The sequence below is a fragment of the Nicotiana sylvestris genome, chromosome 4 (genome assembly GCF_000393655.2).
Source record: "Nicotiana sylvestris chromosome 4, ASM39365v2, whole genome shotgun sequence".
In the NCBI taxonomy this organism is placed as follows: domain Eukaryota; kingdom Viridiplantae; phylum Streptophyta; class Magnoliopsida; order Solanales; family Solanaceae; genus Nicotiana; species Nicotiana sylvestris.
The window spans coordinates 88,230,559-88,302,647 of NC_091060.1; the positions used below are offsets into that span (position 1 = coordinate 88,230,559).

The 72,089-nt window shown below is 36.5% G+C and overlaps 1 long non-coding RNA gene and 2 pseudogenes across 15 annotated transcripts; 2 read left to right on the plus strand and 1 right to left on the minus strand.

The window, feature by feature from the left end:
* The first annotated feature begins 10,910 nt into the window (after positions 1–10,910).
* Positions 10,911–43,333, plus strand: LOC104222765 (actin-101-like; annotated as a pseudogene).
* A 421-nt stretch (positions 43,334–43,754) lies between these two features.
* LOC138889151 (uncharacterized) lies at positions 43,755–54,450 on the minus strand. 15 transcript variants are annotated; one of them, XR_011406860.1, is made up of 6 exons: positions 51,839–54,447; positions 48,193–48,279; positions 45,865–48,099; positions 45,486–45,605; positions 44,526–44,600; positions 43,760–44,149 (listed from the first exon to the last, which is right to left on the minus strand). It is a non-coding gene; the product is annotated as an uncharacterized lncRNA (long non-coding RNA). The 15 variants fall into 15 exon arrangements; XR_011406854.1 differs by adding an exon at positions 45,021–45,093 and having other exon boundaries at positions 43,756–44,149; positions 45,865–54,450; XR_011406851.1 differs by having other exon boundaries at positions 43,758–44,149; positions 45,865–53,273; positions 54,295–54,450.
* Positions 54,451–58,873: 4,423 nt separating this feature from the next.
* On the plus strand, positions 58,874–59,689 carry LOC104222764 (actin-3-like; annotated as a pseudogene).
* The last annotated feature ends 12,400 nt before the right edge of the window (positions 59,690–72,089 follow it).

The window sequence follows — 72,089 nt, forward strand, 5'->3', positions numbered from 1 at the left end:
AGAGTTGAAGGAGCAGTTGCAAGACTTGCTTGAGAAGGGTTTCATTAGACCTAGTGTTTTGCCTTGGGGTGCGCCAGTGTTGTTTGTTAAGAAAAAAGATGGGTCAATGAGAATGTGTATTGATTACCGGTAGTTGAACAAGGTTACAATCAAGAACAAGTATCAATTGCCAAGGATTGATGATTTGTTTGATCGGCTTCAGGGTGACAAGGTATTTTCAAAGATTTACTTGAGATCTGGCTACCATCAATTGAGGATTAGGGCATCCGATGTCCCTAAGACAGCTTTTCGCACTCGGTACGGGCATTATGAGTTCTTGGTTATGTCATTCGGGTTGACAAATGCCCCAACAGCTTTTATGAATTTGATGAACCGAGTATTCAGGCCTTATTTGGATTCATTCGTGATAGTCTTCATTGATGATATTTTGATATATTCCCGCACCCGGGAAGATCACGAACAGCATCTCAGAGTGGTTCTTCAGACTCTGAGAGGTAGTCAGTTATATGCTAAGTTATCGAAGTGTGAGTTCTGATTGAGTTCAGTTGCATTCCTGGGTCATGTTGTATCAGCGGAGGTTATTCAGGTTGATCCAAAGAAGATTGAGGCAGTCAAGAACTGGCCTAGACCAGCATCAGCTATAGAGATTCGGAGTTTCTTGGGATTGGCAGGCTACTATCGTCGGTTCGTGGAGGGGTTCTCACCTATCGCAGCCCCAATGACCAGGTTAACCCAGAAGGGTGCCTAGTTCAGATGGTCAGACGAGTGTGAGGTGAGCTTTCAGAAGCTCAAGACAGCTCTGACTACAGCACCGGTGTTGGTTTTGTCCACAAGTTCAGTTCCTTATACAGTTTATTGTGATGCACCTCATATTGGACTCGGTGAAGTGTTGATGCAGGATGGCAAGGTCATTGCCTATGCTTCGTAGCAGTTGAAGATTCATGAGAAGAACCATCCGGTTCATGATTTGGAGTCGGCATCCATTGTTCACGCATTGAAGATTTGGAGGCATTATCTGTATGGCATGGCATGTGAGGTGTTCACGGATCACAAGAGCCTTCAGTATTTGTTCAAGCAAAAGGAGCTGAATTTGAGGCAGAGGAGGTGGTTGGAGTTGTTAAAAGATTATGATATCACTATCCTATATCATCCGGGAAAGGCCAATGTGGTGGCCGATGCTTTGAGTAGGAAGTCAGCCAGTATGGGCAGTCTTGCTTATATTCCGGTTAGTGAGAGACCGCTTGCTTTGGATGTTCAGACTTTGGCCAATCAGTTCGTGAGGTTGGATGTTTCTGAGCCCAGCCGTGTGTTAGCTTGCACAGTCACGCGCTCTTCATTATTGGAGCGTATCCGAGATCGGTAGTATGATGATCCCCATTTGTGTGTCCTCAGAGACACGGTACACCACGGAGGTTCCAAGCAGGTTACCTTAGATGATGATGGAGTTTTGAGATTGCAGGGTCGAGTGTGTGTGCCTAATGTGGATGGGCTTCGGGAGTTGATTTTAGAGGAGGCCCACAGCTCCCGGTACTCTATTCATCTGGGCGCCGCGAAGATGTATCAGGATTTGTGGCAACATTATTGGTGGCGGAGAATGAAGAAGGATATCGTTGCATATGTGGCTCGGTGTTTGAATTGTCAGTAGGTTAAGTACGAGCATCAGAGGCCTGGTGGTTTATTTCAGAGGATTGAGCTTCCCGAGTGGATGTGGGAGCGGGTCTTTATGGATTTTGTTGTTGGACTCCCGCAGACTCAGAGGAAGTTCGACGCAGTATGGGTCATTATTGATAGGCTGACCAAGTCAGCGCAATTCATTCCTGTGGCAGTCTCCTATTCTTCCGAGAGGTTAGCAGAGATCTATATCCGGGAGATTGTTAGTCTTTATGGTGTGACGGTGTCTATCATTTCGGACCAAGGTACGCAGTTTACCTCACGTTTCTGGTGAGTAGTTCAGCGAGAGTTGGGCACACGGGTTGAGTTGAGCATCGCATTTCATCCTCAGACAGACGGGCAGTCCGAGTGGACTATTCAGATTTTGGAGGATATGCTTCGAGCTAGTGTCATTGACTTTGGAGGCTTGTGGGATCAGTTTTTGCCTTTAGTAGAGTTTGCCAAAAACAACAACTTGGGGTCGAGTATCCAGATATGTCACGACCCCAAACCGGCCCGGTCGTGATGGCGCCTCTCATGAAGACAAGGTCAGCCGACACAACACTCACCTTAACCCTTTAAGCATTAAGAGTCATTTTTAAGTCTTTAAATTAAACAATGTTTCATAATAAAATCCTGGAATAACAGTGCGGAATAAAATACCAGCCCGACATCGGGGTGTCACTAGTCATGAGCAACTATCAAGGTCTGAATACAACAAAAGTCTAAAAATGTACTAAATACAGTAACAACAATGAGGGGAAGTAAGCGGTGCTGCGAACGTCATGCAGCCACCTTGCTAACTCTGATGACTCCGCGGCTGAGCTATCAACACCCGCTACCTGGTTCCGATATACCTGAATCTGCACACGAGGTACAGGGAGTAATGTGAGTACTCCAACCCAGTAAGTAATAAGAGTAAATAAAGGCTGAGCAGTAGGAAACAATGAGTCCACATTCACGTTAGGCTTAATAAACACAACAGGCCTTCAAATCATAATACGAGTCAATCTTCCCTTTTAAAATCCAGTTTTTAGTAAAAATCATTTTGAAATACTTTCCAACAGTTTCGGTAGGGGTTCAATACCATTTAAGATAATAATAGAGATTAAAGCCATAATCGGCCCCTCGGGCAAAACATAGTTTGTAAAACAGCCCCTCGGGCAAAATAGTAATCATAAACACTTCATAACTTAAAAATCTTAGTGGAAATAATCAATGCCAAATCAGTGATTAATTTCTGAACATCTCATAAACCCCAGTTTAAATAAAAGCTGTTTTAAAACATTTGTTCAACTTTCCGATAGAGGCTCAATATAAAGATGAGTGAAAACAGTCGATAAATCAACATATTCGACAGAAATTCACTTTAAAGAGGAGTGAAATCAATAAGTCCATAAACAGGCCTCTCAGGCAAAAACATCACTCATATGCATGTATCTATCGCCCCTCGGGCAAGCCTCTCTGTCACTCGTGACTCAACTCTTACCAATCAGTACTCGCACTCAGCATTCACGCTCAATTGGTACCATATAGTAACCGTTGCGGCGTGCAGCCCGATCCGTATATCTCTCACAATAACTGAAATCAAAGTAACCGCTACGGCGTGCAGCCTGATCCATGCATTGCTATGGCGCACAGCCCGATCCATATAAATAGTCAACTGCACTCACTGGGGGTGTGCAGACTCCGGAGGGGCTCCTACAGCCCAAACGCTATATTGCTGCGGCGCGCAGCCCGATCCATATAAGTATCGCTGCGGCGTGCAGCCCGATCCATATACATATATATATACATTGCTACGACATGCAGCCCGATCCATAGATATATAATCCTCACAACTAAGCCCTCGGCCTCTCTCAGTCATTAACCTCACCATCAGACTCTCAGTCTATCTCAGTCATCAATCTCACAATCAGACCCTCGGTCTATCTCAGTAAAACAGGGAACTCAGCCCAAAACAATTTCCACATTTTAAGAATATAGTGATAAAGCCAGATTTGAGCAGTAAACAGGTAAAACATGACTGAGAATATGCTTTCAAACAAATAGAGTGAGGAAAGATAGTAAAAATGCCCCTAAGGGTCTCAACAAGTCGGCACAAGGCCCCAAACATGGCATACATCCCAAAAATATAATAATGTCAAACAATTAACTATCAAATACGCATTAAAATATTCGTTCGGGATGGACTAGGTCACAATCCCCAGTGGTGCTCTACCCCACGCTCGTCATCCAGCGTGCAAGTCACCTCAAAGTAACACAACGACGTATAATCCGGGGTTTCAAACCCTCAGGACAGTATTACAATCATTACTTACCTCGATCCGGTCCAAAATCTAGCCCGCGATGCCTCGCCCACACGAATCGACCTCCGTAAGCTCCAAATCTAGCCACAATCAGTACATAATCATTAAAATATGCTAAGGGAGCGAAGCCCACTCAAAAATATCCAATTTAACATCAAAATCCCGAAATTGCTCAAACTCGGCCCCCGGGCCCACGCTTCAGAATTCGACGAAACTCACAAAATTCGACAACCCATTCAAGCACGAGTCCAACCATACCAAAATTACTAAATTCCGATAACAATTCGGCCTCCAAATCTTCAAATCTTATTTTCAAATCCCTAGGTCCAAATCCCCAATTTACACCTTAAAAACATGTAATATAGTCGGATTATTCGATGATAATTCAATATTATGGAGTAGAAATGATCATAAGTGACTTACCTCAAGATTTCCCATGATTTCTTGCTCACAAATTGCCCCAAGCCGTGTTCTTTCACCAAAAAAAAAAGGTCAAAATGAGCAGAAAAATGCAATAGCTTTAATAAACCTACTCTGGTCGCTAAAAGAGCCATTCCCGTCGCTAAAAGTGACAAATCTGGTCGCTAAAGGTGCGCACCAGATCCTGCTGCACCAGTAATATTTATTTTCACTAAAAAGGCTCTAACTCCACCATACGACCTCAGAATTCGATGATTCTTATTCCTATAAGTCACAAATAATGATACAAACATAGTCCATCAATCGAAACTCAATTCGGAGCTCGTTTGCTCAATTCAATACCCATTTCGCTTGTTAAACAATTAACTCATGTTTCGTGTCAAAAACCCAATCGCGACTTGATGAAATTAGACCAAACTTTCCAGATTAGTCCTATAATTCATTATCAAAATTTCGGAAGTCTCAAAATCAAATTTCGATCTCTAGAACTAAAAATGGACCTTTGGATCATTACATGCTTATGCTCAAAACGGCAAAAATCTTCCAAAAACTCTTCCAAAACTTATCCTAGCCTCATGGGACCCCGACCAAACATGCCAACATAATTCATAACATCATTCAAACCTGTTCCAATAATCAAAACACCTCAAACAACATCAAATTACCCAAAACTCATTGAATTCAAGCCTAAGTTTTCAAAAACTTCCGAAATACACTTTCGATCAAAAACCCGACCAAACGATGTCTGAATAACCTGAAATTTTACACACACATCACAAATAACATAACGAAGCTACAACAACTATCGGAATTTCACTCCGACCCTCGAATCAAAATCTCACCTATCACCGGAATTCGCCAAAATACTAACTTTGCCAATTTGAGCCAAATCCTTCCACGGACTTCCAAAATGCATTCCGATCGCGCTTTGAAGTCATAAAACACCTAACAGAGCTAACCAAATTATAAAAATTCCGATCCGAGATCATATACAAACAAGTCAACTCATGGTCAAACCTTTCAAATTCAAAGCTTTCATCTGAGACTGTTCTTTCAAATTCCTTCCGATTTTCCTGAAAACCAAAACCATCGATCTACATCAGTTATAATACATCATACGAGGCAAGTCATGCCCGAGAACTGGTGATCAAAGTACTAAAGCTCAAAACGACCGGTCGGGTCATTACAAGATGGCTCTTTATGAGGCTTTATATGGTAGGCGGTGTCGGTCTCCGGTTGGATGGTTTGAGCCGGGAGAGGCTCGGTTGTTGGGTACAGATCTGGTTCAGGAGGCCTTGGACAAGGTCAGGATTATTTAGGATAGGCTTCGTACAGGTCAATCCAGGCAAAAGAGTTTTGTCGATCGCAAGGTTCGAGATTTGGCTTTCATGGTCGTTGAGCGGGTATTGCTCTGAGTGTCGCCTATGAAGGGCGTGATGAGATTTGGGAAGAAGGGCAAGCTTAGCCCTAGGTTTATTGGCCCGTTTAAGATTCTTGAGCGAGTGGGAGAGGTGGCTTATAGACTTGCATTGCTGCCGAGCTTATCAGCTGTGCATCCAGTGTTTCATATGTCCATGCTCCAGAAACATCACGGTGATCCATCCCACGTGTTAGATTTCAACACTGTTCAGGACTTGTCTTATGAGGAGGAGCTAGTAGCTATTCTAGACCGGCAGATTCGTCAGTTGAGATCGAAGAGTTTTCCTTCTGTTCGTGTTCAGTGGAGAGGTCAGCTCCTGAGGCATCGACCTGGGAGTCTGAATTCGATATGCGGAGCCGTTATCCCCATCTTTTCCCCGACTCAGGTACTTCCTTCTTATGTTCGTTCGAGGACGAACAGTTGTTTTAGAGGTGGAGAATGTTATGACCCAAAAGGTCATCACTTGCTTTTAAATTGAATTCTGTGTTTCCGAGGCCTTGAAAACCTCATTTAGCATCACCTCGATTTGCGTGCACAGTCCAGGCACGTAGCCGGAAAGCCTAAACATGAAAATCTATGAAAAATGATAAATTTTGACTGTAAAATGAGTTAATTTGACTTCGGTCAACGTTTTGGGTAAACGGACCCGGACCCATGATTTGATGGTCCCAAAGGGTCCGTAGAAAAATATGGGACTTGGGCTTATGCCCGGAATCGAATTCCGAGGTCCCAAGCCCGAGAAATGAATTTTTAAAGAATTGTTTTCTAAAATTGTTTAAAGGAATTTGAAATGGAATTTGATTAGAACATGATGGTATCGGGCCTATATTTTGGTTTCGGCGCTCGGCACAGGTCTTATATATTTATTAAGATGATTCTGTGGAATTTGGTGAAAAATGGATGTCATTTGACGTGATTCGGACCTAAATTGCAAAAATTTATGTTTTAAGAAGTTTGAAGAAATTCCTTGGTTTTGAGGTTTAATTCATTGTTATTGAGGTTATTTTGGCGATTTGATCACACGGATAAGTTCGTATGAGGTCATTGAGTTAGTACGTATGTTTGGTTTGGAGCCCCGAGGGCTCGGGTGTGTTTCGGAAGGTTTTGGACTTATGAAAAGTTGTAGGTTTTTGCTGCACAGTGCCCATGGATTTTGTTCTTCGAGTTCGCGTGGGTCCACTCGCGAACGCGTAAGGCAAATTACCCAGGAGCCAAACTTCTTCTTCGCGAACGCGAGGCTAAGGAGGGATACCCTTCGCGAACGCGACACAGCTCACGCGAACGCGATGGCTAGTGAGCCTGGGCAGGGGGAGGGGCATTTTACCTACGGGAACGTGACTCATTGGATGCGAACGCGAGGCTCGAGGAGTTTCTTCTCCGCGAACGCGAGCCAGCTTCCACGAATGCGAAGGCTTATCAGGCCTAACCCATCGCGAACGCGTTGAGTTTATCGCGAACGCGATGAGTAATTTCGCCCAGTTATTTTAAGAAACCAGAACAGTGGCCATTACGGGATTTACACCAATAACTCATAACTTCTTCATCTTAACTCCAAATTAGGCGATTTTTGAAAGGGGATTTCACCACCAATTCATAGGTATGTAATCTTAGGCTCATTTTCTTCAATTTCCATTAACACCCATTAAATTTCTAGGCTTAAATCATGTGATTATGGGTAGAAAATTAGGAATTTGGGTAGAGCTAGGACTTTTTGATTAATTAGGAATTTGACCTCGTTTTGGGGTCGGATTTCAAAACAAATCATATATTCGGGCTCGTGGGTGAATGGGTGATCGGGTTTTGGTCTGAACCTCGTGTTTTGACCAAGCGAGCCCGGGGTCAATTTTTGACTTTTTGGGAAGAATGATTAGAAAGCTATAATTAAACATTGGAATTGGATTGTTTAGCATTTATTGATGTTATGAAGTCGATTATGTATAGATACAATTGATTCGGAGCCGAATTCGAAAGGAAAGGTGGTGTTTGAGGCTTGAGTTGGCTGTGGAAGTTCGAGGTAAGCGTTCGGTCTAACCTTAGCTTGAGGGATTAGGAGTTGAGTCCTATTTGCTATTTGCTTCTTGTTGAGTACGACGTATAGGCATGGTGACGAGTATATATACATTGGTGTCGAGCATGACCGTGAGTCTTAAATTGCAACTTGTTGTGTTCTTAAATAATATTACAGATGCTTTAATTGATGATTCTCGATATTGAGTAAGGATTGAGTTTGTTTTCGTGGAAATTACTAAGTTGAGTATTGGTGATAGCTGAAATGGTTAGATGTTGGGTTAAGATTTGGTTATAGCTGTTTCTCCCTTGCCGGGATGTACTTATTTATGATGTCGATTCCCTTGCCAGGATAGTGTGGTTCGTTAGTGATCCCTTGTCGGGACTGTTTTTATGATTATTGTTGACTGTATATTTTGAATGGGTTGCGCGCCGCAACATTTTTATTATATATGGATCGGGTTGCACGCCACAACATTATTATATATGGATTGGGTTGCACGCCGCAACAACGTTATGTTGGATCGGGTTGCACACCGCAACAAATATTATATTGGATCGAGTTGCACGCCACAACAAATATTATATTGGATCGGGTTGCACGCCGCAACAGTTATATAGATGGATTGGGTTGCACGCCGCAACAGTGTTAAATGATAAGGGATCGGGTTGCGCGCTACAACAGTATTATTTTTGTTTTATTATAGATTTTGAACTGTCCTCTCACATTTCTCTTAAGTTTCTGCTGGGTTTGATATGTTCCCCGAAGCATGTACCCCCTCCCATTTAAACTGCTTATTCCTGTTTATTTTCCGCCGCATATTATATAATTGCACAGGTTTATCTGGAGTCTGGTCCTAGCCTCGTCACTACCTCGCAGGGGTTAGGCCAGACACTTACCAGCACATGGGGTCGGTTGTGCTGATGCTACACTTTGCACCCTGTGCAGATACCGGAGCAGCACTGTGACAGTAGCACGTGGGGAGCCAGCCTTCGGTCCACAGAAATCCCGAGGTAGTCCTGCAGACGTCCGCATGCCCGACGTTCTCTTCTATCTATTATTGTGTTCTGTTATCACTTGTATCTGAGACAGACTGTATTCCTTTTTCACACATTTGTATGTAGTATTCATAGATAGTCCGTGAATATTGTGACACCGATTTCTGGGTAGATACGCATGTTGGTATTTTCATACTGGTTTTTGGTATTATATTAGTCCAAGTCCTCTGCTTAATCTCATCTTTCTCTATTATTTAAATGTTGATCACCTGTTAATTCCATTCGTTAAAAAGAGTTAAAAATGAAAGAGATTGAATTTTCGTATTTCGTAGCTTGCTTAGCTTCTACGAGTAGACGCCATTACGACTCCCGAGGGTGGGGAAGTTCCAGGTCGTGACAAGATGATACCAACAATTACTACCAAGAAGAATACTTTAATACTTTAATACCAAATGGCCTTCTACTGTACATGTTTGTTGACAAGTTCATTATTTCTTACGTATGTTAGTGTTACCATATATATAATATATTAAATTAAGATTGATCTTCCACTGCACATAGGTTGATTTTGAAGAAAAATATGCCTGTCATGCTATTGAAAACTTAGATTCGTTGAATAGGTTATGTAATAGTACACATATGGAATATAAAAGATTTGACAATAATGTCATACATACAAAACTTATGATACTGGTCAATGTGATTTTAAGTATGTGTGTATCCCCAAATTCAAATTTCGTCTTTCGAAACTAAAGAATATTCTTTTAAATTTGTGTTAAAATAATTTTCAGTAGTTTATATATTTTGTAGTTATAATAAATAAAGCACAAGGAAAAATATCCTAAATATTGGGCTATATTTACAACAATATATTTTCTTACACGAATAACTATATGTTGCACTTTCAAAAGAGATATCAATATCGACAACAAGAGTAGTTATGGTAGAGCAACCAAAGCATTAGAAGGAAACATACACAAAATCGTCTATAAAGAAGTGTTCAATATGATACCATCACATTAGATACTTTTAAACTACAATACATAATTATCTACTTAACACGACTAAAATTGATAATTTTTTTAAGTTGTGATGATGTCATTTCATTTTAAATTCACGTATTATGCTAATGTAACAATATATTTCGGCCTTTAGATGATTGTTGTGTTATTATATATAAAATTTGCCTTATTAATCAAATTTTATTGTTTCTTCATATAAATAAATATTTAAACCATCATGTGTCATTATTAACGTGCAACACACGTTTATAGATACTAGTATGATACTCCATCCGTTCCAGTTTATGTGAATCTATTTCCTTGTTTGTCCGTTCAAAAAAGAATGATTCCTTTCTAAATTTGGAACCAATTTAGCTTAAATTTTCAATTCTACCCTTAATGAAAAGCTTTTATAACCACACAAATACTCTGGATCCCTTTTTGACTTGTTTAGGACCACAAACTCCGAAAGTTTTTTTTTTTCTTAAATTCTGTGTCCAATCAAACAGGTTCACATAAACTGGAACGGAGGGAGTATAAAACCAAAAAAAAGGTTTTCTTATGTGTCAATTAGGGCTAACATATTTAGCCAGAATCAGCTCAACTTTTAGATGGCTGACTTGAGATGTTCGCAAATTCTACTCTATAAAATTAGGCCTAATCCAACTCGCTCAAATTTTGACGAGTTGGACAAGATAGGTGGATTCTATTTTCATGAGATAATTTTGCTATAGAAGTTCTTGTTAAGCCAAAGCAGTGCACATAAATATAAGTAGTAAATGAGTGGACAAAAAGTAAATTTAAGAAGAAATGTATGCATCTTGCTTCAGTTTGGAGGAAAGAAATTTTTGTTGGTGTTGCCTAAAAGAAAAATTGTCAGAGAAAATAATCAGTTAGTAAAATAATTCAAACCAAACGGAAACTAGGGAGCATAAACCAAAATATCTGGTGTGGAATTTAAAAGGAAAAAAAAAAAAAAAAAAGGAAGCCAAAACGGAAAAAATGAATTGGTCCAATAGCACTAATTTGATTCGAAACTTACGTTTGATTTCCATTTACAATCATCTACACGTGTCCCATAATATTATGAACAGAAACTAACAATTCTCTTTCTGTTAACCAGAAAAGTCCTTTGTTTTTCTAACATTCTCGGTATATCCTGAACTAGCAGTGGCTTCCACCCTTAAACGTAAGTTTCAGTTATGTTTGAACATCGATTGTATTCAGTGTGGTTTGTCTCTGTTTCACTTGTATTTATGTGCTTGCTACTTGTTATTGGTTATTCAATGATTTGTTGGTGTAACTGGTTAACCAAATTTTGGGTTTCTGATTCTTGAATTTTTATTCAGTTTGATACTTATTAGTAGATGATTGCACGGTTCTGATCCAAATGTCTTCTATACCTGTTGAATTAGTCTTTTTTGCCCATCTCATAAAATTTGAATGGAACCATCAAATTGGGAAAGAAGGATATATATAATTTTCTTTTTTGGTTCTTGATTGAGCTTTGCTCTTGCAAATTTAAGGGGTCACCCGATTTTACATATGCGATATATTTGGACAAAGTAGACACTTTTTTTTTGGGTAATTAGTTGATTTTATTACCAGGGAAAATGTTTACAAAGAGAGTACAAAAAACACTTTCTTGCTAGTGTTGGACATTGTCCATGCCCATTTGCCCATTCTAATTCCCTGGCATAATAAGATTTTAGCTCAGATATCTGCTGCTATAGAAAATCAGTGTAATGATTTTCTTAGACAATGCAAAAACTTGAGCCCAGAATGATTGGATAGCCAGAACTTTTTGTGTTAATTGGGTAAGTTATTGATTCAGTTTGGTGATAACATGGTTAAATCCACTAAAAAAAGCAAGACCTTTTTCTTTCTTTTCTCAAAGGCAGGAGGAAAACTTCAACTTTTTGTGCTTTTATGTGTTTAAAACGATTAAAAACAATACCCTTCGGGGTGGCCGAGTTGATTGAGCAAGGGACTTACCAAATGGGAGATCTAGGGTTCCAAACCAACTTGCATGGCTTCCTGGGTCGAGCCTATTACACGGGGCTTGGCTAGTATGGTTTACCCTCCTGTGTGGTTTGCGGGCTATTACAGAAGAGCGGGATTTACCTTGTGCGCACTCAAAGGGTAGCGGCTGCGGGTTCCTTGTTAACAAAAAACGAATAAAAAAACATAACCATGCAACGAAAGATTGATTCCAATTAAAACAGAAATAGCATCAATTGACAAGTAGAGTTTTGTTATTCTTTAAGGTTACTATAGCACCAATTAAAGGAAAACTCTTAACTAAATATTCTTAACTTGTTTCTTGAATGCTATCTCCAAACATTGAAAATCGTATTTTAGTTATCACCATATATAGCAGTTTGCATGTCTGCCTTCCGTTCTCATATTTCTTAAGTTTAGTGATTCCTGTGCTACTATTCTTTGTGAATATGAATATTTTTTCAGTCTAGAGTAGTTGTGCAACTACCTTGTATATATCATGTGAAAGATGAACTAATAAATCTTGGTCTAGAGTGAGGACATGTTATTTAGGAAATACTACTAGCTAATTTTCAGCATTTTTCTCTTTCTTTTCATGGGCAGGAAGGTGAATTAGGATTTGGCAATGTTTTGGCCTTTGGGATATCAACATGAGTGAGATATCTTCAAATTTCTTGAATAAACTCTGACTGCACCAATCTATCTCACCTTGAGCTTGAGGGGAGATAAAAATAATCTGACAATATATATAAAGGAAGAAATTACTCACAGACCAAGCTGACTTTGTGACTATTTTTCAATTTCACTCTGTATTTGTACCAGTGATGTCTCACCTAAATTATACTTGAAAAATATATATTTTTGAAATCCTTAGGAGATGGCTGATGTGAAGGATATTCAACCACTTGTTATTGACAACGGAACTCGAATGAGCAAGGTTAGAAAAACTGCTTGCAAATTCAGCTTCATACATTGTGTTAACTGTATTACTTACCTATGTGACCTGCTAATGAATAATAACTATTTTGTTGTTTGTTTCTCTAGGTCGGCTTTGCTGGGGATGATTCTCCAAGGGCTGTTTTCGAAAGTTTAGTTGGTCATCCTCGTCGCACTGGCAGTAAAGTTGGAATGGAACTGAAAGATGCCTATGTTGGCGATGAAGCTCAGTCTAAAAGAGGTATTTTGACTCTGAGATATCCGATTGAACATGGCATAGTAATCCACTGGGATGAGATGGAGGAATTATGGCATCACACATTTTACAATGAGCTCCGTGTTGCTCCCGAGGAGTATCCTGTTCTGCTGACTGAGGCACCACTTAACTCCAAGGCAGAACGAGAGAAAATGACTCAAATCATGTTTGAGACATTCAAAGTGCCAGCCATGTATGTTGCAAACCAGGCTGTTCTCTCTCTGTTTGCTAATGGTCGCACAACTGGTAAGAAAAAGAAGGAATACCAGCATATTCTGGTTCTCTACTGTTATAGTTTGTATTGGGAAAAACTAAGTTTATATATGGGATTCATTATAAGATGACACGCCATGACACGTGGACCACACTACTATAAATCCGGAAAAAACCGACCAAAATTTAGCGACCAAAATTGGTCTGTGGGAAAAAGCAACCAAAGTTGGTCGCTAAACTAGCGAAAATAATAAAATAAATAAAAGAAACAAAATAGCTACCAAGGTTGGTCGCTACTTGGTTGCTATATTAGTCAAAATGTTGACTGGACTGGTCAGACTTTCTTGGTCAAACATTTACTGAGATTAGTGACCAATGTTGGTCGCTAAAGTGGGACCCACATACTAAATTTTAATAATTATATTATTATTTTAAAAAATTATAAAATATAAATATATATATAATATAAAAATGGCGACCAACGTTGGTCGCTATTTAAAGGGTAGGCAGATACCGACCAACTTTGGTCGCTTAAATGGGGCCCAGTTATACAATTTTAATAATTATATTATTAATTTAAATATTATATGAAATATAATTAAATCTGATTTAAATATAGCGACCAACTTTGGTCGCTAAACTAAATTCTTGAATAAATAGCGACCAAAGTTGGTCTCTATTCAGGTCAACAATGGTCAAAATTAAAAATCACTTTTGTATTTACTATCTAAATAATATAAATATAAGCCGTTAATACTTTTGTAATACAAGGGATGAATAGTACTACGAATCGTGCGTCTCTCTCTCTCTCTCTCTCTATATATATATATATATATATATATATATATATATATATATATATATATATATATGAGTATAAGTCTATTAGGTAATATTATATCGAATATAGCTTACATATATAATATATATATACTTACGCTATACTATGCACTAAGTATAAGTGTATTAGGTAATACTGTATCGAATATAGCTTATATATATAATATATATACTTGCGCTATACTATGCACTAAGTATAAGTGTATTACGTAATACTGTATCGAATATAGCTTATATATATATAATATATATACTTACGCTATACTATGCACTAAGTATAAGTGTATTAGGTAATACTGTATCGAATATAGCTTATATATATATATATATAATATATATACTTACGCTATACTATCCACTGAGTATAAGTGTATTAAGTAGTACTGTATCGAATATAGCTTATATATAAATTTATCGAATATATATATATATATATATATATATATAGCTTAAATTGAATTAAAATCCTAAATTTATACTACATATGTACATAATTTTAAATTGTATTATATATATATAGCTTAAATTGAATTAAAATCCTAAATTTATACTATATATATATATATATATATATATATAATTTTAAATTGAATTAAGAGTAATATAATTTTTTTAGAAATAGCGACCAACTTTGGTCGCTATTTCTAAAAATTCAAAACTGATTTACCTACCAAAATAGCGACCAACTGTGGTCGCTATTTTTAATTCCAGAGTGTCAAAACCGGGATCCCCTCCCATTCTTTCTAAAAATTTCCCAAAATCTCTCTTTTCTCTCTCACACTCAACCCCCCCCCCTTCCAACTCCCAGCACCAGAGGCCCCACCCACGCCACCAACGACCACTGCCCAGCTGCCGCCTTCCCGTCGCCGTCGCCTCTGCCGTTGTTGCGTCTCTCTCCTTCTCCATCTCCTAAAAATTCTAGGTTATAATTACAATTTATATCTTTTGTGTAAGCTTATAATGTTTTGTTTATTAGCTATGAATTAGTTTCAAATGACTAGTGTTTCAATTGATTATTTAACATTGTATTTTATAGAAACCTAGGGTTTAGGTTGTATTTATCATTATTTAACATTTTATAAAAATCTAGGGTTTATAGAAATCTAGGATATAAATTGAAACTTTTAGCTTGTGAATTGAATTTTTAGGATATGAATTGAAACTTTTAGGATATGAGTTGAATTTTTAGGATATAAATAGAAATTTTAGGATATGACTTGAACTTTTGTGGATATAAATTGAACCTTTAGGATATAAATTGAACTTTTAGTTTATGTTTAAACTCGTAGGATAAGAATTGATGAACTTTTAGTTTTTAGGTTTTGTTCTTGTGAATTGAACTTGTACGATATAAATTGAAATTTTACGATATGACTTGAACTTTTTACGATATGAGTTGAACCTTTAGGATATGACTTGAACTTTTGTGGATATGAATTGAAGGTTTAGGATATGAATTGAACTTTTAGTTTATGTTTTGAAGTTTTAGTTTATGTTTAAACTCGTAAGATATGAATATAACTTTTAGTTTTTAGGTTTTGTTCTTGTGAATTGAACTTGTAGGATATAAATTGAAGCTTTTATGTATGACTTGAACTTTTTAGGATATGAATTGAAACTTTTAGGATATGAGTTGAACTTTTAGGAAATAAATTGAACCTTTAGCATATGTATTGAACCTTTAGGATATGACTTGAACTTTTAGTTTATGTTTAAACTCGTAGGATATGAATATAACTTTTAGTTTTTAGGTTTTGTTCTTGTGAATTGAATTTTTAGGATATGAATTGAAACTTTTAGGATATGAGTTGAATTTTTAGGATATAAATAGAAATTTTAGGATATGACTTGAACTTTTGTGGATATGAATTGAACCTTTAGGATATAAATTGAACTTTTAGTTTATGTTTAAACTCGTAGGATAAGAATTGATGAACTTTTAGTTTTTAGGTTTTGTTCTTGTGAATTGAACTTGTACGATATAAATTGAAGCTTTTATGTATGACTTGAACTTTTTACGATATGAGTTGAAACTTTTAGGATATGAGTTGAACTTTTAGGAAATAAATTGAACCTTTAGGATATGTATTGAACCTTTAGGATATGACTTGAAGTTTTAGTTTATGTTTAAACTCGTAAGATATGAATATAACTTTTAGTTTTTAGGTTTTGTTCTTGTGAATTGAACTTGTAGGATATAAATTGAAGCTTTTATGTATGACTTGAACTTTTTAGGATATGAATTGAAACTTTTAGGATATGAGTTGAACTTTTAAGGAAATAAATTGAACCTTTAGCATATGTATTGAACCTTTAGGATATGACTTGAACTTTTAGTTTATGTTTAAACTCGTAGGATATGAATATAACTTTTAGTTTTTAGGTTTTGTTCTTGTGAATTGAACTTGTAGGATATAAATTGAAACTTTTAGGATATGAGTTGAATTTTTAGGATATAAATAGAAATTTTAGGATATGACTTGAACTTTTGTGGATATGAATTGAACCTTTAGGATATAAATTGAACTTTTAGTTTATGTTTAAACTCGTAGGATAAGAATTGATGAACTTTTAGTTTTTAGGTTTTGTTCTTGTGAATTGAACTTGTACGATATAAATTGAAATTTTACGATATGACTTGAACTTTTTACGATATGAGTTGAACCTTTAGGATATGACTTGAACTTTTGTGGATATGAATTGAAGGTTTAGGATATGAATTGAACTTTTAGTTTATGTTTTGGAATTTTAGATTGCCGGAGGATTATTAGAAGAGGTTGATGACGTTATTAGACATGCAATAGGACTTCCACCAAGAATAACTAAGACACAGTACCTGGCAAAGTGTGCCTTTAATTGTTCTTCTCATTAGCGACAATGATGATGAGAAGGCAATGACATGTGTTTCAAATAGTGATGGTGTAGGTAGGAATTTAGTATTTTCTAAGTAGATAAAAGAAGAGCTTATAGAGTAATTCTGTACTTCATTTTCCATGAGGAAAAGAAGTTTAATTGAGAGTGACAAGGTTGATGAAGACGGAATGTGTTCCGTTGGTCATGGCAGTTCCCATAGAATGGGGATCATAAGACTCTATGATGACAGAGATTATAGGAAGTTTTGTTCTAAATTTTCTTTCAAGTCTGATCCGTACAAGCTTAATGTGATATTGGTGATATTTCTTCGGATTCAGACAATGATTTGACCGACAAAAGTATGGAAATGCTCTTAAAAAGAATTAAAGGTAAAATGTTTTTCTTGGTAGAGAAGGATGCTGAAAAGATTTTACCTTTAATTCTTTTTAAGAGCATTTCCATACTTTTGTCGGTCAAATTATTGTCTGAATCCGAAGAAATATCACCAATATCATATTAAGCTTGTACGGATCAGACTTGGAAGAAGTTTAGAACAAAACTTCCTATAATCTTTGTCATCATAGAGTCTTATGATCCCCGCTTTATGGGAACTGCCATGACCAACGAAAAACATTCCGTCTTCATCAACGTTGCCACTATCAATCAAACTTTTTTTCCTCTTGGAAAGTGAAGTAGAGAATTCCTCTATAACCTCTTTTATCTACTTAGGAAATGTTAAATCCTACCTATACCATCACTATTTTGAAACACATGTCGTTGCCTTCTCATTATCATTGTAGCTATAGAGATCAACAATTGATCAAAGACACACCCTGTCAGGTACTGTATCCAAGTTATTCTCTGTATCCAAGTTCATCCCGAGTAATAGTACCACGAGGATAATCACCAAAGCCACCAGACAGCTTTATGATGCCAATGAAGCAAGATGAGCTATTCAATGAAACTCGTATTGTAAAGAAGAAGAAAGAGACTGATTCAGAAAGGAGGGTCGAGCCTCGACTATATACATGTAAGTTTTTTACTTTTCATTAAGTATTTTGATTTACTTTTATATAAATTTTGAAATACTAATTCAATATATATAATTTTTCATATAGGTTCGCTTCACATGCAGCTGACGTGGGGGAATTCATACGCAGTCAACCACCTAATGAATCGGGCGAGGCAATCCAACTTTCGGACGAGGATGCTGAAAGAACACTCCTTGAGTACTTTATATACTTTGAACTAGACAAAAAAATTTAGTTCTATTGTGTTAGTTCTTTTTAGTTCGAATGGGCTTGTAATAAGCGTTAACTTAGTTTTGTTAGCTTAATGTGTTAGTTCTATTGATTGTTGCTTTTAATTGTTGTTGTTGTTGTTGCTGGCATAAAATGCCTGTTTAGGATGTTTGGTAAGCTGGCAGGTGGTGTAGCTGCCAAAACAGGCAGTTTCTGCCAAAAATATACCTAGAAAAGCGACCAACTTTGGTCTCTATTTGGTCGCATTTCACTATAAAAAAATAATTTTCTGGGAAATAGCGACCAACCTTGGTCACTACCTGCCCAGATTTCTATTAAAAAAAATACAATTTCTGGAAATAATTAAATTCTTGAATTTAGCGACCAACTTTGGTCTCTATTGTCCAGATTTTAAAATATAATATTTGGATTAGAGACCAAAGTTGGTCGCTTTCTAATGATTAATGATAAATTAAAAACAACGTATTTCATATGTAGAGACCAACTTTGGTCGCCAAATTTATATTATTAAATTAATATAGCGACCAAAGTTAGTCACTAAAGTCAAAATCAGAATATTTGGTCCTTTTACCTTAGATACCAAAGTTGGTCGCTAATTAGCGACCAACTTTGGTCCCTAAAATAAAGGGACCAGTAATATTGCGACCAGGCATGTTTGGTCACTTTTTGGTCGCTTTTATGCCTATAAGCGACCGACTTTGGTCGCTTTTTGTGGTCGCTTTTTACCGGATTTCTAGTAGTGCCAGTTAAAGAGAACAAGTGATGAAGGCAGGTGCTCGAACCACTTTATGACGGAAGAGAATGAATCTGATAGAAAATAAGGAATAGATACGAACTATTGGGCATAAATACAGAAACGTTAAGGAATCTGTATTGAATCAAATATGATTGCTGATTGTAACGTTACATTAAATGTCATTAAATGCCATTAATTGACAATAATGGCTCAATTATGGAAAAAACAAAACGTACCACTTAGAAATAGCTATAAAAGGAGAAGATTGATCATTTGTAAGGACACGAAAGATCACCAAAATATACTGATTTACTTTGTTTTCTTCTGTTCTTCTGATTATTATCAAAGCCAATTTCTTTTATTCATTTTATATATTGATTATCAGTAACCCTAGTTCTTCTAAAATAAAGCTTTGACCGAAATTACTATTTTTGGTTAAACGAATTGGTTCCGTTACCGGGAATCTGATAATGGTTTACTTTCTTAATTAATTCTTTCATCAAAACTTACCATGTCGAATAACAACGACAACAACCAAGATACTCAACAACATGAGAATAATGTGGGTGATAGGACACCACTTCCCTCACCGTGTGATTCACAACGTCAGTCACGAGAACGAACTCCAGAGGGCTCTGAAACCAATTATGGGGTTGCAAACGAACAAGCACTTGATGATGCCTTAAAAAATCTCATTGCTCAACAAGTCAGCAATGCCCTCCGAGCTTTTACTAGTCAATTGCCAATTGCACCACCAACACCAACTCCGAATCAGAATACTTTGTAAAACTCACATTCTGGGCTCATTAACTCAGGCACTGTTGGAACTCCAAGCGAGTCTTGCGATGGCGAGCCAGGTAACATAGTAATTCTGATTTACAAAATTTAGTTCTAACCTTGCAGAAGCAGCTCAAGGAGAAAAGCGACCGTATAGAGCAAATACCTGGAGTACCACCCGTGATCAAAGGAATAGACATGGATAAGTACTCACAACAACCATGGAAGCCTAATGCAGCTCCGGTGCCAATCCTGAAGAAGTTCAAAATGCCTGATATTCCAAAGTATGATGGCACAACTGATCCACGAGACCACGTGACTGCATTTACAACTGGTGTGAAGGGAAATGATTTAACCAAACAAGAAATTGAATCGGTGTTGGTCAAAAAATTTGGTGAAACACTCACCAAGAGTGCACTAACATGGTATTCCCTTTTACCCGAAAATTCTATAAATTCTTTTGCTGAGCTTGCAAATTCTTTTATCAAAGCATATTCGGGAGCTCAAAAAGTTGAAAAGAGAATGGAAGATATTTTCAAAATCAAGCAAGAAGATTCAGAGTTGCTTAGGGAGTTCGTGGATAGGTTCCAGCGTGAAAGAATGATGTTACCACGCGTACCAGATAATTGGGCAGCTATGGCTTTTGCTAGTAACTTGAATGAGAAAAGTTCAGAAGCCACGAGACGACTCAAGGAAAGCCTGCGTGAATTTCCAGCAACAACCTAGAATGATGTTTACAACAGATACAATACGAAGCTAAGGATAGAAGAAGACATTATCTCCCGATCTCAGAAAGAGGAGAAGGTGAGTTCGAGATGTTCAGAAAACGAAAAAAGGTCCGGTAAAAACAAGTACGAACCATATATGGGCCCAGCAGTAAAAGACTCAAGATCAAAGCAAGATAATTCAAGGTACGATCGTAGAACGAGAGAGTCAGGTTCATCATCGAGATTTAGGAACGATCGAAACTCACGTGAAATTTGAGATGATGATAGGAACTTGAAGTCAAGATTTGGCGGTTACAAGTTCAATGTTAGCACTTCAAAATTGGTAGCGGTGTTAAAAGGCAAGGGCGATAAGGTACGTTGGCCAAAAGAAATGAGATCAAATCCAAACAGGCGCAATCCTGATCACTGGTGCGAATTTCATAACGATCATGGTCATAAAATGGCAGATTGCTACAAGGCGAAGTTGATCATCTATTAAGCAAGGGTATCTCTCTAAATTATTCAGTCAGAAAGGTAAGCAAGCATACATGAAGAACAGGTAGGAGCCCCCTAAACCTCCTTCTCCCCAAAGGACCGTTAATGTTATAAGTGAGGGCGAAGAAATCAATGGTGTAACGTACACAGCAGCCAATAAAGTTTCCAAAGTCACAATTACCCACGGAAAGCGGGTGCGACATGTCTTAGAGGAAGAAAGCATTACGTTTGATGATGCAGATGTGGATGACGTGTTAACTCCACATAATGATGCATTGGTAATATCTCTACTTGTACATGATACTAATGTGAAATGAGTTTTGATTGATCCAGGTAGTTCCGTGAACACTATTCTGCTAAGAGTACTGCACGAGATGCAAGTTGAAGATAAACTAGTACCAAAGGCGCATACTTTGTCTGGATTCGACAATTCCAGCATTGTGACGAAAGGGGAGATAACCCTTACTACATTCGCAGAAGGGGTTGTCAAAGATACAAAGTTTCAAGTGGTAGAGATGGAGATGGCTTACAATATGATTCTCGGAGACCATGGATACACGAGATGGATGTCGTTCCGTCTACCTTACATCAAGTTATTAAATTTCCATCACCATGGGGGATACGTCAAATCTATGGGGATCAAAATACATCCAGGAGCATCAACTCTGTAGCAGATTTAAATACAAGAAACGAAGAAAAATAACAGTTACAGAATCCAGTTGAGGATACCACAACACAAGCCTCAACTGAACAAGGGCGAACAGATGTGGGCTCAAGGCCCGATTCCATTCAAGAACCAGAGGAAAATGAAAATATCAGAACAACGATTGAAGAACTGGAGGCTGTAGAGTTATTTACACAATGGCCTGAAAGAAAAGTCTACGTTGGGGCTCACGACATGAAAGGTAAGTTGATTAAGTTTTTGAAAATTAATGTGGATTGTTTTGCTTAGTCCCATTCTGATATGACAGGAATACCACCGGAAGTAATGACTCACAAGTTAGATGAAGACCCATCATACCCACCTGTCAAACAAAAGAAGAGAAAGCAAGGGACTTTCAAAAATCAGGTGATTCAAGATGAGGTCCAAAAATTACTAAAAATTAGGTCTATCCGCGAGGTAAAGTATCTTAATTGGTTAGTTAATATTGTTGTAGTACCAAAAAAGAATGGTAAATGGCGAGTTTGTGTAGATTACACAGATCTTAACAAAGCTTGTCCTAAAGATTCTTTTCCATTACCACATATAGATCAACTAGTTGATGCTACTGCAGGACATGAGTTGTTAAGCTTTTTAGATGCGTATTTAAGGTACAACCAGATCAAATGGATCCCCTAGATGAAGAAAAAACTTCATTTATAACAGACATGGGGACTTATTATTATAAAGTAATGCCTTTTGGTCTCAAAAATGGTGGTGCAACGTATCAAAGATTGGTAACCAAAATGTTCCAAGAACATTTAGGAAAGACTATGGAGGTCTACATAGATGATATGCTCGTCAAAACTCAACATTCAGGGGACCATATATCGTACTTGTCTGGCAAGTTTCAGATCTTGCGAAAATTCAATATGAAACTAAATCCTGAGAAATGTGCATTCGGCATTTCATTAGGTAAGTTTTTGGGTTTTCTTGTTTCTAACCGTGGTATTGAAGTAAATCCCTCACAGATTAAAGCCATTGAAGAAATTCCTGACATGCTTATGAGTAAAAAAGAAGTGCAAATATTGACAGGAAGAATTGCAGCCTTAGGAAGATTTATTTTCAAATCATCAAAAAAGTGTTTTAAATTCTTTTCAGCTCTTAAAAAGCAAGATCAGTTCGAATGGACTGAGGAGTGTCAACAAGCACTCAAAAACTTGAAGACATACCTGTCAAATTCGTCGTTGCTCGCAAAACCAAAGGTTGGGGGAAAATTGCTCGTTTATCTTGTTGTCTCCGAAGTAGCAGTAAGTGCTAGTTTAGTTCGTAAAGAACAAGATAAACAATCTCCAATTTATTATGTCAGCAAATCATTATTAGATGCGGAGACGCGGTATCCTCAATTAGAAAAGCTTGCACTTGCACTAATCATGGCATCTAGAAAACTAAGGCCTTATTTTCAATGTCACCCTATTGCCGTAGTAACTGCTTATCCATTACGCAATATATTACACAAGCATGAGTTATCAGGTAGGTTAGCCAAATGGGCTATAGAATTAAGAGAATATGACATCACATACAAGCCTAGAACTGCGATAAAATCTCTAGTGTTAGCAGATTTTGTGGCTAATTTTAGCCAAGGAATGAAATTAGAAACAGAAAAAGAATTACAGGTGTTCAACGGATCTAATCCAGGAATTTGGACCTTATTTACTGATGGCTGAATTGTTTTGGTACCACATATGGGTGAAACCATTCGACAAGCCATTAAATGTCATTCTATAACTAACAATGAGGCAGAGTATGAAGCTGTGATTGCAAGTTTAGAACTGGCACTGGAACTCGACATTAATCAGATTGTAATCAAAAGTAATTCGCAGCTTGTAGTTAACCAAATGTTAGGGAATTATACAGCCAGGGAAGCATGAATAAAATAGTATTAGAGAAGGTACGGGATTTGATTAGGTAATTTCAAACCTAGAAGGTCACGCAGATACCAAGAGATGAAAATGTCGAGGCAAATGCCCAACCCAATCTCGCTTCTGCGACAGACGTAGCAAGCAATGAAAATGCTTCCGTAATTCATTTGTTTCATTCAATACTCGATCCAGACAAAAATGAGGTAAATTTTAATAACTTAACCTGGGATTTGAGGAACGATATTGTTGCTTTTTTGCAGTATAGTACCATCCCTGAAGACAAGAAAAATGCTCACGCGCTTTGAAAAAAGGTTGCTCGATATTGTTTAAAGTAAGGTAATCTTTATCGAAAAATGTTCGGTGGTCCCTTAGCAAGATGCCTCGGGCCTTCTCAGAGGAATATGTAATGAGAGAAATACACGAGGGGCATTGTGGGAATCACGCTGGAGGAAGATAACTGGTAAGAACCATGATTAGGGCAGGTTATTATTGCCCTAAAATGGAAGAAGAAGCGGAAAATTTCGTGGCTAAATGTGATAAATGCCAGAGATACAGTAATAACATGCACAGACTAGTGGAGTTGTTACATCCGATCATTGCACCATGGCCTTTTATGAAATGGGCGATGGATATCGTGGCTCCACTATCACAAGCAAAAGGACAGGTAAAATTCTTGCTTGTACTCACTGATTATTTTACTAAATAGGTGGAAGAAGGAGCATTCAAACAGGTGTAAGAAAAAGAGGTCAGAGAATTCATTTGGAGAAATATCATATGTCGATTCGGTGTACCAAAGGAAATCATGTGTGATAATGGCCCGCAATTTATAAGCGCACAAATCATAGAATTTTTTCAAAGTTGGCAAATCAAAAGGATTACATCTACGCCTTATCATCTGGCGGGTAACGGACAAGCTGAATCAACAAATAAAGTTATTGTTAACAATTTGAAGAAGTGATTAGAAGAAGCTAAAGGCAATTGGCTAGAATTGTTACCTGGTGTTTCATGGGCATACCGCACGACAACGAAAACAAGCACGGGAGAAACGCCATTCTCATTAGTATATGGAGTTGAAGCTTTAATTCCAGTTGAGATAGGGGAGCCAAGCGTGAGGTATACGCAAATGTCAGAAGAATCCAATGAAGAAGAAATGCGCATAAACCTTGATTTACTTGAAGGAAAAAGGGAAGCTGCACTAATAAGAATGGCAGCACAAAAGCAAGTCATGGAACGATACTACAATCAAAGAGCACGAATAAGATACTTCAAGATTTGGGACTTCATACTAAAGAAAGTTTTTCAATACACGAAGGCGGCCAATGCGGGTAAATTAAGTCCAACCTGGGAAGGACCCTACAAAATTCATGGTATTGGAGGGAAAGGAGCATACGAGCTGGAAACAATGGATGGCAAGATATTACCTTCACATTAGAATGTCGTCCACCTGAAGAGATACTATTTCTAAGGAGTACCCACGGTCAGGTATCCTCAATTTAAAATTCTATTTTTGAATTGTTAAAATTTTACTAACGATTTTAGATGATAGGCAACAAGCTGGCCCGTACTAAATGATGAATCACGACCTGCAAGGCACGTGGAATAAATTAAAATTCCCAGTCTAGGGTTACACCTATTCTGATAGAAATTGATACGGGTTAAGCAGTCTTCATCTATTATCGTACCTCCAAGTCCCGTGTGTTTTATTCCTTTACAGGAAAAGGACCGAGTAAGAGGAGTAATCAAGTGCTCGAGACTTCATACTTTAAAGCTCAAACACTTGGGGGACTATATAATATACATGGACATATGTATAAAGAAGGCAAAGAAGATTGGGAGATAATCAAAGTTCAAGCCTGAAAAGTTTACTCATTGAATGAGTCAAGTGCAGAGCAAAGTTACGAGCTAAGAGCAAAGTTACAAGCTAAGGCCAAAGAAAAACCTTATCATAGTTAGGTTAAAGGCAATGTACTGAAACGGGTTATAAATAAAAATCTGTGTGTTATTTCTTTTTTGAAATCTATTGTAAGGAAAACAGTTACAAAAAGTTATAGAAGTTACTGAAATACATGTAAGGTAGAAATTGACAAAGTTCAAATAAAAACTTGTCGAGGTTATTCCAAAAACATGTGTATTCTTATTTCTTTTATCGTACATTAACACCATTATGAAGCTAAGACGTCTTCTTCATTAAGTGTCGAATATAAAATGGCCCTCTTTTATAAAATTCATGATTGATTTAAAACATTCATGGAATTAAGAAAGCATTTTACAAAATAAAAGTGCAAATTATCGAATAAGTCTTTAAATATAAAGGCAAGACAAAAGTTCAAAAATAGCTACAAAAACTTCTTAATATTAAAAAGTTTAGACTAAGTATGAACTTAGTCATAAACTAAGAGTTCCTTATACAAAATGCCCCGAAAAAGGTCTGGGGACTTAATGTTTTCAAACCCTCAAAAAAGACCAAGGGTTGCAACCACATTCCACCAAAGAAAAAGGGAAAAAAAGTCACACATCATTGACTTGTCACTGAGGAGTTGAAGAAGGAACCAAAGCAGGGTCTTCAACAACAGCAGGCTCAATTTGACTTGAAGGAATTGGGGTATCCATATCAGCTTCAACATCGCCAGAAGCTTCAGCCACGGGAGAAGGAAAGTCTTGGCTCTGTTGAGTCTTTTCAATAGTCTCTCTGATTTTGGCTAACTCAGATTCCAAGTTAAAATTCTCCTAGCTAACTTCAACAAGGGTATCATGGCGAGAATTTAAAAACTCCCAACTCACTTCAATTACAGTTTTATCTTCAAGAATCTCGTAATCCCTTTCCCAGTCAGCAATTTCATTTTTTAGCTTCTCATTCTCAGCCAAGGCAGAATCATAAGAAGTTTGAAGAGAAGCATGTGAACTTTATAAGGAACAAACTTTATCAGAAGATACCCGGAGGTCTTCTTGAGTTTGAGTCAGAGTTTGCATGAGTTTACCAGCATATGCTTCTTTCTTACCTAAGAAAGCCTTCAACTCTCTGACCTCTTCACTTGCCTTGGAGAGTTGCTAGGAAAAAGAGGTTGCAAGAAGATTCTTCTTTTTACCTGCTTGATTTGATGAAGCCTTTTCAACCGCCAACTCTGAAGTTAAAACCCTTACCTGTTGCTCTAAGGTACATTTACTCTCTTCTAATATTTTCATGTTGATTTGAAGACTTTCAAACTGTTCCTTCCAATTATCTGCCTCCATTTGTTAGTCACACCTTAATTTCTCTAAGAGGGAAATCCTCTTCATCATCTCCATGCCAATTAGATTGATCTAAAAAATGGGAAAGATGAGAACACTGTAAATAGAAAAAAAGGTAAAGTAGAGTTTGAAAAAGGGATACCTTTAAAGAAGCATGCACTATATCGTTCATCAAAGTCAAGGAACTGTGGACATCAAGTTTAACTCTTTCAACCGGACCAATCAAAGGTTTCAACAACACATCAGCTCGACCTGATTTCCTCAAAAGGTTACCCTCAGCAGGAACTTCAATGGTAACTTTCCTCATAGCTTCAACTCTACTTGAGGAACCAACCTCGGTATGATGGATAGTTGAAGTAGGAACTGTAGAAGGAGGGACTGTAGAAGGAGTAAAAATAGCCTGGGGAGTAAAAACAACCTGGGAAAAAGCAGTAATGGTAACAGTCACGACTAGCAAAGAGGGTATCAAAGGAACGGGTGAAGAAGCAAGGGGTGCTACATCAAAAATTGGCCCAAAACTTTCACTACCAAACCCACGAGCAAAACGTTGTTCAGCAGAAACATGAGAAGAAGCGGGAGTATCATCATCAGAAATCACCAACGAGGCATCAACAGGCTCGGTGGAAGGAATATAATGAGGGGGAGATGCTTCATCATCTGAAATAATTCTTCTTCTAGCCCTTGGCCTTTTTATCAAAGAGCCCCCATCTTGTTCTCCTTCCTCCCCAGAGTCTTGATCAACAGAAGCTTTCCTTTTTGATGAAGAACCCAAAATTATCTCTTGGGCCCTTTCCATAGAAATTCTAGAAGCTGCGATGGCCTCAGCACTTACGCCTCGAATGGGAAATCCTGACAAAAAGAAGGATCAAAATAATATCTGAAGAAAATAGTGAGTAAAATAAGAAAAACTCTTACCGTGAGTTTTCACTTTCCAGCCAAAACGATAAGAGAGATTTTTCCAAGATCTACCGTCCATCGGAGCAGTACTATGATGACCCGGCCAGTTGTCTCATGAGTTACAGCTCTGTTTTCCCCATTTTTGCTTCTTTATGCTTCGTTATCCGTGTTTTATGTGGTCGAGTTGATTGGTTTGCATTTGGTGTGACTTTGGTAAGAAATGAGACACTTAGTCTCTTTTAAGAAGGCTTAAGTTGGAAAAGTCAACCAGATGTTGACTTATGAGTTAGAGGGCTCGGATGTGAGTTCCGATGGTTCATTTAGCTACGGGAGGTGATTTATGACTTAGGAGTGTGATCGGAATTGGTTTTGGAGGCCCGGTGTAGAATTAGGTTTGAATTGGCGAAGTTAGTATTTTGGCGATTTCCGGTTGGTAGGTGAGATTTTGATCCGAGGGTTGGAATGGAATTCCGAGAGTTGAAGTAGCTTCGTTATGTGAGTTGGGATGTGTGTGCAAAATTTCAGGTCATTTGGATGTGGTTTGGTTGGGTTTTTGATCAAAAGCATATTTTCGGAAATTTTTAGAAACTTAGGCTTGAATTCAATATGAATTGATGGTTTTGGTGTTGTTTGAGGTGTTTTGATGATTGGAACAAGTTTGAATGAGATTTTAGGATGTGTTGGTGCTTTTGGTTGAGGTCCCGGGGGCCTCGGGGTGATTTCGGATGGCTAACGGGAATTTTTTGGAACTTAGAAGATAGCTGATGTCTGCTGCTTCTGGTAGTTCTGCACCTGCGGAATTGGGACTGCAGGTGCGGTGTCGCAGATGTGGAAGGAAAGACGCAGATGCGGTTTCGAGGGGGCAAGGAAGGAACCGCAGGTGCGGTATATGAACCGCATCTGCGGAGTCGCAGATGCGACCATTTGACCGCAGATGCGGATTTCGAACCTTAGGTGAAGTTCCGCAGATGCGGAGGAGTGACCGCAGAAGCGGTGCCGCAGGAGCGGGATTTTTGTCCGCAGATGCGAAAAGAACCCCTGGGCAGAATGTTTTAAGTTGTTTTATCCGCGATTTTGAGCCATTATTTCACCGTAGCTGAGTATTTTGGGAGCTCTTTGAAGGGAATTGAAGAGGGATTCAAGGAGAATTGATTGGAGGTGAGTTTTATGAACCTAAAACGTGATTTTTTTTTTTTGTGAGATTAACTTAGAAATTCATGGAAATTTGGCTAAAAATGGAAGAACTAGGGCTTGGGATTTTGAGATTTTAAATTGGGATTTGAAGGACCATTTGAGGTCGGATTTGAGAACTTTTGGTATGTATGAACTCATGGGATGATAAAGAATCTAATGATGTGAAAATTTTGAGAAGTGGGCCCGGGGCTTGGGTTTTGCCAATTTCAAGATTTTTGACATTTTTCGATTGTTTTTGCTAGGACTTTATTCCTTTAGCATATTGTGACGTATTCGTTCTGGTTTTGGTCAGATTCGACGCGCGAGGAGGCTGATTTGAGAGGCAAGGGCATAGTGAGCTAGAACTTTAGCCGATTCGAGGTGAGTAATGAATGTAAATAATGTCCTGAGGGTTTGAAACTTCGGATTTGCACATCGTAGTACTATATTGAGGTGAGACACGTGCTTGATGATGAGCGTGGGGTCGTTTACTATTGGGAATTGTGACTTGGTCTGTCTTGAGTGACGTTTTTACTGCGTATTTGATTAAAGCTTATTTGTTATCCTCATTAGCTGGATTGATTGCCATATTTGGGCTTTGTGCCAACTATTTGAACCCTCCGAGAAGTTTTATCACTATTTCCTCACTGTTTAGACTTACTACTTGAACTCAGTCGTACTATTTTCCACTGTTTTACAACTCAGCCACTTTTACTCGGTTTTTGAAACTAAAAAGATATATTAAATGATGTTTTGGGCTGAGAATTACTGTTTTACTAAATGCCCGAGAGGCTTATATGATGTTTGCACTGAGTATGGCCAAGGGCCAGATGTGAGTATACTATGGGATCGGGTTGCGCGCCGCAGCAATATTATGTTGATATTGATATGAGGCCGAAGGCCTAGTTGATGCCACGAGATGGCTTGATATTGCGCTTGGATCATAAGGGGGCCCTCCCGGAGTCTGCACACCCCCAGTGAGCGCCGTCGAAGATAAATATACGGATCGGCCTGCACGCTGCAGCGGGTACTATAGGGTACCGTCCTATGTGTTGATTTTCGTTATATGTCTGTCACTTAACTGCTTATTTGTTGTAGCATCTCCACATTTCGTTTCCATTGGTTTATTGCTTTCATATTACTTGTTTAAGCTACCGCATTATAGATTACTCTGTGATTTCCGTGATTTCTTATTCTCAGTCATTATTTATGCTTATTACTCACTGGGTCGGAGTACTCATATTACTCCCTTCACCTTGCGTGCAGATCCAGGTGTTCCAGAGGCTGAGTGAGGATATTCAGTCGATCAGTTCATATCCGGGAGCATCGAGATAGCTGCACGGCATCCGCAGCCCAGATCTTTCCCTTCTATCTTTTCGTTTTATTCGTGTTTCCTAAACTGATTATGTATTATGTTGTTAAACTTGTGTTAGAGGCTCGAGACTTGTGACACCAGATCTGTATGAGTTATGTAGTGGTATTATCATTTGAATTTCCGCATATTTGACTCATTGTCCTAAACTTTTATTATGATAAATTAGCAATTTAACTGTGTTAGCTAATAATGAATTGTATAAGAAATGGGTCGAGGTTGTTAGTTGGTCAGGCTTGCATAGCAGTGTGTTGGGCGCCATCACGACCAGGGTTGGGGTCGTGACAGGTACGTAACAATTTTCCTACCCAACCACGGAAATTAAAAATTTCATCAACAACTCCCATGGTTGCTGGGAAAGAAAAGGAAAATTAAAATAATGATCATCAAAATTGAGGAAAAAAGGTACGAGAAAGTTATTAAAAAGAAAACTCACATGCAAAATTCCACTTCTCAGGGAAGGGAACATTTTCATCACCCACTAAACCAACAGTGGGGGTAGCAACAAAACAGGCGTACCAGCCACGGTCTTTGTCATCTTCTAGACTGACCAAAACTCTTTTGCTTCTTTCCACTAGAGTAAAGACTCCTTGGTGAAAGAGTTTAGGAGAATAGAGGTGGATTAAATGAGAGAAAGTAAAAGGCACGCCAGCCATGTTGGTCAAATGCCTCAAACAGACAACAACCCTCCATACAATAGGGCCAATTTGACCTAAGCAAACGTCGAAAAAACGACAGAATTCAAGTATAACAGGATCAATAGCAGGCTTGAAACTCAATGTGAAAGGATAAGTGTAAACAAAATAAAACGCAGTTAAGTAGGAGGTGATTCTTTGGTTCGCATTAGGGATTATAATGGGAAAATCATGGCCCCAATGGCAATCTCTACGAACTATTGAAATCAAACCTTTAGTGATTTGAGTCGGATAAGAATTAGCACGATCTGAAGAGGACAATTGGTTTCTTAGGGATTCTCTATCGTTGTAGAAAGATAGTTTCGCAGGGACTATTTCCTCTACTAAAGGTTCACGAAGAGGTTCAGAGGGTTATTTACCTCTATAAGAAGACCTTTGAGAAAGGGAACCTCTAGTTCTAGACGGAGGAGTAGAACTCGATGAAGGAAGAGAGGGTATTCGTGATGAAGAAGACCCTAAACTACGAAGCCTTCCTCCTTTCCTACTTCTAATAGGAGCAAGAGAAAGGTTGTCAACAATGGGAACTCTCCGAGGGTTAGGGTTTGAAGAAGACATAGTAGTACGAGGAAGAAGAAGATTAGAATTGAATATTCTGAACTTTTGTGAAAAGGACAAGGGTAAAAAGTTAGACTTATAGTCAGAAGCAACCGTAAAAGGAAAAGGTGCAATGATGGAAACGTCATATAAAAACTGGTGCTTCGTAATTGGTGAAGCCGAAAAAAAACCTTAAAAGGCGCTGAAAGGTTGCAGAGCCAACCATGAGACACCACGTGTCATGGACATTAAATGGAAGAGATAGTAGAAGCATCAATTCCAGGAAAAAATTAAATGGCGGCAAATATTCCCGCTTTAATAAGGTCCACTTCCCAAATATTCTATTGATGAATAAATGACAAGTGGAGGGACTATCTGTAATGGAAAAAATTAAGTTAATATATGGGATCATGATAAGATGACACGTCATGACACGTGGACCAGTTAAAGAAGAACAAGTGATGAAGAATAATCAAAGAGGCACGAGCTTTAACATGCACGGGTAGTCATTCAGATAAAAGGCAAGGAAGGCAGGTGCGCGAACCTCTTTATGACGGAAGAGAATGAATCTGATAGAAAATAAGGAATAGATACGAACTATTGGGCATTAAATACAGAAACGTTAAGGAATCTGTATTGAATCAAATATGATTGTTAATTGTAACGTTACATTAAATGTCATTAATTGACAATAATGGCTCAATTATGGAAAAAACGAAACGTACCACTTAGAAATAGCTATAAAAGGAGAAGATTGATCATTTGTAAGGACACGAAAGATCACCAAAATATACTGATTTACTTTGTTTTCTTCTGTTCATCTGATTATTATCAAAGCCAATTTCTTTTATTCATTTTATATATTGATTATCAGTAACCCGAGTTCTTCTAAAATAAAGCTTTGACCGAAATTACTATTTTTGGTTATACAGTAGTCAAGTGACTAATTTCGTTTATCGTTTTGCAACAAGGTATTGTTCTTGATTCTGGTGATGGTATGACCCACACTGTCCCATCTATGAGGGACATGCACTTCCCCATGCTATCTTGCGGTTTTTCTTGGTGGTCGTGATCTTACATATTATCTCGCGCAAATTCTTTGTAAGAGCAGTTATGTCTTTAGTTGTGCCGTTGAAATAAGTGTTATTTATGCTAGGGATATAGTAGATATGCTCTAGATCCAATCTCATATTTGATGATTTGAACATATTTTTGTGAATGTTATTTGATATAAAAATATATGGCATTCTTTTACAATAGTTATTATTAATTTTTTAATTTACTTGATAAGGTCCTTGATTAAATTTTGAGACTTGACATTATGATGGAGATCATGATAATGAGAGTGAAGTTTCTTCGAATTTAATCTAAATTTGTTCTTGATCGTAGGATTATTAATTTAGACATTAGTAATCCGGTTAGATCAATATTTATGTGACTGTCTTTATGAGATAAAATTAGTTGATCTCATTTACTGAATCACATAGATAGATGATGCATATAGAGATTTGATCAATGAATCGACTCATTGGATAATTCCTAATGGTTAGAATTATCATAAACTATCAATAAGATATTCTCTTGAAGAATATGATGATGTAAAAGTTTCCTTCGACCTGAGACCGTCATAGTAATTGACAAGTTATTTGTTGTGCTTTAATACTAGACATTTATGGCTCTAGGGCGATAGTTGAAAGGATATTGGGTATGATTGAATACTTGTAGAATTAGTGATTGATCAAGATGAAATCTGTCAACTCTTGGTAATGAGTTTAAGCTCCATGTTGTCATGAATTATAAATGACCAAATTAAGACCTTGGCCAGGGCAATTGAATGAAAGAAGAAAAGAGTTTCTTAGGTCATTCAATGGTCGATTATACTTGACATGAATACATAGTTGGTCACCTATTAGGATTTGACAGTTGAACCATATCCTAGGGTGATCCAGAGATATAAGGATAGAAGGAATTACTACATTATTCTTCTACTGGTTCTTGAGAGTAAATTGTACACTTTATGCTATCCGGTCCTTAAGGAGTGTTGCTAGACGCCACCCTTGATCAGTATATTGATGTGGTCAATTTACTACCGGTTTAGTATTGAACCTATGGGGTCGCACACTAACGAGTGTTCTGATCTTTGCTAAAGGATTAATTACTTTATTATTTGATAATTAAATTAAAGAATTTAATTAGTCAAATAAATTTAGTTATTAGTCCAAATGAAATATTATTATATTCTTTGCTGGCACAGAGGATATAATTAATATTGTGAACAAATTGAAGTTTTCTATTTGGAATAGAAAATTGAATTATATCTCTTGGTTAATATATATATATATATATATATATGGGGGGGGGGGGGTTTAATGATTGATACTTATCTATACTATATTAAAAGCACGAAGGCCCTTAACGAAATGTCGTTCGCCTTTTTTACCCTTTAAAAACATATTTTACATTGGACAAAATTGTAAAATAAAAAAACTTTCCTTATATTTAGGAGTTCTAAATAAAAAAATCTAATATAATTAAGTGTTTGATATCTTCTCCTAATAAAGATACAATATATTAAGACGTAAAAGAATACAAAAAAGTAGGAGGAAATTTTTTTGTTTGTTTCCAACAAGAAAACTTCACGTTTTTGTGTGATATTTTGTTCTTTGTCCTTGTTTAATCATTAAGACCAATTTTACCTTTATTTTTCTTTCATATGATTTATTTGTTTTTTGAAAAATTAAATCATAAGTATTTTCTTAGAAGCTTGGTTGTTAAATTCGTTAAAATTTACTACGGCATTAGGTTTTGAAATAATAATTATTGTTGAAAAATATAGTAATCATTAATTTGTGATAAAAAATTAATTATCATAATTTAATTTACAGAAATACCTAAATTACCTCATTGCATATGTTAAAATAAATAAATGGAAAAGGACTTTTACTTTTTGGTAAAAAAGAAACCAATATTATTACTAAGAAAGTTTATTACATAATTTAACTTTATAAAACATGAATTAGTTACTACTAAATTCATCTTATAGCTAATAGGATTTTTTATAATATATAACTGATTATGTCACTAAGTAGGATTAGCAATGAATTTTATTATTTAACTACATAATTTATCTATCGCTAATTTTTCTTCTCTTTGTAGATAACTTGTCTTAGAATATATGGTACCTAGACGACTACTTTGATACGAAATTAATGTAAAAGAACGAGATACATAATAACATCAAACTTTCAAGATTATCTTGGTTGTTGTCATGCTTAGATAGGCTATCCGTTACTTTTTTCGACTAGGTAGGCTCAATATTTATCATATTCAAGAGCTTATATTTTTAAAAATCTTATTTTTAGGGGCATATGTTTTTTTTTATAATTTTGTACGCATCAATAAAAGGTACACGCATCGCGCGTATCCTGGCACGAAGCCTCTTAGCGGAATGTCATTCGCCTTTTTTACCCTTTAAAAGTAGATGTTATATTGATTATAATTATAATTTAATTATTCTACTAATATTTAATACTTTAAAATCAACTAAATGTTGGTCAGAAACTCCTAAATTTTAGGAATTTAAAACCAAATAAAAATTTATTTATAAATCCTTACCTTAAATAAATTGTGTAAAGTAATTATAACTTTTTCTTATGATTATTAGACAAAATGTATATAAACGTGTTAGAAATCTACTAATAAAATTTTAGATCTAATTTTAAGTCTTCAAAAATTAAAGATTATTAATAATATGTAAACCAAACTTACAACATATTAGGTCGAGTATGAAAATATATATAAATAAGTTTAATATGATATGCTTACGTTTTGAAAATAATAGTAGTATTTTAATTTAAAGTAATAAGTACTTTAATGTACTTTGAGTTAATTATTATTTGACTAAGTTGAATACATATTGAAAAATTATACACATATTAAATTACAAATCCAATTACAATACTCGAAAAGTAAAACATAGATAAGATAAATTTATATATTGAAATTAATGAAAATAATTAGAAACATTTAGTCATAAGTAATTTAAGGTAGTAGTTAAAACAGAAAAAATAAAACATAGACATCTTTTTTTTGGTCAAAAAAACATAGACATTGAAATATATAAATTGATATTCCTTATTGAAATAGCTATACAAAATCAATATCTTTTGTTAAAATAAATTTACACATTTATTTTAATTCAAAAAAATATTTATATAAATTTTTAAAAGTTTTATACTCATTTAAATAGGTTACACGCGCAACACGCGTACCATAAGACTAGTTTTATATAAAAAATGTTACATAAAATAATAAAAGACCTGTTAGTTGAATCCAATTTTGAATTGGATTAGCTACTGAAACGTCTACAAAGGTGAAATCCAATTGGAATTGGATTTCATAAAGGACGTACGTGTCGGCTATCAATTCCCGTAAGGCATGGATTTGTATTTCCAAGGAAATTATGAATATATATAAGTCCTAATTTAGAATTGCTCTCGTATATAGAAAAGTCACGCCAAAGTTCTTTCCTTAGTCAAATGGGAAAAAAGGTTGTGCTATCAACCACTTTGTGAGAGTGAGAGTGCAAGCCAAGAGAGAAAATACAATTACAAGAAAAGTGTTTCTTATTTTTCTAACATTGAGTTGAGATTTTTGAGAAAAATTTCAACACAATATTTCGTTCAATTTATTTATGGGTTTTGTTGATCAAAGAGTTAATAGCAAGGATCGATCTCGGTGTGGATACGCATAGAATCTTCGCATTATCGAAGAAATTTTGAAACGAGACTTTCTTCGCCAGGTACGTCTTAGATCCGATCTATTGACATGTAAATAAATTTTAAACACGAAAAGATCTGCCTTGGATTGTTATTGTCTTCCGCTGCGTGTTACCAACACTTATATGCAATCCTACAGTGGTATCAGAGCCGTAGTTTATTATGTCTAAAATTTATTTACGAAATATTTTAATATTACATTTGAAGAGTTCAAACCATAATACATGTGTCTTGTGCAATAGTCAAATCGTTTGAATGTTGATATTATTTTATTGTGGATAAAATATGTGTTCATATAACTATTGAGATAGTTCATAACTTGAATTTGAAATTTTGTATTAGATACGACGGGAATCTATAATAGGTTATATGATTCTATTGTTATTAGTTCATGAGATGTTAATTAATAATGATATTCTGGCATGAATTAGTTTTTTGTGATATATGTGATATATAGATTAAACATATTAGAAGAATGTTGAATTTTGTTTTTATGTCACGTGCTTGTTCATTACATAATTTTGAATTATTTATTACATGTGATGTATCAATTTAGGACTAAGCATGTAGACAACTTGAACTAAATTCACATGGTATAAAAGATTTGATCTTCATGTTATTAAAAATTATTTTAGTAACAATTCTCTCTTACTAAAATTTGAGTTCTTAAATAATAAAATATAAGATATTTTATTTTAGAGCTATCCATCAAGGTAAATAATTTTACTTATTTCTTGTTTATAAGGAGCGGTCTGACCACCAGGAGACTTATAGTTCGAGAATATATTAAAATTATTTATTGCATTAAATGTATGAATTGATTAAATTATTCAATTTTACACTAGACGCCTGGACCACCTAGGGGAGCATAAAATTTAATAAATTCTTTGCTATCATGATGGTTGAACTCAACTATGCCAATAGGATCGACCTGACTACTAGGGGACAATTTGACATAGAGCTATTTAAGGAAATTGTATGGGGATACAATTGGTAAGAGTACCTACCTTTAAAATATATGTGAGAAACGACTTGACTTCCAAGGGCCTCATACATATTGTTAAAGGATTCCTTTACACCACTAACAGAAATAAAGATTTCGTAAACTATAATGAGGGTAAATAGTTTAAAATAATTAGTGGAAATATCATTTAGATAAAAGTCCATGTCTTTATGATATATGCAAATATGTTCTTATATCATTGCCTTTTCTTTTCTATATTTTGGATTTCTCAATATGTCTGTTATATCACTGCGTGGAATACTTGAGACCAACAAGTTGGTAGGACCAAACTTTGATGACTGGTATAGAAATTTGAGAATTGTTCTCATGCATGAAAAGCTCATTGATGTGATCGATAAGCCTGCAAAGATAGTCCCACCAGAGAATGATGTTCAAGGCACCAAAGTTTATCAGAAACACTTGGAAGAATGCCTTGCTATTAAACACATCATTCTCGCTTCTATGAGTTCTGAACTCTAGAGGAAACATCAGAATATGGATCCAACTGCAATCATTGAATATCTTAAGAAGATGGTTGATACACAGTTGGACATTGAAAACTCTCCAGTTGGACCTTTTGTCAATCATATGATTGTTCTTACCGAAGAACATGAGAAGTTGGGGTACAAACTTGGTAAAGAGATTTCTGAAGATTTGATCTTGCAGTCAGTATATGATGCTAAATGTTTTCATTGTAAGAAGAAAGGGCATTGGAAGAGAAACTGCAAGGAATATCTTGCAACTCTAAAGGACAAGAAACAAGGCGAGACATTAATGAAAAATGTTTTCAAGGTTTAATTCGATTATGCATGTTTTAAGTCTTAAGAGGAAAAGAGATGATCAAGTAAATCATACATACCTTTGGCATTGTAGGCTTGGTCATATTGGAGAGAAAAGAATTAACAAGTTGTACAAGGAAGGGTACCTTGAAAAATATGATTTTGAATCATATCCAACTTGTGAATCTTGTCTCAAAGGAAAAAATGACCAAATCTCCATTTACTGAAAGTGGAGAAAGAGCTTCTGAATTATTGGAACTAATTTATACAGATGTTTGTGGGCCCATGAAAATTCAAGCTAGGGGTGGATATTCTTACCTCATCACCTTCACTGATGATATGTCAAGATATGGATTTGTGTATCTTATGAAACACAAGTCTGAATCTTTCCGTAGTGAAGTTGAGAAGCAGACTGGTAAAAGTATCAAAGTACTAAGGTCTGATAGAGGTAGAGAATATCTTAGTGAAGATTTTACCAGATATCTCAAAGAGAATGAGATTCTCTCATAATGGACACCTCCAGGAACACCACAACACAATGATGTGTCTGAAAGGAGAAATCGAACCTTATTAGATATGGTGAGATCTATGACGGGGTTCACTGATCTTTCAATAAATTTATGGGGATATGCTTTGGAAGCAGCAACATACTTACTTAATAAAGTTCCCACTAAGTCAGTCTCTACAACACCATATGAGATATGGAAAGGATGTAAGCCTAACCTTAAATATATTAAAGTTTGGGGTTGTCCAGCTTATGTTAAGAGACTACTGTCTGATAAACTTGACTTAAGATCAGATAAGTGTAGGTTCATTGGGTATCCCAAGAAAATGTTAGGATATTATTTCTATCACCCTTCTGACCATAAAGTGTTTGTGGCCATAGGAGCAACCTTTTTGGAAATGGAATTTCTTTTAGAAGGAAATTATAATGGAGAAATAGAACTTGATAAAGTTCATGAAACTAATGAATCAACACAATATAAAGATCATGAGACCCAAGTTGAAGAACCTTTATTGGATGTTTTGAAGTTGCCTAGGAAGTTGCCATCTTCAACAGTTGAAGTTCAAGAACAAGTTAATGAACCAGTTCCAAACTAAATTGAACAACAACCAAATCCAGCACAAGGTAAACAGGTTGTACAAGTACCTCTTAGAAGGTCTACATGAGAATGTCATGTACCAACTAGATTAAATCTAATGGTACAAGATGATGTATCAAATAAGGTTAATCATAATGATGATCACCCTGAGACCTATGAAGAGCCGACACAAGGTTCTGACAATGAAATATGGCAAATAGATGTGAAAATAGTTTCCTTAATGGTGAGCTAGAAGAGGATGTGTACATGACACAACCTGAAAGTTTCACATTTCAGCATGATCATAACAAGATTTGCAAGCTACAAAGATCCATTTATGGACTAAAGCAAGCTTCTTGAAGTTGGAATATTCGCTTTAACAAAACAATTGAAAAGTTCAATTTTGTTATATATGGCAAAGAACCTTCTGTGTACAAAAAGGTTAGTGGGAGCACAATTATATTTTTAGTATTGTATATTAATGATATATTACTCATAGGGAATGACATACCGGCATTGCAAAGTACCAAGATTTGGCTATCTGAGCAGTTTTCCATGAAAGACTTGGGAGAAACAGCTTATATATTAGGAATAAAGATCTATAGAGATAGATCTAGGAAGCTTCTTAGACTTTTCCAGTCTTTGTACATTGATACCATCTTAAAGAGGTATAATATGGATAATTCCAAAAGAGACTATCTACCGATAGGCACTGGAATTACTCTCAATAGGGAGGATTGTCCTAAAATACCTGAAGAGAGAGATCGCATGAGTAGGATCTCATACGCTAGTGCAGTGGGAGATATCATGTATATTATGACATGTATACGTCCTGATATGGCTTATGCACTTGGAGTGACTAGCTGATATCATGCAGATCCTGGTGAGGAACATTGGAAGGTGGTGAAGACCATTCTTAAGTACTTTAGAAAGACTAAAGACCAATTCCTCATTTATGGATATTCTGAGTTGAAACTTGAAGGTTAAAGATGATGCAAGTTTCTCTTTAGATATAGATGATAGCAAATCTATTTCTGGTTATGTATTTATGTTAAATGGTGGTGCAGTGAGTTGGAAAAGTTTCAAACAAGCCACAGTAGCTGATTCAGTGACTGAAGCAGAATGTATAGTAGCTAGTGAAGCTACTAAGAAAGCTGTATGGATGAAAAAGTTCTTATCTAAACTTGGTGTGGTTCCTTCAATAGAAGGTACAATTTCATTGTTGTGTGACAACAATGGAGCCATTGCTCAAGCAAAAGAACCAAAATCACACCAAAAATCCAAACATGTTCTGCCAAGGGATCACTTGATAAGAGAAATCGTTGGACGTGGAAACGTCTAGATTCAAAAGGTTGATGGAAAGGAAAATGCTTCATACCCATTCACTAAAGCTCTTGGTGCAAAGGAGTTTGACAAGCACAAGTGAAAATTGGGAATGAAGTACAAGAGCGATTGGCTCTAATGCAAGTGAGAGATTGTTAGGGATATAGTAGATATGCCCTAGATTCAATCTCATATTTGATGATTTGAACATATTTTTGTGAATGTTATTTGATATAAAATATGTGGCATTCTTTTATCATAGTTATTATTAATTATTTGATTAACTTGATAAGGTCCTTGATTAAATTTTGAGACTTGACATTGCGATGGAGATTATGATAATGAGAGTGAAGTTTCTTATAATTTAATCTAAATTTGTTCTTGATCATAGGATTATTAATTTAGACATTAGTAATCCGGTTAGATCAATATTTATGTGACTGTCTTTATGGGATAAATATTAATTGATCTCATTAACTGAATCACATAGATAGATGATGCATATAGAGATATGATCATTGAACCGACTCATTGGATAATTTCTAATGGTTAAAATTACCATAAACTGTCAATAGGATATTCTCTTGAAGAATGTGATGTAAAAGTTTCCTTTGACCTGAGACCGTCATAGTAATTGACAAGTTATTTGTTGTGCTTTAATACTAGACACTTATGGCCCTAGGGCGATAGTTGAAAGGATATTGGGTATGATTGAATACTTGTAGAATTAGTGATTGATCAAGATGGAATCTGTCAACTCTTGGTAATGAGTTTAAGCTCCATGTTGTCATGAATTATAAATGACTAAATTAAGACTTTGGCCAGGGCAATTGAATGAAAGAAGAAAAGAGTTTCTTAGGTCATTCAAATGGTCGATTATACTTGACATGAATACATAGTTGGCCGCCTATTAGGATTTGACAGTTGAACCATATCCTAAGGTGATCCAGAGCTATAAGGACAGAAGGAATTACTACATTATTCTTCTACTGGTTCTTGAGAGTAAATTGTATACTTCATGCTACCCGGTCGTTAAGGAGTGTTGCTAAACGCCGCCCTTGATTAGTATATTGATGTGGTTACTTTACTACCGGTTTAGTATTGAACCTATGGGGTCGCACAATAACGAGTGTTCTGATCTTTGCTAAAGAATTAATTACTTTATTATTTGATAATTAAATTAAAGAATTTAATTAGTCAAATAAATTCAGTTATTAATCCAAATGAAATATTATTATATTCTTTGCTAGCACAGAGGATATAATTAATATTGTGAACAAATTGAAATTTTCTATTTGGAATAGAAAATTGAATTGTATCTCTTGGTTAATATATATATATATATATATATATATATATATAAAAAATGTTACATAAAATAATAAAAGACCTGTTAGTTGAATCCAAATTTGAATTGGATTAGCTACTGAACGTCTACAAAGGTGAAATCCAATTGGAATTGGATTCCATAAAGGACGTACGTGTCGGCTATCAATTCCCGTAAGGCATGGATTTGTATTTCCAAGGAAATTATGAATATATATAAGTCCTAATTTAGAATTGCTCTCATATATAGAAAAGTCACACCATATTTCTTTCCTTAGTCAAATGGGAAAAAAGGTTGTGCTATCAACCAAAATAGGGTGACGAACACAGTTCCTTGGACGAGCCGGAAACACCAATATATCAATTCTTGAGAAGAAACCATTTTGTGAAAGTGCAACACAAGCCAAGAGAGAAAATACAATTACAAGAAAAGTGTTTTTTGTTCTTCTAACATTGAGTTGAGATTTTTGAGAAAAATTTTAACACAATATTTCGTTCAATTTGTTCACGGGTTTCGTTGATCAAAGAGTTGATAGCAAGGATCGATCTCGGTGTGGATACACATAAAGTATTCGCATTATCGAAGAAATTTTGAAACGAGACTTTCTCCACCAGGTACGTCTTAGATTCGATCTATTGACATGTAAATAAATTTTAAACACGAAAAGATCTGTCTAGGATTGTTATTGTCTTCCGCTGCATGTTACGAACACCTATATGCAATCCTACAATTTGTCATATGAAAGAGACGATTGCTTATGTTGCACCGGATTTTGAGCAGGAGATTGAGAAGGCCAAAATTTGCTCAAGATCAGTTGAAAGGAGCTATGAACTTCCTGATGGACAAGTCATTAATATTGGTGCTGAGAGGTTCCGTTGCCCTGAGGTCCTCTTCCAGCCATCGTTGGTTGGAATGGAAGAGACAGGAATGCATGAAAAAGCCTACAACTCAATCATGAGTTGCGATGTTGATATTAGGAAAGATTTATTTTCTAACATTGTGCTTAGTGGTGGCTCAACTATGTTTCCCGGCATAACAGATCGTATGAGAAAGGAAATCAGTGCTCTTGCTCCGAGCAGCACGAAGATCAAGGTGATTGCACCACCAGAGAGGAAGTACAGTGCCTGGAATTGAGGATCAAAGCTAGCTTCCCTCAGTACTTTCATACAAGTTAGTTTCTTTTTGCTTTATTTGGCCGATCAGTCACTCAATCAAACTACGTCTCATTCCCAAATAAATTGTTCTGATTGTGAATGTCTTAAGTGATAATTTCTACACTAATATCTATGTGTCATGCAGATGTGGATAAGGAAGGGCGAGTATGATGAATATGGTCACTCAGTTGTCCATAGGAAGTGCTTCTAAGAGTGGTTTGTTAACTTAAATCCTCTCTTTTCAGATTCCATAAACTGAATGCTATTTCAATCAGAGATCAGTGGGCTAATGTTTGTTCTATTGCTTTTCAGGTTAGGCACAATTGGTTACATTTTTCTCCACAAGTAGAGCTTTCTGTGGATTTTTCTTAGCTTTGGATATATTATTAACCGCCTATGTTATTCAATTTGAAAGCGTTGATTCTTTTTCATATCTTTCTGTTGTGAATCTAACTGCAAATCAATTGTAGGCGATATGGACGAAAGCCTACATAATTGAAAATCCTATAGGCTAAAGGAACTTGGTTTTGGTTCCATTTTTGCAAGAAAAAGTGACTCTTGATTGCGATTTGCGATCCCTTTTTCCTTCAGAGGAAAGCAACAGCAACTAAAAGAGATGGCAATTCAGAACCATTTTAAGTACCAACAAATTGTGTTTTATTCTAATATAATAACAATTATGTCGCAATTTCAAACAAGTTAATGCCGGGTTTATGAATTTTTACTTATGACATAACTCAATTTAAGCTCATGTTATGTCGACACAAGCTGCTAGAAATAAAAGCTTAAAACAATATAGGTGTCACAATAATTACAATGAATATTTGAATTACTATAGCATTGAAAAAAAAATCTCAAAGTTTATTTATAAATCATGTGCAAAACATATGTTAATTAACATCAGTTAAGCGATAAAATTTAATTGAAACTCATTCATTTACTAATTTAGCATGCTTATAGATCAATCCATTTTGACTCGTCGACAATGACATATTTGTGACATCTTTAACATCTCATAAAATTCTGAACAAATTGAATGAATATACATATACATATATATATATATATACACACACACACTAGACAATCTTGCCCATGCGAACAATTTGTAGTCTAAAGTTGTCTTTATTTGTAACAAAAGATTATAACCAGATAATCTTGCTGATGCTCTAATAATTTGCAATCCAAAGTAATGGTTAATTGTAAACAAAGATAACCATGCTTCTGTGGTAAAATTTGAAATTATTGGTTAAAGAGAGATTTGAGACCCTTTCAATTTGAGATAGCCATCTGGTTGCAGTAATTCTTCCGCAATCCGATCAGGCTCTGCCAAAAATCTCACATGTACTCAATGCGCATCCTGAAATACAAAATGTATAAGCGTACTATTTCAAAGAGAATGTTTCTTTTCTTTTTTCATCATCCCTTTTTCTGTAAAATAATAAGAATTGCATTAATACCCAAACCTAGCATTAAGAATTGTCTTCTCTGTACCCACAAAGATTGTATTTTTCGATTAATAATTTAAAACAAATATGACTAAGTTCTACAGTGAAAAAAGAGGGATAAAGAGTTACTGATCACTATTATATAGAATGAGTAAACCTATGTTTCTGATTCATCCATTGAAATGGTAAGAGCAAAATATTTGAATCTATTATTCGGTCAATCTACTGAATTATATTTTATGAAAAAATATAAAAGACCAGTAGTATGTTCAAAATATCAGAGCATACCTGCTTACAGAAGATATTGGTTTAAAACATGCTCTTGGGGAATATCCCTGCAGCAATATGTCCAACTTTGATGAACTGTGAAAACAATTGGATGAGCTGAGATCATAACATAAATTATTTGGAATACTAAATGCTTTAGTTAACTTTTGTATTTGGTGAATAAAAGAATGAAATTTTTTACACGAAAGACTCAAAAAGTTCAATGGTGCGGACAGAATCATAGAAGTCATTGAAACTTCATCTGGACATTTGATTACCCTTTATAGTAGAACAAGTAATTAAAGCAAGATACAGACATAACACAATAGTTAAAGCTTGAAGTAGACAAGGTTATAGGGGGGGGGGGGGGGAGGAATTATTACCTAGGTCTGGGTATAAATATGAAGTGCTATTATTAAAACAAAACAGTTAAGAAATAGTCTTGCTCATGCCAATGCAGAAAAACTCATGCAACTTGGACGTCTTCCATATTCTTATGGAACTGCCACATCTTACCACAATAAACAGTAGAACTGCCATCAGTAGGGGCGAAACATCAGTACATGCTGCCTCTTCTATACATCCTTTTCTATATGAGCAATATAGAAAAAATTTGAGAACATTTGTGGACTTCCAAACATTCAGTAACGTTTCTCGAGAAAATAAAGTTATTTACAGAGGTTATTTACATATCATTCTTGAACACTTAATATTCCTGTTTATGACAGCTTCCTTCGCTAAGAGCCAGAATACTTCAGGAAAGTACAGATTAAGAATTGGATCGTGATTTAGCCCCGGCCGATGAGTATTATTAACTGGTTCTTGGATACTTAGAAAGGATCTAATACCAACGGTTCATGGATCCTTAGAAAGGATTTTCGATCATCCCTTCATTAAAAGCTAGTATATCTAAAATTTGCTAGCTTTGTTTATCACCTGAAATGCAGTCAGTCCAGAAATATCAGGAGCAAATTATCTCACCTATTCATTGGTGCTAACATGTTGAATTATCTAAGGTCCATTTCTTTATCATGACATAATTGACTTTCTCATCCAAATGACCAAAGATGGAGTTACACCCTTATGCTCTTCAGTTAATCTCTACACAAGAATCACAAACATCAAAATAATTCAAACAAATATTAACAACAATTACACTTGTTTCTTTTAGAAGATATTTAAGCTGTTTTCACTTTGTGATAAGTTTTTTCGATCGGTAATTCAGCCGTGGTTGTAATGGATCCGCTTCTGCAAAGCAAACTTTGTAAGTCTAATATTTTTTATTTAAAAAAAATTATAAATTTACTATTGCTGAAAAAATGGGCATCTTAGATTTGGGGGCCTAAAGAGAGAGTCTTACTTGTTTCATCATGGTTAACGATTTACTCAATTTGGGAATCTGTTGCTCCAAGACAAAACATTAAAGGATTTGAAGAGAGTGAAGTCTGATATAGCTTCTGCGTCACTTATTCCATCTGCAATCTCACTTCGTCCATCAATAATGGCTTAAAGGTTCAAAATATGAATAAGATTCTGACAAAAAAGGCACACAGTTAGTCATCAAATGTATTTCCAAATACGAACATTTAGATAAATATGTCGATACAAAATAGCAATGCGTGCTTAAAAGTTTGTTGGAGAAATTACAATCAATAACAACAAGACTTACTGGTAAAAACTTTTTAACTTCACCTGATCAGTTGTTTCTATTCATATATAATTTGCAGCATTGGTCTCTATTGTCTCTCCGGAGATAAGTTCAACATATAGTGTCAGATGTAATTTCTCTCTTTGCATGTATTTCATGCTGCAAATGCTTTTTTCTTGAGGGCTTGAGATGCTTTTACATCAGCAATAGTCAAAAATATGTACGTATGTTTTACCTATGATGTCCCGAAGGATAAGTAAGATTGACAAAAGAATATAACAGATTACAACAAGTGTTTGTACTAAATGCCAAAAGAGTTCATTAAATTGAACTAATGAAGACACTTATTCCACTCGAGAAGAAGAAGCAACCTTTAATTATACAACAAAGAACACTGTATTTTTAGCTTCTGTCAAATATATATGAGGCCAATTATTACTATATATTCATAATAGTTGTTACTTTAGTTGCCTGTAGTATCCTAGTAGTAAAAATGAACAGATCATTGAAATATGCAGACATATCCATTACAAAATGAAGAAATGAAACAATCTCTGAGGTAGAAAAAGAATTTATCATATTCCAATTCGGTTAGTGTCACTGTACTTTTCAGTACCAACATGTGGAAGCATTTTACTTTATAATTTTTCGTTAAGGTGTAGTAATTATCCGGAATATATAATCTAAATTGTAACCAAGTAACATTTAGTGCATATCAAATTGTGGAAAAATGTTGAAAATTATTGAAATAAACAAGAAGTAAAACAATTAACAGTAGAACATGATTGTATCTCTTGTGCAGTGAGATGTGCTAGTGTGGGGAAGTGCATGATATTTATGCCAAGAATTGATTTATGGGCCGTGGAGACATCTGATCAAGTCTGTCAGGAGGATAGTTGTTCTGCGGTAAAGCCTGAATCATTAGGCAAGGAAGCACATTTACATAATAATAGTGACGATGAAAGAAACTCTAACCATAGTGCTGAACAGAGTTCCAGTCCATTTAGAAAGGCGTCAGGAAAACCACTCCTAGGGGACGGGCCAACACTAATGTTAAGCCTATTACTTTTAGCAGGTGGAGTAACATAATCGTTGAAAGAAGTTGAGGCCAAAAAGCCCTACACCTTCTGACCAGGATCAAAATCATTAGCCACATTCCAGGAGTTGACATAAATGTTAAATAGCAGCTGATTGGCAGCTGTGCTCACTATGTCGTAGAAGTGTAAACGAATGAAATATTGGAATCAAGGTTCCACATTGAACGTCCAAGTCACATTAAAATTGACGTTAGGATCGTTACCAGTATAAGCCACATTCATCTTACTACAAGTACCATAAACTGGCTGTGGTGCAATATCTGGTGTTGCTCCATTCTGTGGATATTTCACAGAAGCAATTTTATTTATCGATATAGCAGAACTCCGCTGCGTCAAGAAACTTTGATCAGTAACCCAAGTTCTCCAAAGTGTATCATTTTCAAACGACACCAGCGATCCGCCCATGTTTACCCTTGCAACTGTTTCGAGAGCCTGCACATACATACCACTGAATGTCCCCGCTGCACTAATGGTGGAGGCATCATCAGTAATAAGGATATCAGGTACAAAGACAACTTCCAAAGCATTTACATATGCAAACGAATAGCTCAAAGGAGAGATCATGATCACAAGGTCCCTCAAGGTCACGTTAACAGAAAATTCTTTGACAGTTACATTTTTGGGAGTGAAATTACCAAGAAGAACATTCAGTTACATTTTCATTATTCCTTGCAATAGACTCCACAATAGTGAACATGTCGACGACCCATTCAAATTGGCCAATGTGTAGTGAATAAGGCTGTGGATATCTAACTTTGGCAGTTGAAATGAGGCACGTCTCGAAAAGTTCGAACAAGTTATCACATCGTCCAATGTCATCACCATAGACTATTACACAAATTTGTTCCTTCTGAAATTTTATTCAGAAGGTAAATACACTATTTATTGGAAGAGTGCAAGTTAGAAAATCTGACGTTACAGTTATAGTTGTAAGCTAACTTACGTTTTAATCTTGAACAATTATTGTCTGAAAACGAACTCACTAATCCCTGCTTTCTCTCGGCCGAAATTTGTCTACGGGCAGTATAGCCTACATATTAATAACCGTAAAATTGTAACAACAAACCATCCCACATTAGAAATGTAAGGCAGCGAACATACATAAAACACACTTTAATTTTTTTCAATAATCTGGACTTTTTAGTCACTATATTTCAAAGTAACTGTTGGAATTCCATGCCTTTGTAATCTCTGTTTCTTTGTGGTAACAAAGAGGAGGAGCAAGAACTTGTAAAGATATACATATACCCTGGCTGCAGAATTAGTAGCTTCAGAGAACTAACAACTCAACAGTCAAATATGTTCATTGTTCAAGATAATGGGATTTAGACGAATCATCCTAACAACCAGCATATTTGTTGTGAATAAATTAGTTGCTGACAAGGATGCTACAAGGAAGACACAAAGGACAATCACATGGGGCTACGACGTAAGGGTTCTAGAAGAATCATTCCTCCAAAAAGGCTAGGAGATTACATTTGGAGTGGAGGTGGAAACTCACGTGAAGATGCACAGAGTTAGTTAAAGCATAAGCAGTCAAATATTGTAAGGATGTCAACATTCTCTTCTCTTTCTTCTAATTTCCCATCCCCCGTCTGTTATCCTATCCAATCTTAATTTCATGTTTTCAGTATTTTCATTGATAGTAGTAGCTTGAGAGTTATTCCTACGGATTGTGATTGTAATTGAGTTCAATTCTATTAATACTACTGGAGATTTTGGCTACTATTACATTGGTGCTTTCATCCAGAGGTCTTCCATGGATGACCACAAACTCAAGTCTATTGTGGATGAATCTGTTAAGGTGGCAACGGGCGCTTTTGCTAAGGAACTGGAGGACATTCGGTCTCTGTTAATGGAGGTGGTGGGACGAAAAATTGATCTCTCCGATGACCGTGGCACAACTGCTCCTCCTCTTCGTCATAAACCGGCATCGGTGGAGATAGGACGTTTCCATGGGGAAAAACCAGAGGCTTGGATATTTCAAGCGGAGAGATACTTCGACTTTTACAAAATAGCAGAGAACCAACGTCTAACAATCGCATCGTTTTATCTCGACGGTGATGCGTTGGAGTGGTATCGATGGCTGTTTCGGAACAAGCAACTCGTTGACCGGGAGCATTTTGCTGTGAAGGTGCGAAACCGCTATTATCAGAAAGGACGGGAGTCTGTAGAGGGCCGACTTGCAAAACTCCGGCAGACAACCACCGTTTCTGATTTTTAGGCGAGATTTGAGACACTTGCAAATGAAACCGACGACATGACTGATAGCAGAATGGTACGTCTCTTTATTTCTGGGCTTCGTGAGGATATTAAGAATTCGGTTTTGGTCCATAAGCCCAAAAGTTATGAAGAAACTCTTGACTTAGCCCATATCCACGGACGGCGGATACATGCTGAAAAAGGTCCGTTCCGACCCGCTTTTGCCAAAACTCCATCCCTGATACCAACCCCTAATTCAGCACCCCTCACCCTCAGGCCCTCAAATCCTCTCGTCTCAACTGTCCCTAATGCACCAAATCGCCCACCCCTCAAACGCTTATCTCATGCCGAGATGCAGAGTCGCCAGGAACGGGGTTGTGCTATTATTGCGAAGTAAAATACACGGCTGGCCACAAATGCAAGACCCCACCCCAGCTTCTCCTACTCACTAATGAGCACGAAACTGATCCTAATCACCATGATTCTTACGTTTCTGATGATTTTCTGGCGGAGGAGCTACAATGCTTAGAATTGCAAGAGCATTCGTCTATTTCGTATCATGCACTAACTGGAGGAATTTCCCCATCCACTCTGCGATTCACTGGTCAGATTAATGGTTCTCCGGTGCAAGTGTTGGTCGATGGAGGTAGTACACATAATTTTGTTCAGACTCGAGATGCTAAACATCTCCGACTCCCTGTTGAGTCTATCCATCCAATTTCTGTCATGGTCGGAAGTGGACAACGACTCCGCTCTGAGGGGGTGGTGCGACAACACTCACTTGAAATTCAGGGGAGTACCTTGGTGGAGGATTTTTATGTTTTGCCTTTCCATGGAGCCGATGTTGTATTGGGAGTGGCATGGCTAGCCTCTCTAGGGCCAGTCCTAACTGATTATGCAAAGAGGATATTCGAATTTACCAGGGATGGAACCACCAGAACTTGGCAGGGGGATTGTCCAACAGATGCCCAACCGATACAACTGCATAGTTTGAGGCGCATGGCAGCCACAGATGCTATTGCCTCTTTCTTTCGTCTTGAGAGGGTTACAGAAGAAATTCCTTGTGTCGGGGCATCAACTGCTGATTAAGTAGGTCTCCTAGGTGATTATGCTGATGTGTTTCATTCAGAAACCAACAGGCTTACCACCATCACGTGAGCAGGACCATAGCATACACCTTCACCCCGGGGCACAACCTATGAATGTGAAGCCTTACAGGTACCCCTATTTTCAAAAGCAAGTTATGGAGCAGTTAGTCGCTGAGATGCTCAAGGAAGGAGTGATCAGGCCTAGCACTTGCCCTTTTTCTCTGCCGGTGTTATTGGGCCGCAAGAAAGATGGCACATGGAGATTTTGTGTTGATTATCGTGCTTTGAATGCTATCACTATACGCGATCGCTTCCCAATTCCAACTATTGATGAATTGTTTGATGAATTACATGGTGCCCAATATTTCTCCAAGTTGGATCTCTTATCAGGATACCATCAAATCAGGGTTAGGCCCGAAGATGTGGCTAAGACGGCTTTCCGCACCCATGATGGGCACTGCGAATTTTTAGTAATGCCTTTCGGACTAACCAATGCCCCTTCCACATTCCAAGCTACTATGAATGAGGTATTCCGGCCCTATCTGCGACGCTTTGTGCTGGTATTCTTCGACGACATCTTAGTTTATAGCAATTCTTGGGGTGACCACTTGGAGCATCTAGCTATTGTATTACAGCTATCACGCAAACACCAGCTTGTGGCCACACAGTCCAAGTGTTTGTTTGGACAGACTTCAGTGGAATATTTGGGTCACATTCTATCAGCACAAGGTCTAGCTGTAGATCCTGTTAAAATCAAAGCAATTCAGCAATGGCCTCCTCCTCGCTCAGTGAGGGAAGTTCGTAGTTTTCTTGGGCTTGCTGGCTATTACCGGCGTTTCATTCACCACTACGCTGCTATAGCTGGGCCTTTATCAGATTTGTTGCGCAAAGATGCTTTCATATGGACTGATATAGAGCAGCATGCATTTGATTCTCTAGAGCATAAATTAGGGTCCACACCTGTCCTAACCTTGCCGGATTTTAGCCAGGAGTTTCACGTAGAAACAGATGCATCGGGGCATGGAATTGGTGCTATTTTATCACAAAGAGGTCATCCCATTGCGTATTTCAGTCAAAAGATAAGTCCACGGATGCAAAAAGCTTCAACATATCATAGAGAGATGTTTGCTATTACTCAGGCTGTGAGTAACTGGAGGCAGTATCTATTGGGGCGTCAATTTACCATCTTCACAGATCAGCAGTCACTAAGGAACCTAACTACGCAAACTATACAAACACCAGAACAACAAAAATGGCTCACGAAGCTAGTGGGCTATGACTTTCGTATTGTATACCGACCTGGGAAACATAATTCTGCAGCCGATGCACTTTCGCGTCACACAGATGCTACCTTGTTGGTCATTTCAGTCAATACCTTCACACTTGAACAAGAATTGAAACACTTGAATAAGACCCATCCTGAATTACTGAAGATTCAATAAGCACTAAGCCAGGGAGAGTTGACACATAACACTTACCATTTCAAGGATGGCTTGTTATTCTACAAAGGAAGACTTGTGTTGCCATCGGATTCTGAACTTCGACAGAAGTAAATGTTTGAATTCCATGCCACAGCTATTGGTGGCCATGCAGGAATTGCGCGCACCTATCATCGATTGGCTTCTAATTTCTTTTGGAAGCAGATGCGCAAGGATATACGGTCATTTGTAGCAGCTTGTCAGATATGCCAACAGATGAAGGATTCACATTTGCATCCAGCTGGTCTACTTCAGCCTTTACCTATTCCAGACCAGGTCTTTGAAGATATTGCGATGGATTTCATAACTTGTCTTCCCAATTCCAAAGGAAAGACCACTATTATGACTGTGGTGGACCGACTCACCAAATATGGCCATTTTCTACCACTCCCTTCCACCTTTTCAACTCACACTGTTGCTGAAGCTTTTGTGGTGGGGATCATCAGACTCCACGGCCCTCCTCGCACTATTGTGACTGACCGTGATCCTCGTTTTCTCCACTCATTCTGGCAAGAGATTAATCGGCTACAAGGGTCAACTTTGGCTATGAGCACTGCCTACCACCCACAAACGGATGGGCAATCGGAGGCTCTCAATAAATGCGTGGAACAATACTTACGGTGCTATGTGGCTGAGGTGCCTTCTCAGTGGGTGGCTATGCTACCTTGGGCTAAGTACTGGTATAATACTTCTTACCAAACTTCTGCAGGTATGACCCCTTTTCAGGCTTTATATGGGCGTGAACCACCCACCATTGCTAGGTATATACTGGGGAGCACTGCTAGCGATGTGGTGGAGTCTTACTTGCTTCAGCGAGATGAGGTCCTTCAAATATTGAAGAACAACTTATTGAAGGCTCAACATCGTATGAAAACTTTGGCGGACAAGTCGCGAACTGATATATCCTTTGATGTAGGCGATTGGGTGTTTGTCAAACTTAAGCCTTATAGACAGGCTACTTTACGTTTACAGCGTGATCATAAGTTGGGTAGGCTATATTTTGGTCCTTATAAGGTGCTGAAACGTATTGGTGGTGCTGCTTATAGATTGGAACTCCCTGAAGCTGCTAAGATACACTCTGTTTTTCATGTCTCTATGTTGAAAAGGTGTGTTGGCGATCCTGCCCAACAGCTTACTCCCTTGCGGTTAATGGATTCTGATGCTTCTGAGGATCCTTCTACCTTCAACCTTGAGGACAAGGTTGCTTCACTGGGAGGGAGTAATGTTGTGAATAAATTAGTTGCTGACAAGGATGCCTACAAGGAAGACACAAAGGACAATCACATGGGGCTGCCACGTAAGGGTTCAGAAGAATCATTCCTCCAAAAAGGCTAGGAAATTACATTTGGAGTGGAGGTGGAAACTCACGTGAAGATGCACAGAGTTAGTTAGGCAAAAGAATATAAAGCATAGTGGGAGTCAGATTGCAGAGGCAGGCAAATATTGTTATGAAGGATGTCAACATTCTCTTTTCTTTCTTCTAATTTCCCATCCCCTTTCTGTTATCCTATCCAATCTTAATTTCATGTTTTCAGTATTTTCATTGATAGTAGTAGCTTGAGAGTTATTCCTACGGATTGTGATTGTAATTGAGTTCAGTTCTATCAATACTACTGGAGATTTTGGCTACTATTACAACATTCTACCAAAGAAACGCGAGGTATTCAATTTGCTAACTTGAATTTTGTCCAACTTGACTCATCAATGAATAAACACCCAGTTCGTACCGCAAAATTTCGAATAAGTTCAAGAAGTTACAATAGCTTAGTCAATGTAAATACTACAACTGCAGCAATTCAAGATTTGGCAGGTTTAAGCAGAACGAAAATCAAAATTTTTCTACTTCTATGAAACTGTAGTGTAGGATTAGAATAAAAAAATTGTCAACAATTGTTTCGTGGCATTCATAACAGTTTTTATACCAAAAAAGACGCAAAAATTTCAACTTGGTGAAGTACTAAATTAGGGAACAGCAGAATCTTACAATGAGAAGCTGTTAACTTTGGGCCTATTACTACAGAAATCACAATCTTCTTTCTGGATTATTGAGGACAAAGCAGATAAAACTCCAAATTTTATCAATTTCTCAAATTCCCAAAACCTAGCACCATCCACCAATTTTTTCCAAAAAGAAATCCTAATTTTACAATACATTACACCAAGACCACCCCTTTCAAACAGGAAAACGCACAAATTAGACAACTGAGAAATCTATTTTAAGAGAGAGTTGTGATGGAATAGCAGAAAAGGCAACTAATTGGGGAAAATTTATATTACCAATTGTAAAGTTAATGCTGTAGAAATATTATTTTATGGAGTGAAACCCCTTGCTGCACAAATTTGTGAGAAAGAAAAACATTTACTTGTGTAAACGACCAAGGTACCAAGATAAGCAGAAGAAGAAAAACGGGAAAATAAACATTTTTAGATAGATTAGCACCAAAGTTAGCTCCAGCTGTCAAAGGAAAAAGTCCACGTGCTCTGTTGTAAATACACTGACTCAACAGCAGAGGCAAAGCCGCAATTTTTAGATTTTTTTACCTATATAATTGGCCCTTTAATGCTTAAGAAGTTGCCTTTATTTACTAAAGTTACTTATGGAATTCAACGTAATAATGTAGAAAATCAGTGGCAAAATTAGGCCTAAGAGAGGAGCTTAGGGTCGTCCAGTGAATTGACAATAATATCCTTTGAGTTTCTACTTCGCTGGAATGCCAACTTCACCAACAATATATTTGCCTCTGTTTTTCCTTCTTATTACGTCAATTATCATCAAACAATTTGATAAATAAAGGATACTTTTGAGGCATTCTCGAGGCCCAAATTGCCAAGCCAAACTGCTTTAATGGAACATCTATTTGCCCCTGTTTTGTACATTATTACATCAATTGCCATCATATATTGATATAAATAAGCGAAAATTTGAGGCATTTTCAAGCCCGAAAATGCAGGTTTCCACGTGGAACAGCTTTTGCTTCTTTGTTTTGCTCCTAGGGGCATGCCCAGATAAGTCATGGGAAGCTCTCCTATCAGACATCCCAAGTTGTCTCCAAGTTTTTGCAAATCATCCGCCGCATTAACAGGGATTGAAGCCACTAGAGATATTCTTTTCTTTGCTTACATATTGGAGTTCTGGAATATTAATTAAATCACTCCTAAATCAGAATAATTCTTTTACATTACATTTTCACTTTGTCGTTTGTGTTGTTCTTGTTGTTTTCTCTCTCTAAAGGGAGGGTTATGTGAGAAATTAAAGTTAACTTTTTGGAAGATTAAAAAATCATAGATATTTAGAAGAAATTTTAGAATGACCTAGTGTAGTACTTGGCTATTTATCTTGAAAAAATATCTAAATATTCTAGAGTGTTGTTAGAAGATAATGTTAACTAGATTCCTCCTTGTACATTATCTAGAATCATCCATAGACAAGTATAAATATGGAATGTCTTGTGCATTTGTAACCAAACAAAAAAATGAAAAAGTCTTCTTCAATAACAAAGTTCTCCTTTCCAAAATCTTCCTTCTCCTTTCATAGCTTCCTCTTTTTTAGTTGAATCTTCAAACTTTAGTTATTGATCTTGGGCTAGCAGAAGGTCTCAAATAATATTTTTCTTCTGCTATTCTCTACATGGTATCAGAGTCAGGTTGGCTTCTGGATTTCAAGATCAGGTTAGTGGTAGATTCAACTGATTTCTCTAAAATGGATATGAGTGGTTGTGCTAACGGATTGAGAATTATTGAACTAGTCCAACTACAAGGTATTGAAGACATGTATGGAGTCCTACCTTGTAGGCGAGGATCTGTTGGAAGTTGTCAATAGGAGTAACACAAGTCCTCCTATCGATGGACTGGAAAATAGCAACGCACGTAAGAAGTAGAAGCAGATTAATGTCGAGGTAGAGTTTATCTTGAAAAGATCTATCTCCCCTAATTTATTTGATCATATTATAAGGTGTAAATCAGCTCGTAAAATATGGAGGATCTTCGATCCGTTGTTCAACAAGAAGGATGAAGCTCGGCCACAGATATTGGAGAATGAATTGGCTAATACCACTCAAGGTAATCTCTCTATCGCTGAGTATTTTTTGAAGATTAAAAATCTATGTTCTGAATTTCTCTATGGAATTCGAATGAGGCTATCTCTGAAGCAAGAACTAGAAGATTTATTATTCGTGGGTTGAAGCCAGAATATTCTCCCTTTGTTACATCGATTCAAGGATGGGTGAAACAATCATGTTTGGAAGAATTTGAGAATTTGTTGTCATCACATGAGCTACTAGCCAAACAGATGGTTGGTGTATCTGTCAAAAAAGGGGAAAAAATGCTTTTGCAGCCGACAAGAGGAACTTTAAAGGAAAATCAAGAGATAGCCTGCACTTTCTATCCCTAGGTGGTTCAAGATCACCGGGAAAGAAGGGAGAGCCTTCTAATAATGGTAAAAAGTCTTTATACTATCACCGTTGTGGTAAAATCGGACACGTAAAAAGACATTACCGAGCCAAAGAGAAAAATATTGCTCAAACAGAGAATGCCACTGAAGAAGACACTGAAAAAAAGTACTTTGTAGCTAAGACGCGAGCAATAGATTCCATGGCTTCCATCAATTTTAAAAAAAAATTGGATCATGAATTCAGGATGTGGGCACCATCTCACTGGAGATCAACCTAAATTCTCTACCTTTCGCAAATACAATGGTCATAATGCCATTGTGGTAGCTAATAATACAGTCCATAATGTGGAGAAAGAAGGCACTGTTTTGATCAACGAGAAGCAAAAAAGACACTATCACTCTCAACAGTGTCTTTCATGTTCCAAGTTTGAAGAAAAATCTATTTTCAGTTGTAAATGCTGAAAATGCTAAAAATTATTTGCTATTTGGCCCGCATGATGTAAAGTTCCTCCGAAATATCAAGGTGCTTAAGGTAGATATCATTCACTCCAATGAAAGAGTTGGCAATTAATATATCATATCTGCCTCTAATTCATATGATGAGAAAATGAGTAGCAATAGTAAAACACATCTATGGCATGCTAGACTTGGATATCTTAGCATGGATATAGATTAAAAACCATGGTAAAATTGAATCCAGTAAAAGGGTTGCCTAAATTAAGTAATCTTGGTGGAGAAGAGGTTTGTGAAAGATGTCAACAGGGAAAGGCGCATCTCCTTCCATTTGACAGATCCTTGTCAATGTGTAATGCCCCACTAAAACTTATTTTCCTTCTCTGGCTATTCTCATATGCTAATTTTAATTGATGTTTTTACTAGATTCACTTGGGTTTATTTTGTGAAGCACAAGTCAAAGGTCTTCAACAAGTGTATGAAATTCAAAGAAATAGTTGAAGGCGAACTTGGTTCCAGGATAAGTCGGTTACAGACTGATAATGGCGATGAGTTTACTTCTGAAGAATTTCTCTTTCTATCGTTGGAATGGTATTAAATGAGAGCTCACCTATGTTGATACACCGCAACAAAAAGGAATAGCCGAAAGGAAGATTCGACATTTGACACAAACATGTAAGAGTTGGCTTCATGCCAAAAATTTATCTAGAGCCTATGGGCTGAAGGACCGAAATGTGCAGCCTATGTGATTAACAGAATGTCGTTTTCTCCAAACAATTTGAAGTCTCCCTATGAATTAATGTTTGGAAAAAGCCTAACATTAAACACCTTAGAGTTTTTGGCTTTATTTGTTATGTTCACATTACGTATTCTCAACGGAGCAAGTTGGATGCCCAGACAAGAAAATACATCTTTAGTCGGATATTACCAAAGGACAAAGAGCCGAAAGTACATGGATCCTAAAACTCATATATTAGTTGATTCAAGAGATGTCATATTTGATGAAGTCTCCTTGTATTATGGATTTGCGCAAGAAGGGGCAGATTCTAAACTTTTTACCATGAAGCCTCAAATCTGCCCACCACATGTGCTTCTTTAGATAATACAGTTGTCGAGGAGTTAAAAGAAAAGGGGAGCTCAGGAACTCAACGTCATGAAACTCAACAAGTAGATGATTCAAGTGGTTCACAAAGGCCAAAAAGAACTATTGTCAAGCCAGCTCACTTCAGAGATAAAAATTTTGTTAGTACGTTTATTCATGTTTCTTTGCAGGTCTAATTAATGAGCCTTTAGTCCTGGGAAAGCAAGAGGAGTTAGGAAAATATTGTCGAGATCTTCACCAAGACACTTCCTAAAGCATCGTTTAAGTTCTTTTGCGATAAGCTTGGTATAGTTTCCAAAAATCACTTTAAGATGGAGTGTCAAAATAATTGTTTGGAAGAAAAAAATCACAGATATTTAGAAGAGATTCTAGAATGACCTAGTGTAATTCTTGGATATTTATCTTGAAGAAATATCTAGATATTCTAGAGTGTTGCTAGAAAATAAGGTTAACTAGATTCTTCCTCTTACGTTATCTAGAATCATCCCTAGGTAAGTATAAATAGGGGATATCTTGTTCATTTTTATCCAAGCTAATAAATCAAGAAGTCTTCTTCATTAATAAAGTTCTACTTTCCAAAATTATCCTTCTCCTTTCATAATTTCCTCTTTTTTGGTTGAATCTTCCAACTTTAGTTATCGATCTTGAACTAGCAGAAGGTCTCAAAGTAATATTTTTCTTCTACTATTCTCTACATGTTCATGCACTAATAGTTTGTGATTTCTACCGAAAAATGAGAATCGTTTCACCTTAAGCTTGAAGGGAGATAAAAAAGGAGAATTAAACTATATAAAGAAGATATTGTTTACTGAGAACTGATTTTGTGAACTATTTTCACTTTGTCTCTCTATTTGTACCAGTGATTCTCACCTTAATTATACTTGAAAATAAATATTTGAAGTCCTTACAAGATGGCTGATAGGGAGGAAATTCAACCTCTTATTTTTTAAAACAGAACTGAAATGAGCAAGGTTAGTTAGAAAAAAAAAAAATTGCTTGCAGTTTCAGCTCCATGTGTGGTATTAACTTCCTTGCTCCCTGTGTGACCTACTAATGAATAATAACTGCATTCGGTGTTTCTTCAGGTTGGCTTTGGTGGGGATGATTCTCCAAGGGCTATTTTCCCAAGTATAGTTGGACGTCCTCGTTACACCGGCGTCATGGTTGGAATGGGACAAAAAGATGCCTATGTTGGTGATAACGCTATGTCTAAAAGGGGTTCTTTGACATTGAAATATCCCATTGAGCATTGTATAGTAAACAACTGGGATGATATGGAGAAAATCTGGCACCACACATTTTACTGTGAGCTCGGTGTTGCTCCCGAGGAACATCATGTTCATCTGACTGAGGCACCACTTAACCCCAAGGCAAACTGAGAGAAAATGACTGAAATCATGTTTGAGACATTCAGTGTTGTAGCCATGTATGGTGCTGTTCTTTCTCTCTTTACTAGTGGTTGTTTTACTGGTAAGCGGCAGATGGAATACCAACGTATGTTGGTTCTTACTGTTTTAATCAGTTACTAATTTCGTTTGTTGTTCTCCAACAAGGTATTGTGGTTGATCGATTCTGGTGACGGTGTGAGTCACACGGCTCCTATCTATGAGGGACATGCACTTCCGCATGCTATCTCGCGGTTAAATCTTGCTGGTCATGATCTTACAGAATGCCTCATGAATATTCTCGCGAATCTCATTTTATACTGTCATTGTTATTTTACATAAGTTATTATTTATTCGATAACTTGTCTTCGCATTCAATTAAAGATTATAGATTCTTTTTGAAAACTCCAACGGTTGAAATTGTGCAAAATATGATGCATACTCCAATTACAGATATTCATTCAGATTATGGTACTGCAGATTAATAATTAAAGGCATTCATTTCCATAACGGATGCGAATACTCTGATTTGAAAATGATTATTTGCCCAGAATTGTATGAACAGTGACGATCAACTGTTTTACGCTAAACCAAACAGTTTAATCACGAGAGTTATAAATTAAAGGGAAAATGCATATTACCTAACCATAATTAAGTGATAAATAGTTTATATACAAGATAAGTGTCATGTGATCATTTGCTTGATGTAAACACAGGTGCAGATAAGTTTTTACCCAAGATTAGAGTAACTTCTCCGGAGCGGAGAAAATTTCTCCAACTTCTTTACCATTTCATACTTTAGATTAAATTAGTCAAAATAATTCAAATTTTGGAATACATGACTATAGACTAGCATACTACAAAAAGTGAATATTTCTGATTTTCTTCTTTGGTTTGGTACGCCTTATGGCTTTAGGATGTCGTAATCTTTTCTTAAAAAAAGAAATATGTCCATCACCTTTTCTAAGTTGGAAAAACAAACATCATTCATTTAAAGCCAAGGGATGAGAGTCAATATCAAATATTTAACTAACCATGGAAATATAAAAATATTGTAGAATATACATAAACTTTTGAATTTTGTCTCATCTTAGTGCAAAGGTAGTTCGAAAATTACTTTAGGTTGCAGATTCGAATTTTTTGAATTTCTTTATTAAAATTCCTGGCTCGATTATACTAGAAAAGTTTGAACATTTCTTCTTCTTTTTTTTTTTTTGTTGAGAAAACAAGATATTTTTTTATAGTAATACTAAAGTGGAAGTTCTTTCAACATAGTAGTGTCACTAATTAGGACACTTTATCTTAGGATATTTAAGTTTTCTAGACTAGCTAGATATTACAAGTAGCATCTGATAAATGCTTAATAAAAAAGGTATCCCTAGACGTTCCTTTGCAACATTTAATTCAACAAAAGTTGGTGGACGTACAAACTACATAGGCTTGTTTATGATGGACTTTTTGAAAGCTTCCTTAGCTAGTAGATGTGGTACTTCATTGTCCTTTCGGAAGTTATGCCCGACCATTGAGTGTCTTGCTCGGAGCATTAACAACCAGCATTCATTGATGAGGCACGTTAGTATATATTATCATCACTTAGAAACTTGATTGCTTTTGTTGAATCTGTTTCTATTTCCATTGACAGGAGACGCAAATTATTGGCTGCTTGAAGGCCATGTTTTAGTGCCAATAGTTCTGCTTGTAGCGGTGAACCTGCAAAAGAAACGTTAGAAAAGCCACAGTCCAATCACCACTATAATCTCTTATGACTCCTCCCAAACCTACATGAAAATTTTAGCAATTAAAAGTAACATCTACATTTAACTTATAAAGACCTCTTGTTGGCGTTGCACAAAAGAAAATTTTCCAAAGAAAAAGAATCAGCAAAAAATTGGTCCAGGAAATTCAAAACATAAGGTGTATTTGCATGGATTTAAGTTATATGTAACTATTTTTTACATTATTAGTGTACTTTAATGTAATGACCCGGTCGGCCGTTTTGTATTATATCCCCGTTTCAACATTTATTGCTTATTATATCTTTATTTGTCGTTATGTGACTTGCCGGGGTGATTGGTATGGTTTCGGGAATGTTTCGGAATGAATTGGGACAATTAGTTTTAAGGTTGGACGCCTAAGTTGAAAGAGTTGACCAGATATTGACTTATGTGTGTCGCACCTCCTTTTTCCGCCCCCGCGGGGGGGGGGGTGGGGCGCGTGGGGAGTTTTCTCCAATTGAAGGACAGTCGAAACGAGATTTGTTTATTTGTTTCAGAGTCGCCACCTGAGAATTTTAAGGCGTCCCAAGTCACCGGTTTTAATCCCTGAATCGAGGAGAGTATGACTCTGTTTGTTATTCTGCGAACCAGAAATCCTGAGTAAGGAATTCTGTTAATCCGGAAGAAGGTGTTAGGCATTTCCGAATTCCCTGGTTCTAGCACGGTCGCTTAACTGTTTTTATTTTTGGCTTTAATTATCTTGATTTGTTAAATACATTTTTATTGCATGATTTTATTACCGCTTTCGTTTAGATTGTTTACAAATTAAAGATTTTCTTGAAACGAATCACGCGTACGTATATTCGCCTTATACATTTTTATAGACATAAAGAATTGTGTCACGCATACGTGTACACAATAAGATTGACAATATTATATTTTTTATTAAAATATCATACGTTCGAGATTTAAAATAAAATTAAGAACATCGTCACCCTTATATTTAAACAGTGAACTGCACATCTCGGGTTATATGAAATTATTTTAACATCCTCGGAGAAGTCCCTTTTATTAAATATTCGCTCGAAGTTGCGCGAACGCATAATCCGAATTTGCTTTTAAAGATATAATCATGTTACACGAACGCATCCCTAATCACGCAAAATATTCTTAATGGTATTATGGATTTTCTACAAATTGTTTATTATATCCATACATTTTTATGTGAAAATCATGAGAAATTCCCATTTTTGAGATGCCCTTAAATTCTTTGAAAAGAATTCACCATTATTGAGTGTTGATTGCAAATTATATTTTTCGCGTATGAATTATATTCCTCCAAACTATTCAAATCTAAAGAAAAGAATAAACATATGATTAACAGTATTTTTAGGAAATACAACATATGTATACTCAAAATGTGAATAGCGTATGAAACTAAAAAAATCAATTCTTGAAAGGAAATGATATTTTCGAAGAATTCTCATTATTTCATTTGCAACGAATGTTATTTTTTTTACATTCTTAAACTTGTTACACATTATAAATCTAATCTCTTTCTACATTGCTTGTTCCTAATCTGATAGGCCTAATTATTTTTGATTAATTGCTATTGATTGAATTCGAGATATACTTAATCAAACCAATTTTTATTCTCAACCTATACGAGTTATTTGGCAAACATTAATATATAAAAAAAATCGTTGATTTAATATGACAATATCACATATAACATGAATATACCCCTACACCATTCACCATATGCCAATATCGTGAATATAACAGATTTTATCGATGCATCTTTCGGCTATTGATTGTGAACATGACCATTATTATGCTAAATATGAACAAAATACAATCAATACTATCTTAGCCTTAAAAATCAGATGTTTAACAACATAGACTAGTAATGCTGTTGTCTTGACATTTCCACACTAGTCTATACTAGCAATTTTAAGAGATGCAATTAATGGCCAGTTTTCTGCCATGTTCCCTATTTTGATGATTCAAATACAACTTATACTGAATGAAAATTCGAAATAAATAACTTTGTTACAACATTTATACGAACTTCAAAAGGGTGATTAACTAACAGTTCTCACATCAAATGTAAGCTACTATATTAACCAGCTGAAACAAAACTGAAATTTAAACTAATAGATTTAAACGAGTAAAAGACATAATTATAATTCCGAACTTCATTTATTTGGCAATGTTGAAGCTTTCCACAACATGAGTCTAAAATATATACCTGATATTGGAAGCAAAAGAAAATGAAGATGAGAATCAGCAGCAGTAATAACAGTACAACAGCAACAACTGCCTAGCAACAGTAACAACCCAGTAACAGACCGGTGGAGTAGTAATCCCAAAAACAAAAGCTTTAAGCTTTGAATGAAACAACAACCATTAATACTAATTTCAAACAAAGAAAGAAAGCAGAAGATTTTTTAGTTTTTATTTTTATTTTGAAAGCTTAAATATTTTTCGGAATTTTTCCTTCTCTTAAATGTTCAGCCCTTTTTTCTCTCTTCTATTCTCTGTCCGTTTTTTCTCTCTCTCTGTATGTGTATTTTTTCTTGTTGTCTCTATTCTGATTTCAAGACTTCTTATAACCCATCCCATAAATCTTTCAATTAATTAAAATCAATACTTTTTCTCTACTCAACCCATTATCTTCCCACTCATCCCCATTACATTAAATAAACATATCACACCACTCCATTATATTTTGTCTCCCATGCCTAACATAAATAAATACAAGATTCCCCCCACTAAATTTTGTCTTGTCCCCCCTTTATATTAAACAACTATATCACAACCCACCCCATTTCATTTTGTCCCCCATGCTTCATATAAACAATTACAAAATGTACAATTCCTAAACTACCCCTCCGACCCTATTGCAAATTACTATTTTACCCCGAAAGTACTATAAATTACCAAACTACCCATCAGCTATAACACATCAATTAATCAAACTTAACCAAAATATAGACAATATGATTAATTTCTAACAATGTTCAAACAACAAATTTCATGAACATGATTTCTTCAACATTTCAACAACAAATCACATGAACATGATTTCAACAACATTTCAACAACAAATCACATGAACACAAATTGAACAACAAAGAACAACTAAAATTTGATTGAACAATATTTTAGCAACAAACAATCCTATTTTCGGATTCAACAACAACAACAAACAAGTATATTTAGATTTCTAAATTCAATAATATTGAACTTAAAATCAACTACTCTAACAACATTACAACAAACAATTCCTATATTAAACTTAAACAAGATTATGAGACAAATTCAAGAAATAATCATAAATGATAAACAAGAAATCAAACTATACAAAATTCGGATTCAAGATCATCCAAACAAAGTATGAACATGAATGAATCTATTTTAACACAACAAACATGACGGATTAAAACGATTAAATCAATATATTTCCTTTAACACAACTAAATTCTTTTTAGACAAATAACAAGATCGACGAATAAACAATTATGAACTTAAGCTTGAACTTAACAATATTAACAATTTCTAACAATACATAAACACATGAAACAAATTGAAGAAATAGTTAATTAAATTTCAATTTGAATCTAACAAACATCAAACTAACAAATATTCACTTAAACAATAATACAAACATGAAATGAATATGAAAACAACTAATTAAACTTCTATTTTGAAATCTGAAAATTAATTTAACAAAGCACATGAACATGAACAAACTAGAAAAATGATTTCAACGATGAACAACGAACAAAACAAGAATTGAATTCTTTAACGATTTTAACTTCGAGAAATATAAAAACGAAATATGGACAAAATAAAACTCAAAAACAACTAACCGAAGATGAATCAACGACGAACTTTGATTGTAAACAAATCATTCCGAGCCTCGACCAAAGCTCGAACGAAGGACGACGAAGATGAAGAAGAAGTAGAAGCAGCCCGCAGCTTCTGCCGCGACGAGCAGCAGCAGTTCGTCGATGGAGGAAGCAGGCAGGTTGTTTCGACGATGGACTGTTTTAAGCATTCTTTTGAAGGAGACGCAGCTGGTCGACGGACAACGAACAAAAATCAACAGCTGGACGCAGTTGAAACAAGCTGCGAATGGAGATACATCAACACTATTTGGAGCAGCCATGGCTGCTCGTCGCAGCTGGACACGGCAACAGTAGTGACGCGGAAGGGGATGCTCAACCTTGCATCAGTGAAGCAGTAGCATCAGCTGGGGAGGTGGAGGAGGTGATGGATGCTAGACGAAGAAGAAGAAATAACGAAGGTGTTCGGCGAAGGGGTCATCGCTTGGTTTGAAGGAGACGGAGGCAACGGGGTCGTAGCAACCATGAACGGCTACTGCGTTCACTGTGTGTGTGCAGTGAGGGGGAGGAGGATGGAGGGGCAGCCATTGATGTGTGCTTGAGTAAGCTTGAGGAAGAAGAAGAAGATAGGAGGGGGGGCGGATGGTTTAGCAAATTTTTAGGGTTTTCTTCATTTTTTCTTTTTGTTTTGTGTTGTTTGTAAGATAATAGGGGTGTTGGGTTATGGACTGGGTCGACCCAGTTCGAAATGGACTGGGTCGTAGGGAAGATTGGGCCATTTTTTGGGCTTGTGGCTTGAATTCGAAGAAGAGGCCCAATTCCGACTTTCTTTATATTTTCGCTCTCTTTTCTTCTTTTATTTCTCTAAAACTAAATTATAAAAATACTTAAACTATTATTAAGAATTAAATTAAGTTATAAAAGCGCAAATTAACTCCCAATAACAATTAACGCACAATTAAGTAATAATTAAGCATAAAATTGTATATTTGGATATTAAATGCTAAAAATGCAAACGATGCCTATTTTTGTAATTTTTAATTTTTGTAAAACAAATTTAATTACTAACAATTGTAGAATTAAATCCTACATGCAAAATGCGACATATTTTTGTATTTTTTATTAATTTAGCAAATAAACATGCACAGACAAATACAAATAATTATTCAAAATATCACAAAATTGCACACCAAAGAAAAATCATTTTATTTTTGAATTTTTTTGGGAGTAATTCTCATATTGGGCAAAAATCACGTGCTTACAATGTGTAAATAACTCCGGTGGAATTTTGACAGTTCTGATAGCTCCGTATGGTAATTTTGGATGTAGGGGTGTATTCGGATATTGATTTGGAGGTTCTTAGATGATTTTGACTTGAATTGGCGAAAGTTGGAAAAGTTGAAGTTTGGAGAGTTGAGAAGTTTGATCGAGGGTTAACTTTGTTGTTAACGGGCTCAGATTTTGGTTCTGGAAGTTGGAATAGGTCCGTTGTATCATTTATGACTTGTGTGCAAAATTTGAGATCAATCGGAATTGATTTGATAGGTTTCGGCATCAATAGTAGAAGTTAGAAGTTGATAAGTTCATTAGGCTTGAATCGATATGTGATTCGTAGTTTTCGTGTTGTTTGATGTAATTTAAGGCTTCAAGCGAGTTCATATGATGTTTTAGGACTTGTTGGTATGTTTGGTTAAGGTCCCGGGAGCCTTGGGTGGATTTCGAATGGTTAGCGGATTGAAATTGGACTTGATGAGTTGCTAAAGTTGTTGATGCATGTGCTTCTGGTTTCCTTTTACGTGATCGTGGGGAGAGGGACGCGATCCGAAGGGTAAGGTTTGGCATATGGGAATTTGTTCTACGCGATTGCGTGGTTAGATCTGCGATCGCGAAGCCTTGAGGGAGTTGTGTTACGCGATCGCGTGGGAGTAGACACGTTCGCAAAGAAGGAAGAGGAGGCCTGGGAGTTCCACGCGTTGTTCATCACGATCGCGTGAGGTTGTCCGCGATCGCTTGGTTCAGGGAGATTGGACACCACATTCGCACCCTAGAGTATGCATTCGGGTAGAAGGTTTCTGGGCTGCGGAAGATTTTATTCTTTGCGATCACGAAGGGAATTCCGCGATCGCGATGTGTAATCACTAGGCAGACTATTAAAATATCAAAATTGATAGTCTGAACCCATTTCTCATATTTTGCGCTAGACACCTCAGATTTCGGTGATTTTTGGAGGGATTTTCAAGGAATTGTTTGGGGTAAGTGATTCTAACTCAGATTTGGTTAATATACATGAATTTATCATTATTTTTATTATTTAATTAGTATTTTGGGTTGGAAAATATTGTAGAAACTTCATTGTCTTTAATTTGAGGATTTGAAGGTCGAGTTGAGATCGGACTTGAGCAATTTTGGTATGTATTGGACTCTTTATTGAATGAGTGTTCGAATTTTGTTAATTTTGTCGGATACCGAGACGTGAGCCCGGGGTTGACTTTTTGACTTTTCTTAAAGAACCTAGCTTTATCATATGGAATTGATTCTTATAGCTTGTGTTGAATGTATGAAGTTGTTTGTGGCTAGATTCGAGTCGTTCGGAGGCCGATTCGCTAAGGCAAGGGCTTGTTGCAGTAGGGATTTGCACGGTTTGAGGTAAGTAACACTTTCAAACTTGATACTGAAAGTATAAATCCTCGAAATACGTATTATATGGTTGGTGTTGAGGTGACGCATATGCTAGGTGACAGGCGTATGGGCGTATACCGTAGTAATTACAACTCGGTTGATTATGTGAAACTGTTAGTCATATAATCTTGTTATTATTCATGTATTCTCCATGTGTTAGAGAAATTGAGTTGTAATCCATGTTAGAAATCATATTTAGGCTTTATGCTAGTACTGTTGGGATACACAGAGGTCGTTTTGTTGTTGAATTATTTGCTTAATTTGCAATTATGTACTCAATCACCTCTATCATTGCATATCTTATCTCAGTCTCAGTTGCTATTTATTGTTGCATCATGTATCATTATTTGGGCTGTTTGACATGAGATCGGTGAGCCCGAGAGATTGGAGATATTGATGACTGAGTTGGGGCTTGAGAGCCGTGTTGTGAGTGAGGTGTGGATCAGGATGGACGTCGCAGCAGACCTTCTTGGCTTTATATATATTATTACAATGTATCGGGTTGAATGCCGGAGCAGGCCTTATAGGCTTTATATTATTATTATTGTCGCACCCCTTTTTCTCGCGAAAACGGGTTTTGACATGTGACAACTCTTTTAAATGGGTATTAAAAGAGAAGAGTCGCCACCTAACGATATTGAGGTGTGTTAGGGCACCTATTTGCGGATAACTCTATTTGACTAGTCAATGCTGCCTAAGATTGGATACGGGCTCAAATTACTCAGAGAAAAGGTGTTAGGCACTCTTCGAGGTCCACAACTATAGGTCCCGACTGAACTTTAAACTATGTGGATTAAGTAATTAGGCTAGGTGATCAAATAAATAAAGAGAGATTAGAAGTTTAAGAGTCTTATTATAACATATGAGAATCAGTACAAAGCTTAATATGACTACAAGGATACAACTACATTGGTCTATATTAAACGACTAAGTGCAGATATCAAGCATATAAAGTAAAGGGGGTCCTAAGTTTTTTAGCCTAAAGGATCATCCCGTGCAACATAAATAATACTTCACAACTTCCTTTAGGTAGGAGTTGCTCATATTATTCAGCGGGCACAGACTATCATCTCCTGCTACCTGATTATTATGTTGAAGTTCTTTACCTAAAAACGTTCTAATTCAATTCTAACTTGTACCCTATGCGTGCACTACTCATCCCATGCCAATGATCCAGGAGGCTTTGGACCTACTATTTAGGTGGTTCTAGACTTTACTTAGGTTGCTCAAAATGATAAAACTAATAGCACATTCAAAACAAGTAGGATTGCACATAATAGCAACAAGTGGCTCATATTAGCCTCCACACATAGCAACAAAGGCACGCAATTAGTCACAGATTTTCAGATTAGGCAGTATATGATGTTAATCGTTAAATCCCATTGGCATAATTTCTATGCGATTTTGATTTTCAGTATTATATAAGCAATGTATAGGCAGGTTAAAACATTGCAAGTCCTATAGGCATGATTTCTACTTGTTGCACGATTAGGTAGTGAAACGGTTTTGAGAGTCTAGTACTAACAACATTGATCTCATGAATAGTTCTTATGCGCGCAACAACATCCTATAGGCAGGATTTCCAACAATTGACAAATAAGTTGATTTTATACCACTTTATCCCTATAGACAATTCATCTAGGCGGGGCAGTGTAATGAAAGCAACGGAAATAGTCGATTAAAAGAGTAGAATCCTATAGTCATGGTATCTAGATGGGCAGTGTACTAAAGTAATAGAAAAAGTTTGACCAATTGATTATTTGAAGTCCTATAAACATGGTATCTAGATTAGTAAAGCATGTACTATTGCATCCTATAGCGTTGTTGTCTAAGTGTGCAGAGTTGTAGACATGGAAACATGTATAGAAAATACTTTAACTAATATATTTTGACAAGTTAAGTGAAGTGTGTGCGTGACTCCTATAGGCATGCTTCCTACACATGAAACTAATTGGCATATAAGACATGTTGAACGAATAGCAAATAGACCACATAGATCCTATAGGCATGTTTTCTACCAATTCAAGCAAGTATTAGAATATATCGTGTTACCCCTTTCCAGGAATTCCCCATCATTTAGTTTTACAAGCTATTACAGATCACTTTAAATAATTACAGGCCCAATACAAATATAGGATAACCCAACAATACATTTGGGTCTTCAAATAGGCTTAGGATTTTATGCGGACAGCAGGCCCAAACTCCAAGCGCATACAGTATACTTCGAAACCACAAGAAAAAAAGTAGGCCCAAATGATCCCAATGATTAAGCTAAGGGATGTTAAATTCAGCCATACAGGTAACAAAATTAATCTTAAACTGTAACTAGCAACTACTGTAATTAGGGCATATAAGTAAGATCATGCTCAAATTGGGAAACATACAAAACACATATGAGGCAAGTTCATGCTTATCACGCCAAAAATAGATTTTGAGAGCAGCAAGATTATTTCAAACAAAGTTTGAGAAACAAGCCTGGTCCAGAACTATATTAGAGAGAGCTTTAGGTAGGGTTTTGAGCATGAAAACCTAGTAGTGTCATGGACAAGAACAGGTGAGACACCACCTTAGCATGGGAGCTTTAACATAGGAGCCTAATGAGAACAACTAACTTGCAGAGCTTAACATGTGAAATGTTCAGGTACATACCAATCACCACACAAAGGTTTTACATCCAACAAGTAAGCATTCATGAGAAGAGACTGACTTTCAGGTAAATAAGGCAAGCAGGCATCACATGAAGAAGGATGAGACTTATTTTAGTCGACAGAAGGAGAAATAGACTAGACATATGTTGGATTTTACCCTAGGAGTCTTAAACAATCAGTAAGCACATAATATCAAAGCAAAGAAAAAAGCCTGCCTATAAATGGTAACAGTATTGGTATATAGAATTCATATAATCACAAGTTTATTCCTGGGAAGTAGCAGGTGTGCACGAAAGGCTCAAAAGACACATTATAATATCTTCTGGGATGTATTAGTTCGCTAAGAGATTCTAAGTCATGGGTTCCTGATAAGCAACAGTCTTTAAGTAAGCAATTACACTTAAACGTGAAGATGAGCAATTAATCAGGTTGGACATCTACAATAGGCATGCATTAAGGGCTAATAATGTCAAGGAAGAGCATATTAGGTTAAGCATTTAGGCAGTGTCGTCACATGATTTGTAGAGAAACAACAGGTGGTGTATAAGGGATTCAACAGGAAGAAAGCAACTTTAAGCAATGACATAGTTTCCAGGAAATTCGAACAAAATGCACTAAACATCAAACAAGTCATGAATCAATTGAGCTTAACTATGTGAAAATCAAGACTAGAACAGAATTAAAACTACATGTAGGCATCAAAACAAGCAGGTCTATACATGAAGTGGCATAATCATTAAACTCAGAAGAACCCCAGTAATGCTAATACACATAACACAATCAGAGGGAAGTAAGATTACAAGAGTATAAAGTACTAACCAGTTGCAAACAAAGTAAACAAAGAGTGATGAATGGCTGCGGTTACTGGAGAACGATGAAACCCCAAATTCCCGATGCTTCAGAGTTCACAAGACCTCGAGAAGGGCTCTGAGCAGTGCCTGCACCGGAGGAGGTCGTTTAATAGTATTATGGCCTTGGCTTTCAGCCGACCAGAATTCAACAGTTTCAGAAAACATTCGAGTGTAACAGAATAAGAGAGCGAATAAAAGAGGAGAATAGTAAGAGTAATAGCAGTAATGATGTCCGTTAAAAAGGATTAGAAGTGGGGTTTATATAGTAGTGGAAATTGAAAAAACAAACAAGGAAATATAATCAATCAAACACAAAATAAGGAAAGAAGAGCATGCAAAATAGATTTAGAACCAAATTAGGAGAAAAAATCAGGCAAACCCTAGTTCTACCCAAAATCTCAAATTGGCCGAAGAATCTTGGTGAGTCAAACCTATAATAATATTGTCATGAATGTATATAGATGAAAAATCGTCTGAATCTTGAAGAGCGAGTCTGATTTCTCTTGACTCAGAAGATTGGTACTTTTCAAAAATGGGGCAAGTACTATGTAATACCATAATCTTGTAAGGAACAACGAGATAACCCATAAAAGGTAAGTGAATCATGGCAGGAATCCATGAATTAATCGGGTTCGGAGAAGGTTGGTGAAGGCGTCTAGGGTTTGTCAAGGAGGGAGGAGGAGAGACGAAGGAAATGAGGGCGACGGTCTTAGGAAAATGGAGATTAGGGTTTGAGGTTGGGTAATTAAAAGTGGTAGAGTAGTTGTGGGTCGTTGATCTTTGGCCAAGATTAAAAATCGAGCGGGGCAAGTTAGTTTAACGGGTCGCGACCGGGTTAAGGTTAAAGGGGTCGTCTGGTTTGGGCTGGGGAGATTGAGCTTAAAAGTTTTGGACGGTTGGGCCATTAAATTGGTCCATAATTGGCTCCAAATAAGACTACAAATTAAATACATGAAAAAATTTAAAAAGTTATTTAAAAAACAATTAACAAAATAATA